This window comes from Hippopotamus amphibius, chromosome 3, assembly GCF_030028045.1.
Source record: "Hippopotamus amphibius kiboko isolate mHipAmp2 chromosome 3, mHipAmp2.hap2, whole genome shotgun sequence".
NCBI lineage: Eukaryota > Metazoa > Chordata > Mammalia > Artiodactyla > Hippopotamidae > Hippopotamus > Hippopotamus amphibius.
In genome coordinates, this window is record NC_080188.1 from 121,577,772 (window position 1) to 121,649,860 (window position 72,089).

Here is a 72,089-nt window from a genome sequence, read left to right on the forward strand (position 1 = left end):
GGCTATATCATTCTTTCAAGGTTGTGCCCTGTCCCCTTCCCCCCTGTTTCATTTCCCCCTCAGAGATTTTACTCCCGTATTCTTTTTTATTAACACTTTTTTTTTTTATTTCTTGCCTTCCTTTAGGTCTCTGTTGGTGTACGTGGGCTTTCACTAGTTGTGGCAAGCAGAGGCTACATTTCATTTTGGTTCACAGGCTTGTTATTGCAGTGGTTTCCCTTGTTGAGGAGCATGGGCTCTAGGTGCGTGGGCTTCAGTAGGTTTGGCAAATGGCTCAGTAGCTGTGCCTCACAGGATCTACAGCACAGGCTCAGTAGTTGTGGCACATGGGCTCAGTTGCTCTATGGGATGTGGGATCTTCATGGATCAAGGATCAAATCCGTGTCCCCTGCACTAGAAGGCAGATTCTTAACCTCTGGGTCATGAGGGAAGTCCCTACTCTCATATTCTTCTGGGAAGCAGAATGGCAATTATGCATTCACTCTAACCGTCTCAAGGCTGAACAGGGCCATTGACTCTAACTGTTAGGGAGAAAAATCTCTGGATGCCTGATCTAGGAACCCCCAGGGCAGGACAGCTCCTTGTTTAAAGTTAGTATACACTGGAATCCTCACATAGCCATCATCTTCATGTGGAACTGTTGTAGTTGCTTCCATAGCCTGTCTATGAATGTCCTTAATGAAGAAGCACTTTTTCTACCACCATCAGAGTACAAAAATATCAATAAATGACAGAAGACTTACAAGGCATGGTTAAACATCTCATTACAGTATAACCAATAAACTTGTTTATAATAACCGGAATTATCAATGATTACACTTAACATACTAAATAATCCTAGTTAAATATTTCTCTTTGAGAAGCCTCAGGGGCTCTCTGAAGCACCCCACAGTTAGCTGGAAATCAAAAGAAACAATTAGAATTTGATATTTGTGAATTTTGACAAAAGGTTTTTAAACAGTAGGTCAGATAAGATCATTGGTCACTGTGAGACAATACTTATTCCTTAACCAAAGTTACAAATGATCTCAAAAGCAAATACATATCACTTAAAGGAAGAGACACTCATATTATCTGTTATTAAAAAAGGCATTTCAAGAACATTTTGCAGGGAGAAACCAAATTCAGTTTTAGCCCAAAATCCATTTACCAAGGAAATTTACTCCAATCTTAGAAAATCCTGACTATGCACAACTCTTTTCAGTACCATTTTTCTCATTCCTCTCACTTTCTTTTACTGAAAACATACATCTTACTTTCCTTAGAAGGTTTTTTTTTTTTTCATATAGAGTTACTTTTCTGGTTAACAAATATAACAGAATAAGGTGTTACTTGACCTCTAGTAAACCTAGGTGCAACAAAAGTATGATACTCAATATGGATGACTCTAAAGACACGTTGATATTAATCACACCAACAAGGTTAAGCCACTTTCAATACCAAATATGACTTTAGTAGTCAATATTTTCTAGATGACATGAACCTGAAATACATCCCAACCAGATTATTTTCTATTTCTGAGTACTTATATAAGCACTGAATTTCCTTTAAGTCAATTAAATAGAGCTCTTTACCAATTAATTTTTGGCAATACCACACACCTATGAGACACACATAGATACATATGAACACACAGACAGACAAACAAACAAACACTGACACCTCAGAGTTCCCATTCCAAAATTTCAGTCCTGAATCAGTTACAACATAAAACATATCAGTTACAAGAGGTTGGATTCAAATTGGCTTCTGGCAGATGGAACAAATCTAGGTCACCTAACTACATGGCTAAACTCTTTTTACTAGTGTTTACAGAAAAGACACTTAGGATTTATACTCATCCTTGACAAGTCAAATTCTAAATTACTTTACCCTCTTTTGTAAAATCTACATTTAAAAAGATGGCAGACATAAGGGTTGCCCAGAAGACATAATAGGACATTTGCATCTCAAAGGTACAACCCAGTTCCTCCTAGTTTGATTTTGTTTCCACTTTGTTTAATACTTACAAGCCTCTTGAATTCCCTGGTGAGGTAGTGGTTAAGAATCTGCCTGCCAATGCAGAGGAAATGGGTTCGAGCCCTTGTCCAGTAAGATCCTGCATGCCGCAGAGCAACTAAGCCCATGCACCACAACTACTGAGCCTATACCCTACAGCCTGTGAGCTACAACGACTGAGCCCACATGCTGCAACTACTGAAGCCCACACACAGAGAGCCCTGGGTCCACAACACCAGAAACTATTGCACTGAGAAGACAGCGCACCATAATGAAGAGTAGCCCCTGCTCATCAAAACTAGACAAATCCAATGGGCAGCAACAGAGACCCAACTAGCCAATAAATAGATTAAAAAAAAAAAGTTTGTTTAAGAAAAATACTTACAGGCCTTTTAGGATAAATTGGGAAGGTTTGGTGAGTGGTCAAAGGATTGGTTGGCTTTGGATGAGTTTTGGAGCCACATATCTGGTCCAAATGTACTACATTTGCAAAACAAGGACAGTTGTTTTTTTTTTTAAAGAATTGGATGCTTACCTCAATGATATTAAAAACCTGACATATCCAATCACCTATGTTGGAATGCTTACTTTCCCCCATTTAGCTTTCGGGAGAAGGCCTCTTCCAAAATTCCTATCAGGCTCTGAATATCAAATATGGTCAGCTTAGTCAGACCAGTGGCCTCTTATTTTGGTAATCTATTTGCACACATTTTTGAGGATCTTCCCTAGGTTTAAGAAATCTCTACCTTATACTTAGACACTATATAACCCTTTTTACTTCATAATCACAGGCTGGATATCTTTGGCCTAGCCCGGAACCTTGATATTCCACATTCCAGGGTCGACACTAAGGCCTCTATTTTAGCTTCAGATTTTATCCTTTCCTTTTTGCTTTTTGTTAGGACCATTTGGTGATGAGGGTTGTTCCCTTGCCCCTCAAGAAACAGAGTGGCCCCTAACTTAGTTAATAAATCTCTTCCCATTAAATGGATGGGACCATCAGGCACAAAAGGAGAGCAATGTAAAAACAGCTGGCCAATGATCTTGCACAAAAGGTGTTCCAGGGAAGTGTCCCCTGTCTCTTCCCTGACAACCCCATTATGATTTCCTTATGACAGCTAAGATTTCCAATCCTTTGGGTTAAGAATGAAAATGTTGCACCAATGTCTATGAGATATTCTATCACGTGACCACCACAATGATGACCACCGGACACGACATTAGTTATATACATGGTCACTCTAGTCAGAGCCAGTTTTGGTCTTGGGTCCCCATAGTGTTCTAATTGCAAAACCATTAATGTCCGAGGGGACTCGGTCACTTTCTGGTTTCTTGGTCATTCCCTCTTCCAATCCCTGGCTCTTTCCTGAGGGCACATTGATCACAATCCTCCCTTAGTGTCCCTTTTGTCCACACAGAGTTCACTGACCTTGTGTGGGTACCCCTAGGCCTTGTGGTCTGCCAGGGCCACATTGGCCCTGAAAAGCCAGCTCCCCCTTTGTTGGCTTCTGAGAAGACAAAGCCAGAGCCATCACTGGGCCATATGCATATTTTTCTGGGTGCATTCATCCTTTTCCACTATATCCCTATTACTGAGAACCAAATTAGCCAATTGGAACAAATTGTTCAACAGAGGTTGAGGACCAGCTGTTGTTTCTTGAATTTTGCACGTGAAGTTTGGGGCAGACTGGGCTATGAAATTCATAGCTAACAAAGCCTGAACCTCAAGGGAGGAGGGTCAACTCTTAGGATCCATAGCCATGTAGGGTTTGGCAGTTAAACTGCCCTCTGTCTCCTTCCTGGAGTTATCCCTCTGAGCTACACATGTTTTAAATGCCTTCAGGATCCACTGCCTAGATACAAGGCCGTGAAAAATTGAACATAGGTGACTTCACTCCATTATAAATTTCTTGACTCATATTATAGCCAAACCTGATGACATAATTGACTAAGATTTTTTCTTTGAATTCCTGTTGTCCAAATCTTTCCCAATCCTGGAGTGTATGGCCCAGAGGGTTATTGGTTGGGATTAATGCAGCCTGACCCACTTCAGACAAGCCTGAAGTGACATCTGTAAGTCCCAAGCTATATAAAATTCCCTCTTAAGTCACAATTAACCATGCAATATGGTCAAGTTTGACACTTAACGATCTTAGATGATATCCGTCCAATGTAGTCTCACAGCCAGGTATTAGTGCAAGAAATTCGACAAAGAAATGGAAGAAAAGCTGTTCCCAATAGTGTTGACGATGAGTAGGAGTTAGTCTATCTATATGTTGGGAATTAAGCATCAGCACTTGTGAGGGTCAGAGCGAGGGGTGTAAAAGCAATAAAAAGTACAATTTGCTGGTCACACAGGTATTCTGAGGTAAACAGAAGAAAGAAGAAGAAAGAAAGAAAGAAAGAAAGAAAGAAAGAAAGAAAGAAAGGAAGGAAGGAAGGAAGGAAGGAAGGAAGGAAGGAAGGAAGGAAGGAAGGAAGGAAGGAAGGAAGAAAGAAAGAAAGAAAGAAAGAAAGAAAGAAAGAAAGAAAGAAAGAAAGAAAGAAGGGAGGGAGGGAGGGAGGGAGGGAGGGAGGGAGGGAGGGAGGGAGGGAGGGAGGGAGGAAGAAAGAGAAAAAGAAAGAAAGAAAGAAAAAGAAAGAAAGAAAGAAAGAAAGAAAGAAAGAAAGAAAGAAAGAAAGAAAGAAAGAAAGAAAGAAAGAAAAAGGAAGGAAGGAAGGAAGGAAGGAAGGAAAGAAAGAAGAAAGAAAGAAAGAAAGAAAGAAAGAAAGAAAGAAAGAAAGAAAGAAAGAAAGAAAGAAAGAAAGAAAGAAAGAAAGGAAGGAAGGAAGGAAGGAAGGAAGGAAGGAAGGAAGGAAGGAAGGAAAAGAGAGAGAGAGAGGGAGAGAGGGAGGGAGGGAGGGAGGGAGGAAGGAAGGAAGAAAAATAGAGCAGGAATGAATAAGCATGTGAGAATGTGGGAGAAAAGCTCAGAGTGAAGGAGAAGAGTAAACAGATTAACAATTTCTCCTGGACTTGCTGTTGAATGTGTACACACAAAGAGGGTTGACACGTCAGTCAAACATGAGCAGACATCGGCAGAACATCCTCCCCAGCATACCTGCCATGTGATGTACTGAGGTACCAGATACATGGGCTCCAGGCTAGGCATTTACAACTCGCCCCTGTTTACACTAATGAGGCAGAGAAGAAGATGAGCTTGAGCCCAGGCATTCATTACCAGCCCCCTGTTTACATTTCCTGAGGCAAGAGACAAATGGGCTCCAGGACTGCATATTTATGACCAGATTCCTGTCTATATTTTGATATTTGCACTTCAATATAAGAAACAGCAATAGGAATAAGGTAAATAACTGAATATTGGACACATTTCTGGCATTGGCAGAGAGGGGCTAAACCCTTTTAAGAGATCAAGAGGTCATACACTTCCATCCTTGAGACAAGGGAGACAGTACACATGCACAGAAAAGCACCATGGAGGCCAAAAAGGAGCCACCCCTCAATACATCATGGTAAGGCTTTCCATAGGTCTTTGGGCTGAAATCCATCTTGGAAAAAAGGTGTGCACGCATGCTGGGAAACGTCCCGGAACAGGTCAGGTGTGAAAAAAGAAACAAGATAATTGACCAAAGGTAAACAAAGACATGGAAAACTGCCCTATATAAATGACTTAACTGCCTCTTACATTTTTTTTTTGGAGCTCTTTAATGGAATATAACTGCTTTCAACTGCTGTGCCAGTTTTTGCTGTATACCAAAATAAATCATCTGTATTTATTATTATATACACATATGCCCTCCCTCCCATGACTACCTCTCACCCTCCCTATCCCACCCCTCTAAGTCATCATCCATCATCAAGTTGATCTCCCTGTATTATGCAGCAGCTTCCTAAGTTATCTGTTTTACTTTTGATAGTGTACGTATGTCAATGCTACTCTCTCATTTCGCCCCAGGTTCCGCATCGCCACCCAACCTGTGTCCTCAAGTCTGTTCTCTACATTCGCATCTTTATTTCTGCCCTGTCACTGGGTCCATCAGTACCATTTTTTTTTAACATTCCACATATATGAGTTAGCATATGGTATTTGTTTTTCTCTTTCTGCCTTACTTCGTGCTCTATGACAGACTCTACGTCCATCCACCTGTGTACAAATAACTCAATTTCATTCCTTTTTTTTTTCAAGCTCTTTATTGTAAAATAATTGCTTTACACTCTTGTACCAGCTTTTGAGGTACACCAAAGTGAATCAGCTGTATTTATACATATATCCCCATATCCCCTCCCTCCCTCAACTCCCTCCCACGATTCCCTCCCGCTCTCCCTGTCCTGGCCCTCTAAGGCATCTCCCATCATCGAGTTGGTCTCCCTTTGTTATACAGCAACTTCCCACTAGCTATCTGTTTTTCAGTTGGTAGTGTATATATGTCTATGCTACTCTCTCATTTCATCCCAGCTTCCCCTTCACCCCCCACCCACCCCCACCCCGTGTCCTCCAGTCCATTCTCTGTATCTGCATCCTTATTCTTGCCCTGACAGTGGGTTCATCGGTACCTTTTTTTTTTTTTTTTTAGATTCTGTATATATGAGTTAGCATACAGTATTTGTTTTTCTCTTTCTAGCTTACTTCACTCTGCATGACAGAATCTAGGTCTATCCACCTCATTACATTTGGCTCCATTTCATTCCTTTTTATGGCTGAGTAATATTCCATTGTATACATGTGCCACGTCTTCTTTATCCATTCATCTGTTTATTGGCATTTAGGTTTCTTCCACATCCTGGCTATTGTAAATAGTGCTGCAGTGAACACTGTGGTACATGTTCCTTTTTGGAATATGGTTTTCTCAGGGTATATGCCCAGGAGTGAGATTGCTGGGTCATATGCTAGTTTTATTTTTAGTTTTCCAAAGAACCTCCATACTCTTTTCCATAGTGGATGTACCAATTTACATTCCCACCAACAGTACAGGAGGCTTCCCTTTTCTCCCCACCCTCTCCAGCATTTACTGTTTCTGGATTTTTTGATGCTTACCATTCTAACTGGTGTGAGGTGATACTTCATTTTGGCTTTGACTTGCATTTCTCTAATGGTTAGTGATATTGAGTATCTTTTCATTAGTTTGCTGTGATGTACATATCTTCTTTGGAGAACTGTCTGTTTAGGTCTTCCTCGCATTTTTGGATTGAGCTATTTGCTTTTTTTGCTATTAAGCTACATGTCCTGCTTGTATAGTTTGGAGATTAATCCTTTATCAGTTGCTTCCTTGGCAAATATATTCTCCCATTCTGAGGGTTGTCTCCTTATCCTGTTTATGACTTCTTTTGCTGTGCAAAAGCTTTTAAGTTTAATTAGGTCCCATTTGTTTATTCCTGATTTTATTTCCATTATTCTAGGAGGTGGGTCCAAAAGGATCTTGCTGTGATTTAGGTCATAGAGTGTTCTGCCTATGTTTTCCTCTAAGTGTTTTATAGTGTCTGGTCTTACATTGAGATATTTAATCCCTTTTGAGTTTATTTTTGTGTGGGGGGTTAGGAAGTACTCTAAGTTCATTATTTTACATGTAGCCATCTAATTTTCCTAGCACCACTTATTGAAGAGGCTGTCTTTTTTCCATTGTATATTCTTGCCTCCTTTGTCAAAGATAAGGTGCCCATATGTGCATGTGTTTATCTCTGGGCTCTCTATTCTGTTCATTGATCTATATTTCAGTTTTTGTGCCAGTACCATACTGTCTTGATCACTAAAGCCCTGTAGTATACTTTGAAGTCAAGGAGCCTGATTTCTCCAGCTCTGTCTTTCCCTCTCAAGAATGTTTTGGCTATTCGGGGTCTTTTGCTTTGCCATACAAATCATAAAATTTCTTGCTCTAGTTCTGTGAAAAATGTCATTGGTAATTTGATAGCGATTGCTTGAATCTGTAAATTGCTTTGGGTAGGATAGTCGTTTTCACGATGTTAATACTTCCAATCCAAGAACATGGTATGTCCCTCCATCTCTTTGTATCATCTTTGATTTCTTTCATCGGTGTCTTATAATGTTCTGCATATAGCTCTTTTGCCTATTTAGGCAGGTTTATTCCTAGGTAATTTCTTCTTCCAGTTGCAATGCTAAATGGGAGTGTTTCCTAAATTTCGCTTTCTGATCTTTCATTGTTGGTAATAGGAATGCAAGAGATTTCTGTGCATTCATTTGTATCCTGCTACTCTACTAAATTCATCATTTAGTACTAGCAGTTTTCTGAAAGCTTCTTTAGGGTTTTCTATGTATGAAATCATGTCATCTACAAAGAGTGACAATTTTACTTTTTCTTTTGCAGTTTGGATTCCTTTGATTTCATTTTCTTCTCTGATTGCTGTGGCTAAAACTTTCAGAACTATGTTGAATAATAGTGGTGAGAGTCAACACCCTTGCCTTGTTCGTGTTCTCAGAGGGAATGCTTTCAGTTTTTCACCATTTAGAATGATGTTAGATGTTGGTCTGTCATATATGGCTTTTATTAAATTGAGGTAACTTCCTTCCATGCCCACTTTCTGGAGAGTTTTTATCATAAATGAATGTTGAATTTGTCAAAAGCTTTTTCTGCATCTATTGAGATGATCATATGGTTTTTAGCCTTCAATTTGTTAGTATGATGTATCACATTGATTGATTTGTGCTTATTGAAGATTCCTTGATTTCAGGAATAAATCCCACTTGATCATAGTGTATGATCTTATTAATGTGCTGTTCGATTCTCTTTCCTAGTATTTTGTTGAGGATTTTTTGCAACTATATTCATCAGTGATATTGGCCTGTAATTTTCTTTTTTTTCGTCACATCTTCATCTGGTTTCGGTTTCAGGATGATGGTGGCCTCATAGAATGTGTTTAGTAGTGTTCCTCCTTGTGCTATATTTTGGAAGAGTTTGAGGAGGATAGGTGTTAGCTCTTCTCTAAATGTTTGATAGAACTCTCCTGGGAAGCCATCTGCCTTGGACTTTTTTAACCTACTCTTAACTATACTCCTCTTCATTATGGATGATGCCCACATGCTATTTCTCTGGGTGTGCATCTCTGCCTTCCTTCTGTCTTAACTAAACAAATTGTTTCTCTGTGTGTTCTCCCATTGATTGTTACGCCATGTCTCCAGTAATAAACTTTGTATCTGCTTTTAGAGTTTTGGCCTTCATAAGAAATGCATTTTTCACTGGGGACAAGAGCCAGGGAAAAATAGCTTCTATTCTCTAGCTCTTGCTGGTCTGGTGGCTAGGACCCCTAGTTTTCATGAAGGTGACCCAGGTGCAATTCCTGGGCAGGGAATTAAGATCTCACTTCATCCCACTGTTCACTGCTGCTTCTCTGGGATCAGATGTTGCTGAAACCCAGGAATTTAAGGTAAACTGCAGGTCTTGGAAACAGCTGGCTGGAGACTTCTGACTTTCACTTTCTCTCCCATGAGAACTTGCTTGCTCTCAGCTCTCTCCTTTGTTCTCTTTCCAAGACCACAGGGCTTAATCTTGGCTCTCTCAGCTCAGGAGTCGAAGGGGTTTCTTCTCTCACTCACACTCTCTCTCTTGTTCTTTTGCTTAAACTTTCCTCTCTACCCAATCTCCTCCTCTTCTCTCTCTCTCTCTCTCTCTCTCTCTCTCTCTCTCTGCCTAAACTACAACTCCCAGCATGCCCCATGCCCAAGCAGTTCTTTTTCATCAGCAAGCAATTCCCCTGGAGCCTGAGCTCAGTGTCTGAGGCTCTCTCCTACCAACTGCACCCTGCTATGCACCACACTTTATTTCTCAAGGAAGAAAAATTACCTCCCAGGGGGCCCGCTGCCTTCAAGTGTCTTTCTCCTCAAGAAGCCTGCCAGGTGCACACCCCACCATTGACTTTTTTTTCCTGGGATTTTCTAACCTACTCTACTAAGGAAACAAGCTTTCTTTTTCACATAAGCTTTATGTCTCCTAAAATTGGACCTTAGATGCAAACAAACAGTGCGATAGATTTGTTGTATCTCTGCTGATTAATCACCCACCTGACTCTGTGTCCAAAGATCCTCTATGGGAATATTCCCATCTCTCAGCCCTCAGATCCTGATCCCTGTGGCACTTTCCATTGTGGCCAACTTCAGCTCCTCTAGGAGTTCCACCTTCACTCCAGGCCTTAACACCCCATAGCCTATAACAGACTACCTATTGGGCTGACCACTACCAAACCACCTATGTCCTAGGATTTATAGATGCTCAGTCTCCAGGAATACACTCCACCATAGTAGGCCCTATAGACAAGGGATTTGTCCTAAGAAAAGTTCTGGCAACCGGTCTGCACTGGTTCAAAAGCCCTTCTCTGTCCGTGCTGGGTTGGGTGCATTGTGTGAGGCTTCAATGGGGGCCAGAGACGTCTGGTCAGGATTCAGTGGGCAAAAATGCTTAAAACCGCACCATGCTTGAAAGCAATTAAGGGGACAACCCAAATTCCTTCAGGCACCAGCCTCCTAGTAAACACTTCTAGGATGCTGGATTCCATTCTCGGAGCACTGCCTTATTCTTGACATGGGAGGATCCCCTTTCTAAGCTAAATGAGCTGAGAGAAGAGAAAAACTTAAGATTCCACTGTAGCAGTGCCTAGCCTTTATTTAAGTTGGGGGATGGTAAAATGGCCTGAAAATGGGTCTCTTACAATTAGACCTATATCGCCACAGGATGGGAAAATGGACTGAGGTTCTCTTTTGTTCAGGACTTTCTCCTACAATAAAAAGGCTGAGGAATCAGAAGAACACTCCTAACATTCTAAACAATCCCCTTCCAACATCTCCCAATGCTCAGTGGATAGGACCCATCTTCCCCTACTCCTGAAATTTCCCTTACTCATTCAGATTCTTCTGATCAAACAAAGACCCCACCTCCACAGAGGACAATCCCTGATGGGACAACATTTTATTGGCCAGGCTGCCCCTGTTATCACAGCCAATTTTAGTACTATCGCCTTAAAATTTGAGCTATGAAACCATGACTACAGAATAAAAAGGATGACTTTTAATAGTGCGGACACAATATTCTTTAGCCTCCAGAGAAAACTGGTAAAGATACAACTTTTTACATGTCAAAACTGCTTCTTTTTTGCATATGCAATTTAAAATGGCTAGATTGTGAAAATATTATTTTCAGAATTCTGAGGCTGACAGAACAAAAATATGTCTAGGGGAACGTTTGAAGTTAACTCCTATCAGGCCCTTGAGATACAATCACAGCCCTCATTGCCTGAGATTTCAGCCTTGGGGTAATTAATACAACTTCAAGTCAAGGGAAAGAAAAGGGGGTGGAGGGAGGGGAGGGGGCCAAAAGGCATTTTAAATCTCTAGCAGAAACTATGAGATCTCTGTCTGTCTGCATATATGTATATGTCTCAGTATGTGCCTTTGTCTTTGGATAATATTGCTGAGGTTAATTCATAAATGAGCTCTATTTAATTGGCTAAAAGAAAAGTAAGCATTTACAAATCAAGCAGTTCTAAATACAACAAAAATTAGGCTGAATAAATTTCAGATTGATGGAAACTGGGAAATATTTCAATATTAAATTAATACCCGGTAATAATGTTTGTTAATCTAATTAATAGAGACGTCTTTAAAGTCATCAGCATTAAGTATAACACTTTTATTGTGCCTAGATTTAATATAGACTATCTGTAGCAAATTTATCAGTAAAGAAAATAATCCAATGTAAAGAAACATTTAGGGTAAAAATGCAAATGAGAAAAGAACTTGGGTGAACTTTCTGGAATAAAGCAAGATATTAAAATGTTAATTACTGAATATTGGTTTCCTTTTACACATAAACAAAAGGTTTAAAACTATTAATAAATGTGCTTGATGCCACACTGAGAGGTTTTATCCTATTTGACTGAATGTTTTAAACCCTTTTAATATTGTATGGTAATTGTTTGCTTATGTGGGTATTCTAGAAATTCTGTGGAGTTCCTAAAATTCAGAAATGTCCTGATAAAACATTATCAGTCACAGTTCTAGTTATTATCTAAAAATGTTGCATGTCCCAACAGTAACCAAGTTTACTTTATCTATTGCCTTGTAATCAGATTTTAAACATGCCTTCCTGTGGCTTTGATCATTATAGACAACTATGGTTTCAATCTGATGCCTTTGCAAAGATACTACTTTTTCAAGATTAATAAAAAGAACTTTCTAAGATTAAATAAAAATGAATTAGGTACATAAATATGTTTTTAACAGCACGCTGGTACCAGTTTGGAATTTGGTTGTCACTCTCTGTTAAGAAAACAAAGTTTTCTTGGAATGCTGCTTTTGATAACAGACTTGTGAATTACCTAAGCCTTTAAGTGATTTATATTTGCTTTTAAGATCTTTTGTTACTTTGGTTGAGTGAATAAGTAGTGTTTCACAATGATCTACGAAGAATATGGCACGTGTAGATAAAGTTCATTATGCTTCTACAAATATGAACATCTCGTGTGTCTTTTGCCATTCTGATGTCTTCAAATCATGACAACAGTCTACTTCTAAAACAGGGAATTGAAAATGGGTCAGCAAAGGCTGTAAAATAAAGTCAGGGCTATGGGAAATCCAAGATGGCCTTTGGCTTTTTCCCAGCTCCCTGACACACCACATTTTTTTTGTGTGTGGGTTAAAGCCTTTTGTGGTTGCAGGGCTGATGCCCTCACATTGAAAACAATAGTTATAATTGTGTTTTCCACTTGGGGTACGTCTTTTACAATATCCAGTGGTCAAGGTACCAACATCACTCGACTCAAACAGAACAAAAGTTAATTACGTGGGATTAATCGAACTGCTAAATATGAGATATTTTTTCTGAATTTTGTCTGACATATTTCTGGCTTTTCTTCTCTGTTTTTTGACAGATAAAAAGAAGCTCTTCTCCTCAAGCTACTTATGCTTTACAACAATTTGCTAATTTACACCTGTGGGTAAAATTAAAACATTAAGTTTTCTCTCTACCCGCTCCCTCCTGAGATTAAAACCTCTTAGATTCTCAGCAGCATTATCAGCTCCTCTGTGCTGGGAACAATTAAATCATACTAAGGATCATCAGCCCAGTTACACTAGAAAATTGGGCTTAATGCCTTACAAAAAATACCGATACACTATTTCCCTGAAAAATAAGGATTACTACAGAACAGAGGAAGATAACCTGGGTATATACTTGGCTGCACCTAAAGGAAGTTCTTGACTTAAATTCTTACTTATGATCTCACCAGCACTGCTGGCTATATTATTTTCTATATCACCTATTTCAAGAAATTGTTGTTTCTTGCATTACCAAATGTGTGATTGAGCCTCTAATAAAATGATGATATACACTTCCATGTGAGATCAGTGATGGTAAGAGTTTAACTCTAGATATGGAAAGATGAAACAACAGGGAATATTTTCCAGGATCATAAAAGACTAGACAGATGGTCCAGAGGTTTTTGGCTACTGTTAGCAGGGCCTAGTCAAGGAACAGCACATTGAGTGGCCTTCAATGAAATTTCACCAGACAGAGGAATGAGACTTCCCAGCACTGTGGGATGAAATGGTCATGAAATGCCCCCCAAAACATGGATAAACTTGTGGCCATGAAGGGGCCTTGCCAACTAGAAACTGACACTTGCCATCCACCTCTACAAGGACTAAATCATGGCCACTGCAGCTGCTGAACTTAAAACCCACCCGCCCCATCCCCCAAAAGAATGTCAGTGTAGAAATCAAAAAGGAGGCACTCTGTGCTCTGCAAAAAACTGGAAGAACAGGTCTCTGGATAGTTAGACACATTCAGAAAAAGATTTTATGAGCTCAAATTCTTGCATCTTCTCATAACTAGAATAACATGAACATCATCAACAGTAAGGTCTGCTTTGGCTATTAATGAGAAAATTTTCAGAGCAATATAACCTGTTATCTATGTGTTCATTGCACACCAAAGGTTAAAACCTACTTAGATGAAACTAGTCAACTGGCTACATGGCTACACATCTTCCCAAAGCACCAGGTCCAGACTAGGTTTCAGGTTTATTTTCCTGAAAAAAAAATGAGATCACTTTTTTCGTAATGTTCAGGGTTTCACTGCTGCAACTACTTCACACTGACTCTGTTATACCTACATCAAGTATACTAGGCTAATAGAAGAGGCCATCGAAAATGTATATCATCAAGCCCAATGGCTCCATTCCTTTGGCCAGGGTGACCCAATGTTTAGTAATCCCACGTGGACCCTGCTTACAATAATTTTTTTACTGATCTTTGGCCCCTGCCCTCTTGATCTACTTGTCTAGTTTGTTCTTTCTAAGGACACAAAAGTTTCCCAAACAAGGTGACAGTGATGCAGAGATTCCAGCCACTCTTCAGAACAGATCCTGCTGAAAAAACAACAGAAGTCACCCTGGGCCCCTTAATGAGACAGGACAAGAGCTCAGTAACCCCAACTTGGTAGGGTCTACAAGCCCCATGCCAGCATGAAGAAGCTGCAGAAGACAGACCTTCACCCTTTATCATCCCAATAAAGATCTGTTGGGGTTCTCATCTCTCAGGGGGGATTTGAGGTAGGAGATAGATGGGCTCCAAGCTAGGCATTTACAGCTGGCCTCCCATTTACATCTCATGAGGCAGAGAAGAAGATGAGCTCCAGGTTGGACAGTCATCCCAGCCCCTACTTTACATTTCCTGAGGCAAGAGACAAACGGGCTCCAGGACTACATACTGATGACTGGACTCCTGTCAATATTTCGATATCTGCACTTCAATATAAGAAACAGCAACAGAAATAGGGTAAATACCTGAACATTGGACACTTTTACGGCAGAGACAGGGAGGGGTTAAGCCCTGTTAGGAGATCAAGAGGTCATACGCTCCCCATCCTTGGGACAAAGGAGACATTACACATGCACGGAAATTCTCCTTGGAGGTCAAAAAGGAGGGGACACCACCCCATAATATGTCATGGTAAGGCTTTCCCATAGGTTTCTGGGCTGAAATCCATCTTGGAAAAACATTCTGCACACATAATTGGGAGATTCCTGGGACAGGACAGGTGTGAAGAAAGAAACCAGATAACTGGGGACGTCCCTGGTGGTGCAGTGGTTAAGAATTCACCAGCCAGTGCAGGGGAAATGGGTTCAAAGATCCCATTTCCAGGATCCTGCTCCAGGAAGATCCCACAATTGGGGATCAACTAAGCCTGTGTACCACAACTATTCAGCCTGCACTCTATAGCCTGGGAGCAAAAACTACTAAGCCAGTGTCCCACAGCTACTGAAGGCCACAGGTATAGACCCCGTGCTCAACAGCAAGAGAACCCACCACAATGAGGAGCCAGAGCACCACAATGAAGAGCAGCCCCTGCGCCACAACTAGAGAAACCCAAAGGCAGCAATGCAGACCCAAAGCAGTCAATAAATAAATAAATTTTAAAAAGACACCAGATAAATGGCAAAAGTAAACAAAGCCCTGGAAGAACTGCCCTATATAAATGCCTTAACCGCCTCTTTACTGTACTCCTCCTCATTGAGGAAGATGCCCACACCCTTTCTCTCTGGGTGTGCATCTCTGCCTTGCTTCTGTCTTAATAAATTGTATCTCTGGGTGCTCTCCACTTGTTCTAATGCTATGTCTCTAATAATAAACTCTATACATGCTTTTACACTTTTAGCCTCTGTGAGAAATGCATTGTTCACTAGGGGCAAGAGCCAGGGGAAAATAGCTTCTAGCCTCTAGCCTTGCTGGGCTGGTGGCTAGGACTCCAGGTTTTCACCCAGGCTACCCAGGTTCAAATTCTGGGCAGGGAATTAAGATCTTGCTTCATGTCACCACTCACTGCTGCCTCTCTGAGATCAGTACCACAGCCCTCTTTAGGACCAAAACCTAACTCGACATTTTCTTCCCTTATCCCTGTCACTTCATAGTCACCAGCTACAACTGTACACGTCAGATTAGAAGTTCAACCCACATGCCAGGACACAAGCCCAGCCAAATCCCTGATTGGGACTTGAACCCATGCAGCCAGGACTCAAACCTGGCCAAAACCCAAAGTTGTCCACCTGAGATCACACACCTGGTTTCAAAACTCCAGGAAGCTCAGGTTCTTGATGTCTCATCGCAGAAAGAATTTAGAGAGAGACAAACTGATAGGTAGGAGTGGGTATATTTAGACAAAAACACACTCCACAGACAGACTGTGGGCCATCTCAGAAGGTAAGAAAGGCACCAGGGTATGGGGTTGTCAATTTTTACAAGGGTGGGTACTTTCACAGGCTAATGAGTGGGAGGAGTATTCCAGCTATTTCAGGAAGGGTTGGGTATTTCCAAGATAGGGCCACAGCCCACTCTTTCATCCTTACGCTTGTATTACTGAGGCTTAAGTTCTAGTGGAAGTCTACTTGCCTGCCATCTTGGACTCATTTTCTTCAACTCAGTTTTGGTCATGTCCTCAGGTTATGTCATTCTTTCTAAGGTTCTTCCCTGCCCCCTTCCCTCCTGTTTCAAAAGTGTCCCACTTTTGGCCTCTTCATATGGATTCCTAAACTTTGTGCCCACGCCCAGGATGTCTTTGAAGGCCCTTGCCTTGCTGGTCCTTCAAGATTCCCAGGCCTATCATGTGCATTTCTTGGCCCAGCCCTGAAATTAGCCATCTCATCAAGAATCTCTGGATCCTCTCGTGGGAAATGGTCTTTAGAGGACACGAGCTAGGCCTCAGGATACCCACTGTTATCAAGTTGCCATTGCTTCTAGGCTTTTAGTGATCAGGGCCAAAAGTACATATTTTCTTAAAAAAAAAAAAAAGGAAAATAATTAATTGGTACAAATGTATACTTCCAAATCAAGTTTAAGACCACAGGGATTTACCTAAGCTGTTTGGTTGTACACTTAAATCTCTTCTATCTCTTCCATTGAAATTCTTGCTTCTTAACAACATGAGGGTTAATTACTTACTGTCTTTAACTTGTATGCACCTACTTATGATATGTGCACAACAGCAGCAATATAGCCAACAATAAGTTGTTGGATACTGTTTCAAATTTTTGGACTTTTTGTTTTTGTTTTGTTTTTGAAGGAGGGTGTTTTGTTTGTTTGTTTGTCTTTCTCCTTACTTCTAAGGACTCTGAGTATAGAGTCAAAATTCTACAATTTAAAGTCACTTAAATAAGGTTTTGTTCTGTGTGGCTGTATCACCAACTTGATAGCATTAGGTTCATTTGTCATAGTTCTCAAGTTCCACAGATGTGTTTATCTATTTTTTGATTCTGGAACACATTTACGTGGTTGCAAAGTCAAACTATAAAACAAGATAAATCTCACTTTTGCCCTGTCCCGCACCCATAACTTACAATTTTTATTAAATTTTTATTTATTCATCCAGTCTTTCATATTGAAAATAGATGTATATGTGTATGGAAAAGCAGCAAACTATAAGCACCTTTCTGCTCCTTCTTTTTTTCAAAACTAAAGAGTGTACCCTGAAGATCTCACCCTTCCCATGCCTCCCTCCATCCCCATTATACCCAATTCTTCAGTTGCCCTATGCCTTATTCAAAGCTCCCCAGTGGGTGGGCACTTCCGCTATGTTTCTAATCATTGGCTTTTACAAACAATGTTGCAGTGAATACCTTGTGTGTATGTCTTTTTGTATGATTGCCACTGTATCCTTGGGATAAATCCCTAGAAGTAGAATGGCTGAGCTAAATGATTTGTGTGTGTGTCATTTGCTAGGTGTTGTCAAATCCCCTCCATAGGGATTGAACCACCAAAACTGACTATTAACAATGTGCAAATGAATAGGAAGATGTAGCACCCCATCTATCACCTACCTGGTGACCAGCCCAGGCTCCCGTTATTGTACCCAAGGGGCAGGCCTGGATAGATCTCAGGAACACAGGGCCCTGGGAATCCTGGAAGGAGCTATAAAACTTGATTGTCTGTACTTTGGTTGGAATAACACTTTAACAGGTAGCTTTGCTTGTCTCAGGCTGAGCAGGAGCTCTGAGTAGTGTTTTGTGTCCTTTCTGAGAGATAAGACACTGAAAAATTATTTCTTTCAATATTTTGTTTGATGGACAAAATATCTCGAGGCATGGATCCTATTGGGGAATTATATCAGATGCTCAGCAAGTGGACAGGATTCAATTCAGTGGTTTATATGACCCTGGTGATTTTTCTTTAACAATGGAAGGGAAATTAACATGTTTAAGTAGCATTCAGTCTCTTATTCATTCAAGGAACATGAACTGAATTCTCTCTGTTCCCTCTCTACTCCCACCTCTAGGATAAAAATAAAGACCTGCACAGCCTGCAGGCTGACTCCAGTACACAGTTGTTTCAGGCTTGGCTCACACCACATTTTGTGAAGAAGAAAAAAAATACTTGATAATATTTAAAATCAGGGGATTTGACATAAATATCCAGACTTCTAACTTCTCTTTAAACTTTAGCCAACAAGGCTGCTTTCCGACATGGTAGTCACTGGTTGCAGCTAAGCAGAGGCTGCCCCCACTGGTAGGGCATGTGCTGCCTAACCCGTAACCACAATGCCTGCCCAGCCCTTCCATTCATTTGTGTTGCCTCCTGGGCCATGAGTTTGTGAGACCTGCCCTAGACTGTTATCTCCCTGAAGATAAGGACCACCTGTGTCTTACTTGACTTTAACTTTCCAGCATCTAACCCAGACCCCAGCACACCTGGTGCTCCATATATGTTTGTCGGATGATAGGACGTATCTTCTGGATGCATGCATCACATTTTTTCCAATGGTGAAATTCTGTAATTGTAATACTACTGTAGATTTTGATGCAGATTGGCATCATAAGTGCCCCTGATCACTGCCATCTGTCCCACTACCTAAAGCCAACCATTCATAGGTCACTGCACTGCCCCTCAAAACTTCACATTGCTGCTTGACCTCTTTTCTTTCTACCATCTCCTGTCAAACTGAGCACAGCAATGCACATCTCATGAATTTGCTAGGAAGACCACATGAGATCACAAATGTCAAGCATGAACCCTAGCATTTACTTTTATCCCGTTACTACCAGTGTCTTTTCTTCAAGTTGGCAAGAATCTCTCAGCTGTTAGTCCATGTGGTTCAGGTTGGTTTTGCAACAAAGCCCCAAGGAAGAGATTACAGCAGAAACCTCTGTATTCTGAAAATTTTCTATGACCACTCCCCTAGGACACCAATGGAGGTAAAGATTTTATCGACAGCTTCATATTTCTTTTTAGATCCATTAGTGGCCAAAGGGGACCATTAGGGCAGGTCAGAGCATATATAACTAGGAGCTCTTGGCCACCACTGCACACTCTTTCCTAAGTAATTGCAACTGGGAAAGAAACATGAAGTGGCTTTGGATCCTCGGGCTGCTGGCCCTCTCAGAGTGCCTAGTCATGTAAGTACGGGGTCTGTTAAGTGGCATCATCTCCTTTCTCTGGTTTTTCTTGTCCTCTGATTCTTTGACGCATCAGAGTTAGAAGGAAATATAATCATGCCCTGACAGTCTGAAAGATCAACTCACACTGATTGATGAGTACCTTGCCAAGGGCACAGAGGGGCCCAAGAGTCTTGGGGTGGGCCTGCAGGGCTCCACAACTCTGGGGGTGCTGTCACATCATAACGTATGTGAAAATGGCACTCTTCCGAATTGTTCAGTGCACAACACCAGCAACTGTAAGTGTGGTCCAATGGAAGAGTACTTCTCCTGTATTTGCTTCTAGGTCTTCTCTCTGGTCTCTCTCTGTTTCTGTGTGAATGTGTCTGTTCTTCATCTTTCTATCTCTCTCCTTTATCTCTCCATATCTTTGGCTGTCTCTGTGCATACAGAAATTTATGACTTTTCTCTTCCTCTGTTGACTCTTCCTTCCTTCTCTAGCCTCTTCGTTTCCTTTCTGATAGGACATCTCCTGGCTTCCTCTCACCCCTCTTGTCTGTTTGTGCCCTGTAGAAAGGTCAGGAAGGCTACTTCTATGCTTTTTTTCCTCTAACAAGTAGGGTGACCACAGCCAAGTCACAAACTTGCTGGATTTCAATTCCCTCCCCTGTAAAAAGAAGTTAATGATCCCACTTCTACTTCCTCCCCAGAGTTTCTTTGAAAAAAATACAGTGGGGTGGCAATAGCAATGGTAATGGCTGTTGTTGTTGAGCCTTCCTACATATCCAGTACATTATATCCATCATCTCACTCAATACTCACAACATCCTACATGGGGGAAGGGGGTTATTATATTTGACCTTTTTACCGATGGGGAAACTGAGACTCCAAATGCACATTTGACTTAACTCAAGATTACAGAATGGAACCTGTATTCAAACTGAGGTGTTTGCCCTACTCTTTGAATGGCGTCCTGATAATAACAAGACAATCATAAAAATTCTGAGTAAATACACAGCATCATTACAATGCAAGGCATGACAGTCATACAATAACATGGACAGGTGATTGCTGCCCCTTCTTTTCCTCCTTTTTCAAATGATCCATGAAGAATCCCTCTAAGGAAGGTCAACACCTTGCGAGAACCCCTCAGGGAGAAAAAACTGCTGACAAATTTCCTGGAGGAGAATTCGGACGAAAGGTCCCAGAATGAAACTGATGACCCGAAAATGTATCTTCACCCCCTGAGGAACCACGAGGGTGTGAGTGTGTTGGGCAGATGCTGCTCCACAGCGCCCCCTGGCGCTCTGGCCTAGCGCTGGGGCTTACTGGGAGGTACCAGGATGGATGTTGGGTCTGGGGCTCCTGCAGGAAGCAGAAACACTGCGGAACAGGGACCCTATCCCAGGGGGAAGGCAGTCTCATTCTCAGCTCTTGGGCTGTGATGACCTGGCCCAGCAATGACCAGGGGGCAGGTAAACAACCATTTCTGTGCCAAAGATATGGCATTAGTTTGCAGGAGATTGTTCTTTCTGAACTGAGCCACAGAGTTACAGGTGAAAGGTGACCCATGTCTGATCAAAAGATAAAGCCAACTGCACATCAAGTTTGAAACCCCAGGCAAAGGAAGGTCAGCCTCTGCAGAACCAAGAAGGACACAAAAGGTTACTGAGCCGTATGGCCTGTGACTCCATAGAAATCTGTCATTCTGGTTACTGTTATTGATTTTAAAAAAGTTCTCCTCTCCTTCAAAAATGCATAGGCCACAATGAGGGACAGGCCAAGAATAAATACATGTACAATAAAAGAGCCAAATGTGTGGTGTGCATAGGACACATTCCGAGTTTAGATGAAGTGCCCCGGGGACACCAAGGAGGCCCATCTGGAGGAGGGAACACTCAGGCTGGACCTTGAAGGGGAGACTGGGGAGTTACTCAAATGAAGGCACCGGGTTAAGACACCAGTGGTTAAGACTCTGTGCTAATACTGCACTAACGCAAGTTTGATCCCTGGTCAGGGAAGTAAGGTTGCACATGGAAAAAAAAAAATCAAATGAAAGCACAGGTCTGAGCAGAAACTGTGAAGGAGGGTGGATGGGAAGTGATTTCAGGAGACGTGGGACACCTGGAGGGGAAGCCCTCTGGGAATCGAGGGTGGCCAGGGCAGCCAGGCCTGCCCTAACCACCTCTCCCCGGCGCCTGTAGCTGGCCTACTTGGGAAACATCACCATTGGAACGCCCCCTCAGGAATTCAGGGTTGTCTTTGACACAGGCTCAGCTGACTTGTGGGTGTTCTCCATCTACTGCTCCATCTCCATGTACGGTGAGTACCTGCTCCACCCCGCCCCCCCCGCACCACCATCCATCTTATACTCACTCTCCCACCCACCATCCTTGGCACCTGAGGGACACTCATCTCTTGTGTCTGCAGGTACAAACAAGCTCTTCAACCCTGACTTGTCCAGAACCTTCCAGCGCACATATCGGTTCTTCGACATCACATACGGCTGTGGGAAGATCGCTGGATCTCTTGGCTATGACACCGTCCGGGTAACTGGAAACCATAAGCTGAGTCAGGACTGGCCCTGGGAACTACCACTGTTTCAAAAACATATGCAGGACCAACTGGGAGGGCCCGGCTTTCCCAACATCCCCTATTGGCTGACCCCCACCCTGCAAGGCTTGTTCTTGGGGAGACAGCACCCCTGCTGACACGCAAACTCCCAGAATGGCTAACCCTGAGAGTGGCTTGGGGTGTGGATTTGCAGCTCCTTTGTCCATGAGCAGCTCAAGGTTCATTTTGCTAGGAACAGGGAGAGAAGGGAAAAAAGCACCCACTTTTCTATTCTCAGACTGTACCAGGCACTTTCATGGGTATAACATGTTTAATCCCGCAACAATCCAAAACAGCAAGTACTATGATTAGCTCCATTATACACAGGAGGGAACTGAGGTGCACAGAACGAGGACCTTATAAAGGTCAGGTATCTGGTAAGCAGTGGAGCTGGGCTGGTCAGTCAGTATTCATGCAGATGTGGGGTATTTGGGGAGATAATAAAACTGATGTTGGGCTCCTGGGGGCAGCTGAGGGCTTCAGACATCTGGGCAGGGAAAGCAGGGCACCACAGACGTGAGAGTGGCCTGATAGAAGGGTTCTCATTCTAGGGGGGTTTGATGGCCCCACAAAATCTATGGGCTGCCTCCACCAAAGAGTCTAAGCACTCTCTCTCTCTCTGTCTCTCTGTCTCTCTCTGTCCCTCCTTGTCTGTCTCTCTCTCTCTTTCTTACTTTCTATTCTCTGTCTCTAAGACACACACATCCCCAAAAGCATGTTTCCCAAGGAGAATTTTCATAAGAACACTGGAAGCAACATTGTATAATGGACTTCTATATTCCTGGAAAGGTGCAGAAGACACAATGTACTGCAAAGAATTCAGTCCATTTCTGTCATCTGATCATAGTGATGCCAAATACAAGACTAGCCTGTTCTCCACTCATTTTGTCCTCAAGTGGGTACCATTTGGTCCTGTCCTGAGTCTCAGTTTCCCCACCTTTACAGAAGGCATGAGGCCAATTTGACTCACTGCAGATGGTTTGTGTAGAAGGGTCAGGTGTTGGTTAAAATCCACAGCCCTGCACAAATGGAACCTGAATTCCTGTCCCAGCTTGGTCTAACCATCTGAGGTCCATTCAGGGCACAGCCAGGCTTCAGGGCTTCTCTTCTGTCCTCATGGCATCTCCACCCCAGCCCAGTTCCAGCCTCACATCCCAAACACTTGTGTGGGAACCCTCTCCTCTCCCATAGATCGGGAACCTTGCCATCCAGGGCCAGATATTTGGGCTGAGCAAGTGGCAGAATGGGTTTGAAGATACACCTTTTGATGGCATCGTGGGCCTGAGTTATCCCAGCGTCGGCCTTGAAAGGACCACCCCCATCTTCGATAACTTGAAGACACAAGATGTCATTACTCTGCCTGTCTTTGCCTTCTACTTGAGTGAGTAAGTCTGGCCTAAACAGCTCTCTCTCTCAATCAGCTGTAAGATCCTCTCAGTTGCATGAAAAATTATAGACCAGCTAATCCAGGAGTTTCCTGAGAGACTGTCTAGCCCAGCATAACTATGGCCTCAGGGACACTTCTGGCCCTGCCACTGATTTCTCTAAATAACATTTTATTGGAACACAACCATGCTCATGGGCTCAAGGGCAGTGGCTTAGTCCAAGACAGGGAGGCAAGAAGGAGAACAATGGAAGGTGTCAAGATACAGGTTGGCGGAAAAAGCAACAGGATTTGCTGATGAATTTGATATGGAAGGAAGGAGATGTATGGCGGGAATGTTTACTTCCTCACTGACATTTTATTGGGAGCCCAGGACCAGCTACACAATTGACAGGAGCCAGTGCAAAATGAAAATGGGGCACCTCCTGTTCAAAAAGCATTAGGAATTTCAAGACAGGGATACCAAATGCACGGGGTCCTGCTTAGTGTCAGGCCCATGGATGTGACACATCACAAGCCCATGAAGCCAACCCTAGGTTGAACCTGAACTCACGCTCTTAGTGCCTTTTGACCTCAGCTTTTCCAGAAAACGACAGGCTACCCAAAGGGGAGGACAGACCCCCTCCAGCATGGTGGCTCTGAGGCTAGCTCTGAGCACTCCGGTTGCTGGAGAGGACAAGTCCCTCTTCAGAAGGGTGAGTGGTCAGAGCCCAGCCAGGCTGCCAAGTTTCAAACCCCTTCTGTGCCATTCATTAGTGGGTGACAAGCCTTGGTTGGGTACTCAATCCCTCTGTGCCTCAATTTCCACATCTGTAAAATGGGGTCCATACTAGTGCTTCTGATGCATGGATAAGTACAACCCTCAGAGAGTGAGTGGTGTTATTCTCCGACAAGGATCCCTCCCTCTTCCTTCTCTCCTCAGCCAGAAGGAGAATGGCAGCGTGGTGATGTTTGGCGGGGTGGACCACAGCTACCACAGAGGAGAGCTCAAGTGGATACCAGTGTCACAAACCAAATACTGGCAGATATCCATGAATCGGTAAGCACCCCCTCTGAGGGTCACCCCAAGTTATACTCCCACACGTGCACATGTACACATGCATACACACACAAATGCACACATAGGCACACAGTCACACACAGATACATACACTGCACCCACAATGACACAGATACAAACAAACAGAGAGACACATATAAACACACTCATTGGCACACCTATTAACATGTACAGGAACACAGATACACAACCAGTCACACACAGAGACACACAAAGACACAAACAGAGACATACAGGCACAAACATACACACAGGTAAACACACAAACACACACACAAACAGACACACAGATACAAACACGACACATGGGCTCATAATCACCCCAGGTCTCCCACTCAGGCCCTGATCAGCATCCAGAACAGGGTCCAGAGAGGAGTGTGCAGCCCAGAAAGGCCTGCACTCTGCGCTTTGAGGCAGGGGGCATGGTTTGAGGACCCTAAAGTGTGAGAAAAAGAGGATCAGGGAGAAATTCACCAGTATAAACATGCTTGTCATAAGATGACCAACTCTCCAGAGCTATCCCGGCCCACGCAGGTTTGTATTACACAAAACCGCTAGTTGAAAAACAGGGAAACTCCTGGACAAACTGGGAAAACTGATCTCCTTAGGGAGAAGCTTATCAGCAATGGAGAGAGGTTGGCTGCATTCTTGAGACCTGAAAGCCACTCATACATAGAGACACTCCACCGACACACTGACACCCACACCCATATCCGGGGAACACAGTGGGGCAGGGGATGTGACAGACAGGATCAGGAAGCTGATATCCATGAGTGGCCTGAAAACAAGGGGCAATAATTGACGGGATTCCATGTGATACCCTCACACAGAAGCTTACGTGTGCTTTGGAGGCCTCCTGGGCTAGCCTGGGCATCGCCTGGCTGGTAGTCTCAGTGTCTGGGCCGGGTGAGAGGGCAGTGCTGGGAACCAGCCTCTCCCAGGGCAGTGTGTTTTTCCCTCCTCTACACTATGAGCATCTGCTGTCCCAGAGAATGTCCGTGTTCACTGTGGGGGTTGAAACATTATTGTTCAGACACCAGACACAAGTCTCTGATTACTTCTCATTCATTTATTCACATACTTATTCACATATTCATTCACTCCACAAACATACACTGTGCATCCACTGTGTGCTGGGCACTTGAGGGAGGAACTGTGGATACAAATTGCCCTCATATCTAGTGAGGCGGATGTACATGAAATGCCTCACATACATAATGAATTACCACTTTCATACATGCTACAAATGAGGAAGGGTCTAGATAGAGTGACCAAGACAGGAGCCTGATCTAATCTGGGGGAAGACTTCCCTGAAAAAGTGACATTTAAGCTGGAACCTGGAAGAGGAGGATATATTAGCTAGACAAAGGGGATGGGGGTCTTCTATGAAGGACAACCAGCACATGCCAAGGCCCTGAGGCACAAAAGAGTCTGGTGCATTCAAGAAATGAAAGGAAGTCCAAGAAGATTACATGACCAGAGCAAAGGAAAACAGAGTCAAGGCATGAGCAGAAGGGCTGTTCTGGAGACAGTCAGGGAGTTGGGGGCAGTCGTGGGGGGAGACTTCAGAGTGATCCTGGTGCCCACTTTGTCCCACTGTCTCTCAGCATCTCCATGGACGGAAGGGCTATTGGTTGCTTCAATGGCTGCCAGGCCATTCTGGATACCGGGACCGCGTTGCTGGTTGGCCCACCTAGACTGGTCACCAACATCCAGAAGCTCATCAAGGCCATACCTTTTGGTCGAGAGGTGAAGGGACATGCCACAGGGTCACTCTGGGGCTCTCCACACACCAGGGATCAACTGGGTCAACCTCTCTCTGCTTTCTGTAACAGTACGTGGTTCCATGTAGCTCCATCACTCAACTGCCTACCTTCACCCTCAACATCAATGGCACTGACTACCCGGTGCCTGCTCAAGCCTACATTTGGAAGGTGAGGGGCCAACCCTGGGGGCTGGTTCTCAAAATTGGGACTGACGGAAATTTTGAGCTGCTGCTAGAAAGAGGGGCCCCTCTGCAGGGCAAGCCACACCCTGCAGATGCTGCTGAGCCCCTGTGGTTGGTCCAGTGTCTCCCACAAAACTAATCACTTGAGAGTAGAGGGACAGTCTGAATATCCATCATCCTGGAATTAATGGAGACACCACCCTGTGCCGGCATGGTGTGATGCACAAGGAGAGGGAAACAGTAAAGTCCACTGCACTCAAAGAGCCTCAGTTCCACCAGAGCCCTCAAATGGATGAACACAGAAACTCAGCTCAAGCAATCCCTGAAATAGGCCAAGTGACAAGTGGGGTTGGCTGGGGACAGTCTCAGTGTGTTGTCTCACCATCATGATTAACAGTCTCCATTCCCATCTCAAAAGGGTCCTGGGGGATACTCAATTACATGATTCCCCTAGTCCTCAGCTATAATTTCTCCTTGATAAGCCCCAGCTCCCTCCTCTGTGAGTTGGGCTTCCAGACCCCTCTGTGGGGAGGTTGGATGCTCACATGAGTAAAGGGTGCACAGTGACTGCACAGCCCCAGCACAGGGTTACAGCTTATTGTCAGCTCCCTGTGGAACTTCAAGGAGTCTCATGGGCTGAAATAGGGCTTTGACAAAGACAGGGAGTTTCAGTAATTCCAAACCCCCAGGCTCATGGAGGCATGAGGAAGCCTGCTTGGGTTGAGGCAAATCTACACTGGCCTCCATAGAAATGGCACCCCGGGAGGTGTGCCAAGTGGTGCCAGGTGAACATTAGGGATGATGAGGGATAGAGACAAGGGGAGAACCAGGGTAAGTCACCAAAACCAGCCTGAAGTGTCCAGGGAGGGTGAGTGTGGGTCCAGGAAGTCTTCCTAGAGGGGCAGAACACAGTCTTAAAGAAAAGGAAGGGGAAGAGGGAGAAGAAAAGGCGTTCTCTGCAGAGGAAACACCGAGCATGGGTCAGAGGAAAGGGAAAGGGGAACTATGGGCCATTCTTGTCCTTTTTTATTATTATTATTAATATTCTATTGAAGTACTGTTGATTTACAATGTTGTGTTACTTTCTGCTGTACAGCAAATTGAGTCAAATATGTATGGGTGTGTGTGTAAATATATATACATATATTCTTTTTCCTATTATTTTCCATTACAGTTTTTCAAGGGATGTTGAATATACTTCCTTGTGCTGTACAGGAGGACCTTGTTTTTTATCCATCCTCTGTATAGTAGCTAGCATCTGCTAATCCAAAACACCAATCTTTCCCTCCCCCACCCCAGCTCTTCAGGGCAACCACAGGTCTTGGCCCTTCCTGTTCTTGGATTGGCAGCCCCCTTCCTCAGCTTCTAACAAAGCCACTTGATTCTTACTAAAGAAGGGACGTAAATCTGAGAAGCTGCCATTTCTGGATAAGGAGGGGGGTGGCAGGTAAGGACTCGGATTGACAGGGGTGTACTGCCATCTCCCCCAGAGTCCTCAGGGCATCTGTTTCAGCAACTTTCGAGAGGAACCACAGCAGTTGAATGAACCTGAGACCTGGACCCTTGGTGCCGTCTTCCTGAGGCTGTATTTCTCGGTTTACGATCGGGGAAACAACAGGATTGGCCTGGCGCCCGCAGTGTAAATGCTGGGGCTGCTTCAGGAATCAATCAGGCCCACCCCAAACACACACTCACTCACACATAGGGCACTCCCGCGCAGGGATGGTTGTGGACGGTGTTTGGGGCTCTGCAAAGCCCTATTCTCAGTAAAGAATAAAGGATTCCATTCCCCATGGTGACAATACGAATTGCTGCCTGTCTTTGTGTCGGGGAGGTGCTTCATAATCTGGCAGGATCTAGAACCTCATGTAAAGCACTAGTGAGAGGACCCCAACTGCAACTGGCTTCAAAGAAAGGGGAGACTTATTGGAAGGATACTGCGGATCTGGATACAGACACCAGAGCAGATCCAGATATCTCAGTGAATGAGCCCAATAAATCAGAAGGTATAAGCTCACTCTTTCTCTCCCTCCCTCTTTCCATTCTCTCATCTTTGATTCCCTTAGCCTGACAGCTTTCTTCCTTCAGGATTCTACACGAATATCCCCAAGGGGTCTAACCCATAAGGAAAGAAGCTCAGAAAACATCAGGGTACCAGGGAGGGCTCTGACTGATCCACCTCAGATCATGTGTCCAGCCCTAGATAAACAATCCAGGCCGGGGGCATGGAGTATTATGATTTGCTTTACTAGGTTACTTGTCTGTGCCCAACGTGATTGACAGTTTCCTCCAGAATCAGGGGATGGGGGCTGGGGAGAGGCAGTATGAAAGGAAGTGGCAGCAGGATGTGTTACACCATGGAAGACATACTGACACCACCACCAACTCCACCACCTCCTCAATCATAGGAATAATAAGGGGTAATAAAAATAGATCCTATTCTTCCCATCTCACAGGACATTTGGCAGTGGACTTCTCCTCCAGGGGAGTTCTGGGTGAGGCCCTTCAACCTAAGATAGCTCCCCATGTCCCCACCCCCCAATCATGAGCTCTCTGCCACCCACACCTGCAGTGTCCTTTCCAGTCCCACAGCCCAAGAGACAGGCCATGTGAATCCCTAAGCCAGCCCCACACCGCCAAGGCCCAAGATGCCCCTTCCCTTGGCCTCCAACACTGTTGGGGAAGATGCCACACATGTAAAAGGGGGACCCAGGGTGCACAAAGCCTTCAGTCTCTCTGAGCATCCTCTAGGGGCAGAGCTACAAATCATTTGCATCAAGCTGCCATGGTTTGGCACATTTGGAGTAGAAGCATGACTTCTATCCTTATGGAGACCCTAGAAGGAAGCCCAGGCTGGGGATAGCAAGGGTCAGGGGTGAAGAAAGACCCAGATGAGAGAAGGAACGGGAAACAATACATAAGGTGAAAAACACACTCCAACACAATGCATAGTATGGGCCTTTACTCCAGCAAGACCAACATCAGGGAAAGAGACGTCTCATCTATCATTCTATCCTCATCTTTTCATTCAGAACAAATTCACTGAGCACCTACTCTGTGTGACGCTCTGTGGTGGACCCCAGGGATAGAGGGCTGGGAAATGATAAGCTTGAGAGAAATGAAAGAGAAACAGCTTCAGAGCTGATAAATGCAGGAAAGGTGAGAGCAGAACGAGTGTTTTGTTTTTTTTTTTAATATTGAAGATTATAATCTGGGCTTAATGGAGACTCACATGAACAGTTTCTCAAACTCATTTTCCAAGTGCTCTTCATGGAACCTAAGCAATGTTTCCCTGTTGGTGAGAAACCACCAATACAAGTAAGAGTAATAACCCTGGTTAATTACATGTACCATCTCACTGTCTCCCCATGAGCCCCTGCAGGGCATGACCCCCTGATAGAGACGAAGGACGTCTCCTCTAGTCTTCTTGACCCAGGACTGGTGACAGGCACATAGTAGTCCCTCAATAAATACATGTTGAATAATTGAATGGATGAATTTATAGATACTTCCACTAGAACACACTGCCGCATTCCCCTTGGGAGACATATAGTATCAGCAATGGCTTATTGGATAATATCAACCAGAAAATATCAGGCTTTGCTTTCCTAAATTAGACTAAGGCTGAGGCTTTAGCTGTGTCTGTAATGAGTCAACTTTTCCTGAGACACTTTCTTTGTAGCCTGTGCTACCAACATGAGGATAAACTCTGATCTTTTTCAAATTTTATATTTTTGGCCACACCACACACTATGTGAAATCTCAGTTAGCCAACCAGGTGTCAAACCCACTTCCCCTGCATTAGAAGCATGAAGGCTTAACCACTGGACCACCAAGATTGTCCCAAAGTCTGATCTTTAAAACAACAATCTTCACCCACCTTCCACTTTTATTGTTTACCCATTGTAGAGCACAGAAACCTATAGCCACCAGTGAGAGAAAAGGTAGAAACAAAGCAAGAAAAATATAGACCACAACACTTCTTGAAACAGTGTCAATTGATACAATCTTTCTGCAGATGAATTAGTCTTAAAATATGTATGGTCTTTGTCCCAGGAATTTTGCTCCTAAGCTTTATTGTAAAGCAATCATCAGAAGCACCCAAAGACACAAAAAGCAAGGATGTAGTCCTCAGAATCTCATACAAAAGGGAAAATTGGGGAATCCCAAGACACATTAAACATAAAGTATCCACAGCACAGATAGCTCATCATGCAAACAACTGCCTTCAAATTGTGTTTTAGGAGAATATTTAATGTGAAGAAAAATTGTTCCAATATGACCTTCAGAGAAAAGAACAGCATACAAAACAGCATGAGCCCAGCTTTGCTAAGCATATGGAAGTCAGTGCAGCATACTTGCCAGGCATGTCCATCCTGGAGCTTTCCTACCTGGGTTCAAATCCCACCTCTGACACCTACTAGTCATAGGACCTTCATAAGTTCACTTCTGGACATCAGTTTCCTATTCTGCATATTTGAGATAAGGATAACTCATCCCTCACTAATCATCAGGAAAATACAAATCAAATGCCAATAAGACACCATCTCACATCCATTAGAATGGTCATTATCAAGAAACAAAAGAAAACAAGTGTTGATGACAATGTGGGACCCTGTACACTGTTGGTGGGGATGTAAAATGGTGTCGCTGCTGGAGAACATATTGGAGATTCCTCAAGAAATTGAAAAGAGTATTTATAGTTGTCCAGCAATTCCACTTCTGGGTATTTATCCCAAGAACTTAAAATTATGATCTCAAAGGGATAATTGTCCTGTCATGTACCTTTCAGCATCATTAACAATAGGCGAGATGCAGAAACAACATTGATCCATCAACAGCTGAATGGATATAGAAAATGTGATAGAGATGTACAAAGGAATATCATTCAGGCTTTTTTTAAAAAAATTGTATACATTTATTTGGCTTTGACAGGTCAAAGTTGAACCATGTGGGATCTTCAGGTGTGGCACGCAGGATCTTAAGCTGTGGCATGTGAACTATTAGTTGTGGCTTGTGGGATGTACTTCCCTGCCCAGGGATCGAACCTGGGAGCCCTGCATTGGGAGCATGGCATCTTCTCCATGGCGCGCCACCAGGAAAGTCCCAGTCATGACTGTTTACGTATTTAATTTCTTTCAATCAATATGATGTAATGCTAAAACTGAAACCATGCACCTCAGATTAGGGCTTGAACCCTGGTGGCTATGACTCAAATCCAGCCCAAACCCAAGCTCTTCCAACTGAGATCACACACCTGGTTTCAGGACTGAATGAAGTTCAGTTTCTTGATATCTCATCACAGAAAGAATTCAGTGAGAGACAAACTGATAGGTAAGAAGTGGATTTATTTACACAGAAACACACTCCACAGACAGTGGTGTGCCATCTCACAAGGTGAGAAAGGAACCAGAGTATGGGGTTGTCAGTTTTTAGAGGGGTGGGTTATTTCATAGGCTAATGAGTTGGAGGAACATGCCAGCTATTTCAGGAAGGGGCGGGGATTTTCAGGAATTGGACCACAGCCCACTTTCTGATTCTTAGGATCATATTCTTGAGGCTTAAGTTCAAGTGGAAATCGACTTGTCCACCATCTTGGACCCATTTGGCTCTCCTCAGTTTATGTCATGTCCTTGGGCTATGTCATTCTTTCAAGGTTGTGCCCTGCCCCCTTCCCCCCTGTTTCATTACCCCCTAAGAGAATTTACTACGGTATTCTTTTTTGTTTTTATAAATCAATGAAGTTAGAATACACCCTCTCACCATACACAAAAATAAACAAAACAGCTTAAAGATTTAAACATAAGACATGACACCATAAAACTCCTAAAAGATCATAGGCAAAACATTCTCTGACATAAATTCTACCAATGTTTTCTTTTTTTTTAAGAACTTTTATTGAGATACAGTTAACAGACAATAAACAGCATATATTTAGAATGTACAATTTGGTATCCCAATCTCCCAATTCATTCCCCCCCAATCCTCCCCGCTTTCCCCACTTGGTGTCCATGTGTTTGTTCTCTACACCTGTGTCTCTATTTCTGCCTTGCATTTCCTCTTTCATAGTTGTTAGCATTTGCCTTATGTATTGAGGTGCTCCTATATTGGGTGCATATATATTTATAATTGTTATCTCCTCTTCTTGGATTGATCCCTTGATCTTTATGTAATATCCTTTCTTGTCTCTTGTAACATTTTTTATTTTAAAGTCTATTTTATCTGATATGAGTATTGCTACTCCAGCTTTCTTTTGATTTTCATTTGCATAGTATATTTTTTTCCATCCCTTCACTTTCTGTCTGTATATGTGCCTAGGTCTGAAGTGGGTCTCTTTAAGACAGCATATATATGGGTCTTGTTTTTGTATCCATTCAGCCAGTCTGTGTCTTCTGGTTGGTGCATTTAGTCCATTTACATTCAAGGTAATTATCGATATGTATGTTCCTATTACCATTTTCTTAATTGTTTTGTTTTTGTTTTTGTAGGTCCTTCTCTTCTCTTATGTTTCCTGCTTAGAGAAGTTTCTTTAGCATTTGTTGTAGGATTGGTTTGGTGGTGCTGAATTCTCTTAGCAGTTGCTTGTCTGTAAAGCTTTTGATTTCTCCCTCGAATCTGAATGAGATCCTTGCTGGGCAGAATATTCTTGGTTGTAGGTTCTTCCCTTTCATCACTTGAAATATATCATGCCACTCCCTTCTGGCTTGCAGAGTTTCTGCTGACAAATCAGCTGTTAACCTGATGGGAGTTCCCTTGTATGTTATTTGTCGTTTTTCCCTTGTTGCTTTTAATAACATTTCTCTGTCTTTAATTTTTGTCAATTTGACTACTATATGTCTTGGCATGTTTCTCCTTGGATTTATCCTGCCTGGGACTCTCTGCACTTCCTGGACTTGGGTAACTATTTCCTTTCCCATGTTAGGGAAGTTTTCAACTATAATCTCTTCCAGTATTTTCTCGGGTCCTTTCTCTCTCTCTTCTCCTTCTGGGACCCCTATAATGCAAATGTTGGCACGTTTAACATTGTCCCAGAGGTCTCTTAGGCTGTCTTCAGTTCTTTTCATTCTTTTTTCTTTATTCTTTTCTGCATCAGTGATTATCACCATTCTGTCTTCTGGGTCACTTATTCACCCTTCTGCCTCTGTTCATCTGCTCTTGGTTCCTTCTAGTGTATTTTTCATTTCAGTTATTGTGTTGCATATCTCTGTTTGCTCTTTAATTCTTCTAGGTCTTTGGTAAACTTTTCGGTCTTTGCATCCAGTCTTTTTTCAAAGTCCTGGATCATCTTCACTATCATTATTCTGAATTCTTTTTCTGTAAGGGTGCCTATCTCCTCTTCATTTATTGTTTTTCTGGGTCTTTATCCTGTCCCTTCATCTGGTACAAAGTCCTCCGCTTTTTCATTTTCTCTATCTTTCTGTGGCTGTGGTTTTCAGTCCTGCAAGATGAAATACTGCTGATACTGCTTGATACTGCTGTCTGCTCTCTTGTGGAGAAAGCTATCTCTGTATTCTTTTTTTAATACAATTATTTTGTTTTATTTCTTGGCTCTGTTTGGTTCTTTGTTGGTGCACATGCACTTTCACTAGTTGTGGCAAGCAGAAGCTATACATCTTTGAGGTGCACAGTCTCTTATCTCAGTGGTTTCCCTTGTTGTGGAGCATGGGCTCTAGGTGTGTAGGCTTCAATAAGTTTGGCAAAGGCTCAGTAGTTGTGACACACAGGATCTAGAGCACAGCCTCAGTAGTTGTGGCACACGGCCTCGTTGCCCCCAGTATTTGGGATCTTCCAGGACTAGGGATCAAACCTGTGTCCCCTGAACTGGAAGGCAGATTCTTAACCTCTGGGCAACAAGGGAAGCCCCTACTCCCGTATTCTTATGGGAAGAAGAAGGGCAATGATTCATCCCCTGTAACTGTTTCAAGGCTGAATAGGCCCATTGACCCTAACTGTCAGGAAGTAAAAATCTCTAGATGCCTGATTTAGGAGCCCCCTGGGGCAGGACAGCTTCTTGTTTTAAGTCTGTATAAGCTGGAATCATCACATTGCCATCCCCTTGGTGTGGAACTGTTGTAGTTGCTTCCATAGACTGTCTATGAATCTCCTTGATGAAGAAGCACTTCTCCTACCAGCATCAGAGTACAAAAATATTGATAAATGACAGAAGACTCAAAAGGTATGGTTAAACAGCCCATTAGAGTATAATCAATAGGCTTGTTTACAATAACCAGAATTATGAATGATTGCACTTAACATATCAAATAATCCTAGTTAATATTTCTTTTTAAGAAGCCTCAGGCGCCCTCTGAAGCACCCCACAGTTAGCTGGAAATCAAAAGAAACAATTAAAATTTGATATTCTGGAAGTTTGTCAAAAGGTTTTAAAGCACTTGGTCAAATAAGATCATCGGTCACTGTGAGACAATACTTATTCCTTAACCAAAGTGGCAAATGATCTCAAAAGCAAATACACATCACTTAAAGGCAGAGACACTCATACTATCTGTTGTTAAAAGCAGCATTTCAAGAAAACTTTAATGTGAAACCAAATTCATTCTTCACGCAGCCAACTCCCAATAAAATCCACTTACCAAGGAAATTTACTCCAATATGAGTAAATCCTGATTAAGCACTACTCTTTCCAGTACATTTTTTCTCATTCCAGTCACCTTCATTCACTGAAAAAATACATCTTAATTTCCTTAAAAGGTTATATGCTTTTTTTTTCATATAGAGTTACTTTTCTAGTTGACAAATTTAAAGCAGAATAAGGTGTCATTTGACCTCTAGTAAACCTAGGTACAACAAAAGTATGATACTCAATATGGATGACTCTAAAGTCAAGTCCATATTAATCACATCAACAAGGTTAAGCCACCTTCAGTACCAGATATCACTTTAGTACTGAATATTTTCCAGATGACATGAACCTGAAATACATTCTGACCAAATTATTTTCTATTTCTGAGTATTTATATAAGAACTGAATTTCCTGTAAGTCAATTAAATAGAGCTCTTTTACCAATTAATTTTTGGCAATACCACACATCTATAACATACACAGAGATACATATGAACACACAAACACAAACAAACAATTAGGCCTCAGCACTCCCATTCCAAAATGTCAGTCCTGAGTCAGGTACAACATAAAACCTACAGGTTATAAGAAGTTGGATTCCAATTGACTTCTGGCAGATGGAACAAATCAAGGTCACCTATATAGATGGCTAAACCCTTTTTACTAGTGTTTACAGAAAAGACACTTAGGATTCCTACTTTTCCTTGACAAGTCAAGTTCTAAATGACATTACCCGCCCTTTCAAAATTTGCGTTTAAAAAGATGACAGACATAAGGGTTCCTCAGAAGACCTAATAGGATATTTTCATCTCAAAGGTACAACCCAGTTCCTCCTAGTTTGACTTTGTTTCCCCTTTGTTTAATACTTACAAGCCTCTTGAATTCCCTGGTGGTGTCGTGGTTAAGAATCTGCCTGCCAATGCAGGGGACATGGGTTAAAACCCTGGTCCAGTGAGATCCTGCGTGACATGAAGCAATTAAGCCCATGCACCACAACTACTGAGACTGTGAGCTACAGCCTGGGAGCCACAAATACCGCGCCCACATGCTGCAACTACTGAAGCTCATACTCAGAGAGCCCGGGGTCCACAAAAAGAGAAAGCATCACGTAGAGAAGACAGTGCAGTGTAACGAAGAGTAGCCTCTGCTCGTCAAAACTAAACAAAGCCTGTGGGCAGCAACAGAGACCTAATGCAGCCAATAAACAGATAAATAAATTTGTTTATTTAAGAAAAATAATTACAGGCCTCAAGATAAATAGGGAAGTTTTGGTGAGTGGTCAAAGGATTGGTGGGTTTTGGATAACTTTTGAAGCCACACATCTGGTCCTGTAAAGACTACATTTGCAAAACAAAGACAGTTTTGGTTGATTTTTCAAAGAATTGGGTGATTAGCTCAATAATATTGAAAGCCTGATATACCCATTCACCTGTGTTGGAACGCTTACTTTTCTGCATTTAGCTTTCGGGAGAAGGCCTCTTCCAAAATTCCTATCAGGCCCTGAATATCAGATATGGTCAGCTTAGCCACACCAGTGGCCTCTTATTTTGGTAATCTATTTGCACACATTTTTGAGGATCTTCCCTAGGTTTAAGAAATCTGTATCTTATATTTAGACACTGTATAACCCTTTTTACTTAATAATCACTGGCTAAAAATCCATGCCCAAGCCTGAAACCTTGATATTCTACATTCCAGGGTCATTACTAAGGCTTCTATTTTAGCTTCAGATTTTATTCATTCCTTTTTGCTTTTTGTTAGAACCATTTGGTGATGAGGGTGGTTCCCTTGCCCATCAAGAAACAGAGTGGCCCCTAACTTAGTTAATAAAGCTCTTCCCACAAACAGAAAGAATGTAGAAACAGCTGGCCATTGATCTTGCACAAAAGGGTTTCCAGGAAAGTGTCCCCTATCTCTTCCCTGACAACCAAATTATGTTTTCCTTATGACAGCTAAGGTTTCCAATGCTTTCGATTAAGACTGAGAAGGGGCGGGGGGTAAAGGGGAAGCTGAGACTAAGCGAGAGAGTAGCACAGACATATATATACTACCAACTGTAAAATAGATAGCCAGTGGGAAGTTGTTGTATAACAAAGGGAGTTCAACTCGAGGATAGAAGATGCCTTAGAGGACTGGGACGGGGAGGGTGGGGGGGACTCGAGGGAGGGTGGAGGGGGAGTCAAGGGAGGGAGGGAATACGGGGATATGTGTATAAAAACAGATGTCTGAACTTGGTGTACCCCCAAAAAAATAATAAATTAATTAAAAAAAAAGAGAGAGATCAAGAGGTCATATGTTCCCCATTTTTGAGACAAGGGAGACATTACACATGCACAGAAAGGCTCCCTGGAGGTCAAAAGGAGCCACCCCATAATATGTTATGGTAAGGCTTTCCTATAGGCCTTTGGGCTGAAATCTGTCTTGGAAAAAAAGGTGTGCATGCATGATGGGGAGAATCCTGGGACCGGTGACGTGTGAAGAATGAAACAAGATAATTTGCCAAATATAAACAAATCCTGGAAAACTGCCCTATATACATGACTTAACTACCTCTTACTTTATTTTTTTAAAGCTCTTTATTGGAATAGAATTGCTTCACACTGCTGTGTCGGTTTTTGCTATACACCAAAGTGAAACATCTGTATTTATAATTGTATCCACATATTCCCTCCATCCCGCGACTCCCTCCGCCCCTCCCTATCTCACCCCTCTAAGTCATCACCCATCACTGAGTTGACCTCCCTGTATTACACAGCAGCTTCATACTGGCTATTTTATATTTCATAGTCCATATATGTCAATGCTACTCGCTCATTTCATCCCAGCTTCCCCTTCGAGCCCCACCCCATGGGCCCAAGTCCATTCGCTACAACTAAATCTTAATTTTTGCCCTGTCACTGGGTTCATCACTATCATTTCTTTAAGATTCCACATGTATGAGTTAGCATATGGTATTTGTTTTTTCTTCCTGGCTTACTTCGCTCTCTATGACAGATTCTACCTCCATTCACCTCCCTACAAATAACTCAATTTCATCCATTTTTATGGTAAGTAATATTGCTTTGTATATATGTGTCATACCTTCTTTATTCATTCATCTGTTGATGGGTATTTAGGTTGCTTCCATGTCCTGGCTATTATAAATAGTCCTGCAATGAACAATGTGGTAACTGTTTCTTTTTGGATTATGGTTTTCTCAGGGTATATGCCCAGGAGTGGGATTGCTGGGTCATATGGTGGTTTCCTTTTTAGTTTTTCAAGGAATCTCCATACTGTTTTCCACAGTGGCTGTACCAATTGACATTTCCAACAACAGTGGAGAAAGCTTCCCTTTTCTCCCCACCCTCTCCAGCATTTATTGTTTCTCGATTTTTTGATGATGGCCATTCTGACCAGTGTGAGGTGATATCTCATGGTGACTTTGACCTGCATTTCTCTATTGTTTAGTGATGCTGAGCATCTTTTCATGTGTTTGTTGGCCATCTGTATGTCTTCTTTGGAGAAATGTCTACTTAGGTCTTCCACACACTTTTGGATTGTGTTATTTGCTTTTTTATTATTAAGCTGCATGGGCTGCTTGTGTATTTTGGAAATTATTCCTTTGTCAATTGCTTCTTTGGCATCTATTTTCTCCCATTCTGAAGGTTGTCTTCTTGTCTTGTTTAAAATTTCTTTTCTTGTGCAAAAGCTTTTAAGTTTCACTATGTCCCATTTGTTTATTCTTGATTTTATTTCCATTATTCTAGAAGGTGGATCCAAAAGGATCTTGCTTTGATGTATGTCATAGAGTGTTCTGCCTATGTTTTCCTCTAAGTGTTTTATAGTGTCTGGCCTTAGATTTAGGTCTTTAATCCATTTTATTTTTGTGTATGGTGTTAGGAAGTGTTCTAACATCATTCTTTTACATGTTGCTGTCCAATTTTCCCAGCACCATTGGTTGAAGAGGCTGTTTTTTTCCATTGTATATTCTTGCCTCCTTTGCCAAAGATAAGGTGCCCATATGTGCGTGGGTTTATCTCTGGGCTCTCTATTCTGTTCATTGATCTATATTTCAGTTTTTGTGCCAGTACCATACTGTCTTGATCACTAAAGCCCTGTAGTATACTTTGAAGTCAAGGAGCCTGATTTCTCCAGCTCTGTCTTTCCCTCTCAAGAATATTTTGGCTATTCGGGGTCTTTTGCTTTGCCATACAAATCATAAAATTTCTTGCTGTAGTTCTGTGAAAAATGTCATTGGTAATTTGATAGCGATTGCTTGAATCTGTAAATTGCTTTGGGTAGGATAGTCGTTTTCACAATGTTGATACTTGCAATCCAAGAACATGGTATGTCCCTACATCTCTTTTTATCGTCTTTGATGTCTTTCATCAGTGTCTTATAATTTTCTGCATACAGGTCTTTTGTTCTTTAGGCAGGTTTATTCCTAGGTATTTTATTCTTTTTTGTTGCAATGGTAAATGGGATTGTTTCCTTAATTTTTGTTTCTGATCTTTCATTGTTAGTGTATGGGAATGCAAGGGAGGTCTGTGCATTCATTTTGTAAGCTGCTACTTTACTAAATTTATCAATTAGTGCTAGCAGCTTTCTGGAAGTTTCTCTAGGGTTTTCTATGTACAATATCATGTCATCTGCAAAGAGTGACAATTTTACTTCTTCTTTTCCAATTTGGATTCCTTTTATTTCATTTTCTTCTCTGATGGCTGTGGCTAAATCTTCCAGAGCTATGTTGAATAAGAGTGGTGAGACTGGGCACCCTTGTCTTATTCTTGTTCTTAGAGGGAATGCATTCAGTATTTCATGATTTAAAATGATGTTGGCTGCTGGTTTGTCATATATGGCTTTTATTATGTTGAAGTAACTTCCTTCTATGCCTGCTTTCTGGAGAGTTTTTATCATAAATGGTTGTTGAATTTTGTCAAAAGCTTTTTCTGCATATTGAGATTATCATATGGTTTTTAGCCTTCAATTTCTTAATATGATGCATAACATTGATTGATTTGCATATATTGAAGAATCCTTGCATTCCATTGATAAACCCCACTCGATCATGCTGTATGATCTTATTAATATGCTGTTGGATTTTGTTTCCTAATATTTTGTTGAGGATTTTTGCATCTATATTCATCAGTGATATTGGCCTGTAATTTTCTTTTTTTATGACATCTTTGCCTGGTTTTGGTATCAGGGTGATGGTGGCCTCATAGAATGCGTTTGGGAGTGTTCCTCCTTCTGCTATACTTTGGAAGAAATTGAGGAGAATAGGTGTTAGCTCTTCTCTAAATGTTTGATAAAATTTGCCTGTGAAGCCACCCGGCCCTGGACTTTTTGAACCACCTCTTTATTGCACTCCTCCTCATTACAAATGACGCCCACACGCTATCTCTATGGGTGTGCCTTACTTCTGTCTTAACTAAACAAACTGTTTCTCTGTGTGTTCTCCCATTCCTTGCTATCCTATGTCTCTAATAACAAACTTTGTACCTGCTTTTACACTTTTGGCCTTCGTGAGAAATGTATTTTGCCCTGGGAACAAGATCCAGGGAAAAATAGCTTCTAGCCTGTAGCCCTTGCTGTTCTGGTGACTAGGAATCCTAGTTTTCATGCAGGCAACCCAGATTCATTACCTGAACATGGAATTAAGATCTCACTTCAGCCCACTGCTCACTGCTGCCTCTCTGAGATCAGATGGTGCTGAAACGCAGGAATTCAAGGTAAATGGCAGTTCTCTCACAAACTGCTGGCTGGAGACTTCTGACTTTCACTCTCTCTCCTATGAAAACATGCTTGTGCTCAGCTCTCTGCTTGTTCTGTTTCCAAGACCGGCAGGGCTTCATCTTAGCTCTCTCATCTCCGGGGTCCAAGGGGTGTCTTCTCTCTCTTGCTCGCACTCCTTCTCTCATTCTTTTACTGGAACTCTCTGAACTCTCAGATCTCCTTCCTTCTCTCTCTCCCTCTCTCTCAATCTCTCTCTCTCTCTCTCTCTCTCTCTCTCTCTCTCTCTCCCTGTAAACTACAACTCCCAGCATGCCCTGTGACCAAGCAGTTCATCAGCAAGCAATGAGGGGAGCCAGAGCTCAGTGCCTGCTGCTCTCTTCTACCAATTGCACCCTGGCAGGCACCACACTTTATTTTTCCTGGAAGAAAAATTACCTCCCACGGGGCCCACTGCCTTCCAATGTCTTTCTCCCAAGCAGCCCGCCAGGCGCACACCCCTCCCTTTGCTTTTTATTTCCTGCGATTTTCTAACTTACTCCACTCAGGAAACAAGGTCTCTTTTTCACCTAAGCCTTATGTCTCCTTCAACTGTACCTTAGATGCAAACAAACAGGGCAGTAGACTTGGGATTCCTCTGCTGATTACTCTCCCACCTTATTCTGTGTCCCAAGATCCTCTATGGGAATATTCCCATCTCTCAGCCCTCAGATTCTGATCCCTTCGGCATTTTCCATTGAGGCCAACTCCAGCTCCTCCAGGAGTTCCACCTTCACTCCAGGCCTTAACACCCCATAATCTGTAAGAGACTACCTACTGGGCTGGCCACTTCCAAACAGCCTATGTCCTAGGATTTATAGATGCTCAGTCTCCAGGAATACACTCCAGCAGTGTAAGCCCTATAGACAAGGGATCCCTCCTAACGAAAGTTCTGGCAACCGGTCTGCACTGGTTCAAAAGCCCTTTTCTGTCCCTGCTGGGTTGGGTGCCTTGCATGAGGCTTCAGTGGGGGCCAGAGATGTCTGGTCAGGATTTGGTGGGCAAATATGCTTAAAAGCCCACCAGGTTTGAAGGGAATTAAGGGGACACCCCACATCCCTTCAGGCACCAGCCTCCTAGAAAACATTTCTAGGATGCTGGATTGCTTTCTAGAAGACTTGCCTTGTTCTTGGTTGCAGGTTATTTGACATCGAAGGATCCCATTGCTAAGCCAGATGGGCTGAGAAAAGAGAAAAACTTAGATTCTACTGTAGAGGAAAACTTAGATTCTACTGTAGCCATGCCTAGCCTTTATTTAAGTTGGGGGATGAGAAACTGGCCTGAAAATGGATATCTTCCAATTAGACCTTTATTGCCACAGGGTGGAAAAATGGACTGAGGTTCTCTTTTGTTCAGGACTTTCTCCTATAATAAAAAGCCTGAGGAATGAGGAAGAACTCTCCTAACATTCTAAAGAATCCCCCTGTAATCCTCGTATATGTTCAGCTGCATTATCAGCTCCTCTGTGCTGGGAAAAATTAAATCACACTAAAGATCATCAGTGTAGTTGCACTAGAAGATTAGGCTTAGTGCCTTATGAACAATACCAATATACAATTACCCTGAAAAATAAGGATTATTACAGAACAGAGGAAGTCAGATAACATGGGTACATACTAGGCTGCACTTAATGGGAATTCTTGACTTAAATTCTTACTTATGACATTACAAATACTGCTAGCTATATTATTTTCTATATCGCCTATTTCAAGAAATTGTTGTTTCTTGCATTATCAAATGTGTGATTGAGCCTCTAATAAAATGATGATATATAGTTCCATGTGAAATCAGTGATGGTAAGAGTTTAACTCTAGATATGGAAAGAAGCAAAGCAAGAAGGAATATTTTCCTGGACCATAAAAGACTAGACAGGTGGTCCAGAGGTTTTTGGCTACTGTTAGCAGGGCCAAGCAAAGCAACAGCACATTGAGTGGCTTTCAATGAAATTTCACCAGCCATAGGAATGAGCCGTCCTAGCATCGGGGATGAAATGACCATGAAGTGCCCCCAAGTCATGGGTAAACTTGTGACCCTGAAGGGGCCCTACCAGCTGGAAACTGACACTTGCCATCCACCTCCACAAGGACTAAATCACAGCCCCTGCATCTGCTGACCTTCAACACTCCCGATAGGAGTTCAGTGTAAAATCAAAAAGGAGGCACTCTGTGCTCTGCAAAAAACTGGAAGAACAGGTCTCCGGATAGTTAGATACTTCCAGAGAAAGATTTTATGAGCTCAAACTCTTGCATCTTCTCATACCTAGAATAACACTAACATCATTAACAGTCAGGTCTGCTTTGGCTGTTAATGAGATAATTTTCAGAGCAATGTAACCTGTTATCTATGTGCTCATACCACATCAAAGATTAAAACCTGCTTAGATGAAACTAGGCAACTGGCTACCTGGCCACACGTTTCCCCAAAGTGCCAGGTCCAGACTAGTTTTCAGGCTTATTCTCCTAAAAACAAAATAATGAGATCTATTTTCTTATTAATGTTCAGAGGGTCACTGCTCCAACTACTTCAAACTGGGTCTGTTATACCTGCATCAGTTATATTGGGCTAATAGAAGAGAACATCAAAAATGTATATGACCAAGCCAAATGGCCCCATTTCTTTGAATAGCGTATCCCAACCTTTGCTACTTCTGCTTGGAACCCATGGTTACAATAATTTTTTTACTGATCTTTGGCCCCTGCCTTCTTAATATACTTGTCAAGTTTGTGCTTTTTTTTTTTTTCACTTATAAATATTTATTGAGTACCTGCTACATGGCAGGCATAGTTTTAGGCATGAGAAATACAGAAATGGACACAATAAAGCTCCCTTTTCAATCTAGTGGCAAGAAAACTGACAATAACACAAATATATGTCACATGTTACAAAGAAAAGTAATAGAAACAAAGTGTTACAAAGAAAAGTAATAGAAACAGCATCATGCTGATTAAAAGAACCCTACTCAAAAGAGTTCACACTGATTCCATTTATGTTAAGTTCTATAACAGGGAATACTAATCTATAATCTATTGATACTGAGCAGGGCCTTGTGGGGCTCCTGGGCACAAAGCCTTTTTGTCTCCCCCATTTCCTTGATTATAGGAAACAGCCTTCATTCTGCCTCTATGACCTTCCCTGAGTTCCAATGGGCAGATTCAAACAGTTGTTAATTAGAGAAGGGAGAGGATGCGCGAGACCTAGGAGAAACAGTCGAGAGCAGCGTTGGGGCAGGTCCTGCTTCCCCAGCAACATATACACAACAAAATCTTTGACCTATTTTGCAGAGGTTGAAACCCCTCCAGCTGGTAGAAGCTAATGATTAACGAGGGCATGCTGCCCACAAGCATGTAGACCCCCGACCAGCTGGACTTGAAGGTGGATGATGCTGACTCCTACTTACCTCGCCACCAGCCCATCAGAAGAATGCAAGACTGTGACTACCGTGATCCTTATCGCCTATCCCTGACCAGGAGCCCTGACTATAAGACCTCTCCCTTTTCCCCAGGGAGAGGGGCACAGTTCTTGAGGGGCTAGCTCACTGTGTTCCCCCTTTGCCTGGCAAAGTGATAAAGCTATTCCTTTCTACTCCTCCAAAGCTCTGTCTCTGTATTTCTATTCGGCATCAGTAAACAGAGGCCAGGTTTTTTACAGCAACAAATTCTGGGGCCTCTTCTGGGATCTGACTCATAGGCAGGCAGCCCCATAGTGCCCCTCAGCTTGATCGGAAGCTCGGAGGTTTCTATCCATGCCAGCCTCCCTTGGGAGAGCAGAGGGTAGAGGACTTCTGGGAGGCCAGATCGCCAGGGATCCCCTGCCATAGGGCTGTGCTCCTATCATACCAAGACTGCCATCTCAGTAGCCGGAACTCTGAGACGGAAGTGGAGAACGGGAGACAGGCTGCCCTAGCAGCTGCCAAGGCCAGACCATCACAGCATTCTCAAACTGTTCTGTGTATATGTTTAAACACCTGAGACACTAAACAAGCTTCTTGGAGGCAGAGACAGTGAATCATTAACATTGGTATCATCAGAGCCAAGCAGAGCCAAAAGACGTCTTAACTAAACATGGGAGAGATGACCAAATGAATACACACATAGAATACTCTTTAAAGAAAATCTAGGAAGCTGAATAACTACAGTAGGAAATTTAAAGAAGATTAAGCATCCCTAAGCAGCAATGAAAACCTCAGTGTGCAACACCACTACCCAGCAGGCTTAGGTGACTTTCCCCAGCGCTCAGTAAAAACTGAGAAAAAGGGTGGCTACCTGCTCTCAAGTTCTGCCTGGGGAGGCAACAATAAAGACAGCTAGAGAACTGAGGTTATTATGTAGAGTGTCAGGGTCACTCTTACCTAAAAGTAAACCAAGAATCAAATTCAATAGAGTCTTGCAAATTAATATAACATGTTTTTCCTTTTCCTTTCCTACAGCACACACCATAATGAGCAATTGTTCTTAGTTTTAAAAAATACTTGGATTGTAGCAAATAAACAAATTGTATGAATCAGATTCCAACTTAGATTTCAAATTACCAAACAATGGAAAAATTTTATGTACATGTCCAACATTCAGATATTACCATAAAGTTCCTATTAAATGTAAGTCAAATGTGTTAAAAAAAAAAAAAAAAGAAAAGAAAATTTAACATACCCGGATGGCAGAGTTTCTGTGCTGACATTTCCAGACTGCTACCCGGCAGGTTCCACACACCCATGTGGCTGTCTTAATTCGGCTGCTTCAAAAGCAGAGCTACTTCCAGAACTGGAGTTGGAAGGCTCTAATGTACTTCTAGCTTCAGATCCAAATGCCGCACAGTTAGAAAGAATACATTCATTGTCTTCAGAGGAAATCAGTATTTCTTGAACTGGAGGATCTTCGACAGTAGTACCAGTGCAATTTGAAGACAAGGTGGCTTCTCCAGATGCTACTACAGTACCCGCGGTGGAAGCATTATCAGTTGGTGCAGATGGGGATGACTCTCCGTTAACAGTGTCACTGGCAGGCTCAGATGTGAGCGGTTTCGGAGCTGGTGTGTTTTTGGATCTGGCAGCAACCTGGGATGGAGATGAAGGTGCGTTGTCTCCATCTACTACATATGTACAGCATGAGATCTGTACTACAGTGTTTGTAGGTATATGATTATCTATTCCATTAGTACTTTCAGCAGCCAACATTTTCTATTGTGTATTAAGAGAGCTTGTTTCGACTCTATTGTTGCTCTTCCTAACAAAGCATCTGCTTTTAAAGTGTGATGACTCCAAACTCGAAATTCCAATGTAGTCTGTGGGGTCACATTTACAGTTAGCTGTTCATCCCATTTTGGATTAGAAGAACTACTGGATTTTGCTGTTTTCTTACTTTCTCCATCTACAACTACTTCTGTATACATTGCTGTTCCAAACCAGTTCTTTTTGCTTTTTAGTCTGGCACTAAAAACAGTTACCTGTAACTGTAACCTTCCACTGTGGTTATTACTAGTATCAAATCTTGGTGAAGCCACGGCCATGTCCCAAAATTCAGCTTAAACTTTGTACCAGGAACTGTTCTAGATACTGGAGATATACAGATGAGTAAGACAGGATTCCTTCCTTCAAAGAGCTTATAGCCTAGCGAGGAGACAACACTTCCGTACCCAGGATGCCCATTTCGCAGCAGGCGCGGCGGCGGCGGCCCCCCCCCCCCCCCAGACCTCGGCCCCGGCAGCCCAGGCCGCTGGCAGCCACTCGGAACCCGCTCGCCGCGGTGGCCGGCTCCCGGCACTCCCCCCGCGCGCACCCCGGCGGCGCACCACCCTCGGCCGGCCGAACCCGCGCCTCCCACCTCGGGGGCGCGCCGCGTGCTCACGTCGCCGGCGCCGCGCCCCGAGCGCGCGCGCCTCCCCACGCGCCGGGCCCGCGCTCTGCGCCGGGCCGCCCAGACCCGGAATCCGGCTTCCCGCGAGCATGCGCAGCCAAATTGCTTTCTAAGGAAACAACCGTTTCCCAGACAAGGTGTTGCTAATGCAGAGATTCCTGCCACTCCTCGGAGCAGATCCTTCTGAATAAACAGCAGAAGTCACTCTGGGCCCCTTCATAAGACGGGACCTGAGCTCGGTAACCCCAACTAAGTAGGGCCCAAAGCTGCACGCCAGCTTGAAGAAGCTGCAGAAGACAGACCTTCACCTTTCATGGTGCCAATAAAGAATTATTGGGGTTCTCATCTCTCAGGGAGAACTTGAGGTAGAGGAGATAGATGGGCTCCAGATTAGGCATTTACACCTGGTCTCCCATTTACATTTCATGTGGCAGAGAAGGAGATGAGCTCCAGGCTGGACATTCATTACCAATCCCTACTTTACATTTCCTGAGGCAAGAGAAAAACGGGCTCCAGGACTGCATACTGATGACTAGACTCCTGTCTATATTTCAATATCTGCACTTCAATATAAGAAACAGCAACAGAAACAGGGTAAATAACTAAATATTCAACACATTTGTTGCAGGGACAGGAAGGTGCTAAACTCTGTTCAGACATCAAGAGGTCATACTCTCCCCATTCTTGGGACAAGGGAGATATTACACATGGACAAACAGGTTCCTTGCACGTCAGAATGGAGGGTACACAACCCCATAATCTGTCATGGTAAGGCTTTCCCATAGCCCTTTGGGCTGAAATCCATCTTGGAAAAACATTGTGTACACATGATGGGGAGGGTCCTGGGACAGGTCAGGTGTGAAGAGAGAAACCATATAATTGGGGATGTCCCTAGTGGTACAGTAGTTAAGAATTCACCTGCCTATGCAGGGGAAACAGGTTCAATCCCTGCTCCAGGAAGATCCTAAAACAGTGGAACAACTAAGCCAGTGCACCACCACTGTTGAGCCTGTGCTCTAGAGCTGGTGAGCCAAAACTAAAGAGCCAGTGTGCCACAACTACTGAAGCCCACATGTCTAGAGCCTCTGTACCAACACAAGAAAAGCCACTACAATGAGGAGCCCATGCACCACAATGAAGAGTAGCCCCATGCCACAAGTAGAGAAACGCTGTATGCAGCAATGAAAACACAAAGCTGCCAATAAATAAATAAATTTAAAAAGATAAACCAGGTAATTGGCAAAAGTAAACCAAAACCCAGGAGAACTGCCCTATATAAATGACTTAAGTGCCTCTTTACTGCATTCCTCCTCATTAAGGAGGATGGCCAGACCCTTTCTCTCCGGGTGTGCATCTCTACCTTGCTTCTGTCTTAACGAATCCTTTCTCTGTGTGCTCTCCCACCTGTTTGTATTCTATGTCTCTAATAAAAAACTTTGTACCTGCTTTTACAATTTTAGCCTCTGTGAGAAATACATTTTTCACTGGGGGGCCAGAGCCAGGGAAAAATAGCTTCTAGGCTCTGGCCTTGCTGGTCTGTTGGCTAGGACTCCTGGTTTACACCCAGGCTACCCAGGTTCAAATCCTGGGCTGGGAATAAAAATCTCGCTTCACACCACCACTCACTACTGCCTCTCTGAGACCAGTACCACAGGCCTCTTTAGGACCAATATCTAACTCTCAACATTTTCTTACCTTATCTCTGTCACTTCTTGGTCACCAGCTAAAACTCCACTCAGCAGACTGGAACTTGAACCCGCATGCCAGGACACAAGGCCAGCCAAAACCCTGACTGGGACTTAAACCCATGCGGCCAGGGCTCAAAGCTGGCCAAAACCCAAAGTTGTCCAACTGAGATCACACAGCTGGTTTCAAAACTCCAAGAAGCTCACGTTCTCGATGTCTCATCACAGAAAGAATTCAGAGACAAACTGATAGCTAATAAGTAGACATATTTAGAAAAAACACACTCCGCAGACAGACTGTGGGCCATCTCAGAAGATGAGAAATGCACCAGGATATGGGGTTGTCAGTTTTTATAGGGGTGGGTACTTTCATAGGCTAATGAGTGGGAGGAGTATTCCACCTATTTCAGGAAGGGTCAGGGATTTCCAAGAATAGGGCCACAGCCCACTCTTTGATCCTTATGCTTGTATTAATGATCCTCGATGCCTATTGGAAGCGAACTTCTCTGCCATCTTGGACTCATTTTGTTTTACTCAATTTATGTAATATCATCAGGCTATGTCATTCTTTAAAAGCTTGTGCCCTGTCCCCTTCCCTCGTATTTCAGAAATTTCCCACTTTTGGCCTCTTCATATGGGTTTGTAAACTTTGTGCCCACTCCCAGGTGGTCTTTGAAGGCCCTCAACTTTCTGGTCCTTCAAGATTCCTAGGCATATCTTGTGCATTTCTTAGCCCAGCCATGAAATCAGCCATCTCTTCAAGAATCTCTGGATCCTCTGGTGGGAAATGATATTTAGAGGCCACAAGCTAGGCTGCAGGATACTCACTGTTATTAACTTTCCATTGCTTCTAGGCTTTTAGTAGTCGAAGCCAAGAATTACATATTTTCTTAGAAAAAGAAAGAAAAGAAAAGAAAGGAAAAAAATTTATTCATACACACATATTTTCCAATTCAACATTTAAGAACACAGGAATTTACTTAAGCTTCCACTACAAGCCTTGCTTCATAGCAACGTGAGGGTTACTTACTTACTTTTTTTAACTTGTACACATATACTTACAATACTTTCAACACGGCAATAATATCATCAACAATAAGGTGTCGAATACTGTTTCAGTTTTCTTTGGAATTTTCCCTTGGTTTTGTTTTTCAGGGAGGGTGTTTTGTTTGTTTCTTTAGATATCCCACTCTGAGTGTAGAGTCAAAATTATGCAATTTTTTTATTGGAATATAATTCCTTTACACTCTTGTGCCAGTTTTTGAGGTACACCAAAGTCAATCAGCTGTATTTATACACATATCCCTATATTCTCTCCCTCCCTTGACTACTTCCCACCCTCCCCGTCCCAGGCCTCTGAGGTATCATCCATCATCGATTTGATCTCCCTCTGTTATACAGCAACTCCCCACTGGCTATCTATTTTACAGTTGGTAGTATATATATGTCAATGCTGCTCTCTCACTTCGTTCCAGCTTCTCCTTCACTCCCTGCTCCTCCAATCTCCTGTTTTCGAGTCCATCTCTGCATCTCCATCTTAATTCTTTTGTCACTGGGTTCATCAGTACCTTTTTTTTTTTTAGATTCCATATATATGAGTTAGCATACAAAATTTATTTTTCTCTTTCTGGCTTACATCGTCTGTATGACAGTCTCTAGGTCTATCCACCTCATTACATATAGCTCCATCTCATTCCTTTTTATAGCTGAGTAATATTGCATTGTATATATATGCCACATCTTCTTTTTCCATTCATTTGCTGATGGGCATTTAGTTTGCTTCCATGTCCTGGCTATTGTAAATAGTGCTGCAATAAACATTATGGTACATGTTTCTTTTGGGATTATGGTTTTCTCTGGGTATATGCCCAGGAGTGGGATTACTGGATCATATGGTGGTTCTATTTTTAGTTTTTTAAGGAAACTTGAAACTGTTTTCCATAGTGGCTGTACCAACTTACATTCCCACCAGCAGTGCAGGAGAGTTCCCTTTTCTCCACACCCTCTCCAACATTTGTTGTTTCTAGATTTTTTGATGATGGCCATTCGGACTGGTGTGAGGTGATACCTCATTGTGGCTTTGACTTGCATTTCTCTGATGATTAGTGATGTTGAGCATCTTTTCATGTGTTTGTTGGCCATCTGTATGTCTTCTTTGGAGAAATGTCTCTTTAGTTCTTCCCCCCATTTGTCGATTGGGTTATTTGCTTTTTTGGTATTAAGCTGCATGAGCTGTTTGTATCTTTTGGAGGTTAATCCTTTGTCCATTGTTTCATTGGCAACTATTTTTTCCCATTCTGAGGGTTGCCTTCTGGTCTTGTTTATGGGTTTTTTTTTTTTCGCTGTGCAAAAGCTTTTAAGTTTCATGAGGTCCCATTTGTTTATTCTTGATTTTATTTCCATGATTCTAGGAGGTGGGTCAAAAAGGATCTTGCTTTGATGGATGTCATAGTGTGTTCTGCCTATGTTTTCCTCTAGGAGTTTTATAGTGTCTGGCCTTACATTTAGGTCTTGAATCCATTTTGAGTTTAGTTTTGTGTATGGTGTTAGGAAGTGTTCTAATTTCATTCTTTTACATGTAGCTGTCGAATTTTCCCAACACCACTTATTGAAAAGGCTGTCTTTTTTCCATTGTATATTCTTGCCTCCTTTGTCAAAGATAAGGTGCCCATATGTGCTTGGGCTTACCTCTGAGTTCTCTATTCTGTTCCATTGATCTTCCTTTCTACTTTTGTGCCAGTACCATACTGTCTTGATCACTATGCCCTTGTAGTACAGTTTGAAGTCAGGAAGCCTAATTCCACCAACTCCATTTTTCCTTCTCAAGATTGCTTTGGCTATTCGGGGTCTTTTGCATTTCCATACAAATCGTAAGATTTCGTGTTCTAGTTCTGTGAAAAATGCCATTGGTAATTTGATAGGGATTGCGTTGAATCTGTAAATTGCTTTGGGTAGTACAGTCATTTTCACAATGTTGATTCTTCCAATCCAGGAACATGGTATGTCCCTCCATCTGTTTGTGTCATCTTTGATTTCTTTCATCAGTGTCTTAATGTTTTCTGCATAAAAATATTTTGCCTCCTTAGGCAGGATTATTCCTAAATATTTTATTCTTTTTGTTGCAGTGGTAAATGGGAGAGTTTCCTTAATTTCTCTTTCTGCTCCTTCGTTGTTAGTGTATAAGAATGCAAGAGATTTCTGTGCATTAATTTTGTATCCTGCTATTTTACTAAATTCATCAATTAGTGCTAGAAGTTTTCTGGTAGAGCCTTTCGGGTTTTCTATGTATAATATCATATCACCTGCAAAGATTGACAATTTTACTTCTTTTCCAATTTGGACTCCTTTTATTTCATTTTCTTCTCTGACTGCTGTGGCTGAAACTTCCAAAACTATGTTGAATAAGAATGGTGAGAGTGGACACCCTTGTCTTGTTCCTGTTCTTAGAGCGAATGTTTTCAGTTTTTCACCATTTACAACGATGTTGGCTTTTGGTTTCACATATATGGTTTTTATTATGTTGAAGTAATTTCCTTCAGTGCCCACTTTCTGGAGAGTTTTTATCATAAAAAGTTGTTGAATTTTATCAAAAGCTTTTTCTGCATCTATTGAGATTATCATATGGTTTTTATCCTTCAATTTGTTGATATGATGTATCACGTTGATTGATTTGCGTATATGGAAGAATCCTTGCATCCCAGGGATAAACCCCACTTGATCATGCTGGATGATTTTTTTGAATGTGCTGTTGCATTCTGTTTGCTAGTATTTTGTTGAGGATTTTTGCACCTATATTCATCAGTGATATTGGCCTGTAATTTTCTTTTTTTGTGACATCTTTGCCTCTTTTTGGTATCAGGGTGATGGTGGCCTTGTAGAATGAATTTGGGAGTGTTCCTCCTTCTGCTATATTTTGGAAGAGTTTGAGAAGGATAGGTGTTAGCTCTTCTCTAAATGTTTGATAGAATTTGTCTGTGAATCCATCTGGCCCTGGACTTTTATTTGTTGGGAGATTTTTAATCACAGTCTCAATTTCCATACTTGTGATTGGTCTGTTCATAATTTCTGTTTCTTCCTAGTACAGTCTTGGAAGATTGTATTTTTCTAATTTATGCATTTCTTCTAGGTTATCCAATTTATTGGCATATAGTTGATGTAATAGCCTCTCATGATCTTTTGTATTTCTGTGGTGTCCGTTGTTACTTCTCCTTTTTCATTTCTGATTCTGTTGATTTGTGTCTTCTCCCTTTTTTTCCTGATGAGACTAGCTAATGATTTATCAATTTTGTTTATCTTCTCAAAGAACCAGCTCTTAGTTTTATTAATTTTTTCTATTGTTTCCTTCCTTTCTTTTTAATTTATTTCTGCTCTGATCTTTATGATTTCTTTCCTTCTGCTCACTTTGGGGTTTCTTGGTTCTTCTTTCTCTAATTGTTTTAGGGGTAAGGTTAGGTGGTTTATTTGATATTTTTCTTTTTTCGTCAAGTAGGACTATATTGTTATAAACTTCCCTTTTAGAACTGCTTTTGCTGAGTCCCACAGGTTTTGGGTTGTGTTTTCATTGTGATTTGTTTCTTGATATTTTTTTATTTCCTCTTTGATTTCTTTAATGATTTCTGGGTTGTTTAATAGTGTATTGTTTAGCATCCATGTGTTTGTTTTTTTTGCAGTTTTTTTCCTGTATTGATATTTAGTCTCATGGCATTGTGGTCAGAGAAGATGCTTGATATGCTTTCAATAATCTTGAATTTACCAAGGTTTGATTTGTGACCCAAGCTGTGATCTATCCTGGAAACTATTCTGTGTGCACTACAGAAGAAAATGAATTCTGTAGTTTTTTGATGAATGTCCTATAAATATCAAGCAAGTCGAGAAGGTCTAATGTGTCATTTAAAGCTTGTATTTCCTTTTTTGTCTTCTGTTTGGATGATCTGTCCATTGGGGTGTTGATGCCTCCTCCTATTATTGTATTGCTGTCAATTTCCCCTTTTATGGCTGTTAGCATTTGCCTTATGTATTGAGGTGTTCCTATGGTGGGTTCATTGATATTTACAATTGTTATATCTTCATCTTGGATTGATCCCTTGATCATTATGTAGTGTCCTTCCTTGTCTCTTGCAATAGTCTTTATTTTAAGGTCTAATTTGTCTGATATGAGTATTGCTACTCCAGCTTTCTTTTGACTTCCATTTGCATGGAATATCTTTTTCCATCCCTTTACTTTCAATCTACATGTATACCTTGGTCTGAAGTGGGTATCTTGTAGGCAGCATATAGAAGGGTCTTGTTTTTGTATCCATTCAGCCAGTTTGTGCCTTTTGGTTGGAGCATTTAATCCATTTACATTTAAGGTGATTATTGACATGTGTGTTCCTATTACCATTTTCTTAATTGTTTTGGGTTTGTTTTTATAGGTGCTTTCCTTCTCTTGTGTTTCCTACTTTGAAAATTTCCTTTAGCACTTGTTGTAAGGCTGGTTTGGTGGTGCTGAATTCTCTTAACTTTTGCTTGTCTGGAAAGCTTTTGATTTCTCCATTGAATGTGAATGAGATTCTTGCTGGGTAGAGTATTCTTGGCTGTAGGTTTTTCTCTTTCAGGACTTTCAGTATATCCTGCCATTCCTTTCTGGCCTGCAGAGTTTCTGCAGAAAGTTCAGCTGTTATCCTTATGGGTTTTCCCTTATATGTTATTTGTTGCTTTTCTCTTGCTGCTTTTCATATTTTTTCTTTGTGTTTAATTGTCTTTAGTTTGATTAATATGTGCCTTGGTGTATTTCTCCTTGGGTTTATTCTGTATGGGACTCTCTGTGCTTCTTGGACTTGGTTAATTATTTCCTTTGCCATGTTGGGGAAGTTTTCCACTATAACCTCTTCAAATAGTTTCTCAGGCCCTTTCTTTTTTTCTTCTTCTTCTGGGATGCCTATGACTCAAATATTGGTGTGCTTAATGTTATCACCAAGGTCTCTGAGACTGTCTTCCATTCTTTTTATTCCTTTTTTTTTCCTGCTCTGTGGCAGTTATTTCCCCCATTCTATCTTCCAACTCACTTATTCGTTCTTCTGCCTTAGTTATTCTGCTGTTTATACCATCTAGAGTATTTTTAATTTCTGTTATTTTGTTGTCCATTGCTGTTTGTTTGTTCTTTAGTTCTTCTGAGTCCTTATTAACTGTTTCTTGTATTTTCTGTATTTTGTTATTGAGATTTTCTATCATTTTTACTATCATTACTCTGAATTCTTTTTCAGGCATTTTCTCTATTTCCTCTTCATTTATTTGGTCTTGTGGGTTTTTTTCCTGCTCCTTTGCCTGCATGGTGTTTCTTTGTTTCCTCATGGTAGTCCACATTTCAGAGGTTGCTTGTCCCAGCAATTAATGGGTTTAAAGAAGACTGTCCAAGCTGCAGACTAATGGCAGAATGTTGAGTCAAACAAATACTAAGTCTAGGAAGCACATACATGTATAAGACACACAAATATTGAATCCAGTAGAACATAAGGCACTAGAAAAACCTGACAGAAGAACCCCAGTATGCTATCAGACATTCAAAGAGATAACCAACAGAAATTCAAAAGCAAAACAGAACAAAACAGAAACAAAAGCAAAAACAAACAAACAAACAAACAATTAACACCACACACACACAAACACAAATCCAGGGAGATATTGAAAGCTAGGATCAAATATAATAAAGAGCTAGAGTACCACCAGACAGACTGAAGATTCTTAGAATGAAATTAGACACTTATACTAAGAACTATGATAAAGGCAAAAACCTAATAATAAATACCAAGGCAGTGTGTCATCTGGAGAATAAAGCGAGGAGACTGAGCAGACCGATAATGTTGCTTATAAGTATATTAAGATAAAATAAACTAAAAAAGGATAGAAGACGGGGCAACAGAAGAGTGTAGTGTGACTGGAAATATGAAAATAAAAAGAAGGAAATAGAAATGTATAAAAGATAGAGATGAAAAGAAGTTAGGAGAGATATATAATCCGCACTACAAAAAACTTAGCTAGAAATAGAAATATATAAAAAGGCTAAAAATAAAAATAGTACGAAATAGAATAAAAAAATATGTTTTAAAACTTGTAGATCCTTAAGGACTAAGATCATAATTAATAAAAAAAAAAAAAAAAAAAAAAACTAGAACTGACCCTGGAATGGACCAGTTCAATAGAATTCACACTAATATTTCTGTTTCCTTGGAATCTCAGCTGTAAGTGTCCTTCTACCCACATTGGGTTTTTTTGTATTCTTCTGTGACCAGCAGAGCTTCCTTTGTTGTTCACTTCTAAGTGCTGCTGTGTGGGGAGAGAGAGGGTACAATAGTGGCTCCTTCCCCGGGAGTGAGTGAGCAGTGGTGCACTGTCTGGTTCACAGCAGTTCAGTCAGGCATGGAGGTGCCTGTTGCAGAGGGATGCCGGTGGCTCAGGTGTAAACAGAATGTCTCAGAGTTGGGCTCTCTGTGGGCTTTTTGCTCTCGGCTGCAGGCACTCTAAGCCAGTCCCACCTGGGGGCCTTTGTTATCCCTGTATGCCTTAGCTTGGCCCACAGGGGTCCTTCCTCTGTCCATCGCAGGTGCCGAGAGAGAGAGGCTATGCCCATGGCTTCTACCCTCTGCCCATGAGCCAGGTGGCATCCAGCTGCCACCATGGCTCAGCAGCTCTCCAGGGCAGGCACTCTTCGCTGCAGACCTCTTCCCTCCTGTCCTCTCGGTCTGTCTCCCCACTGCCAACAATGTTTCTTACCCTGAACCAGTTCTCTGGTTCCCACACTCCCACTCCCAGACCCCCTGTTCAGCTGTGAATTGATGTCTCCGTCCGGGAACACTGAGCCATGGTGCAGACCCTCCATGTGTTTCTCACTCCCTCCCATCTGCCACAGCTCAGCTTCTTCACTCTCTTTGAACCATTGTAAATGCTTCCCTACTGGTTATGTCAGGATCCTTGCAGTCCTTTCTGCTGCCCAAGGTCGTCTGCTGGTGTTCAGTTGGTTCTCTCAAGAGAGAGTAATCCAGAGCCACGTTGGGTGATTTTTAGGCAGCAGCTCCGCTCTATTTCTGTTTCATCCGAGCGTGGCTGATGGATCTAAGCCTCCTCTGCATGGACCCTTGTAGTCACCATCTTCCCCACTGACCGCCAAGAACCACACTCTCCGCTCAGCCCTCTTGACTCATCCTCTGGCTGCAGCCAAAATTATGCATTTTAAAGCCACTTAAGAAATATTTTCTTCTGTGTGGCTATATCACCAACTTAATAGAATTAGGTTCATTTGTCATAGTTCTCAAGTTCCACAGATGTGTTTATTTATCTATTTTTTGATTCTGGAACACATTTACATGGTTGCAAAGTCAAACTAAAAGACAAGGCATATCTCACTTCTGTCCCTGTTCCTCCCACATAAATTACAATTTGTATTAGCTTTTGATTTATTCTTACACACTTTCTTATTGGAAATAAACATGTGTACATGGAAAAACAACAAACTATAAGCACCATTCTGGTCCCTCTTTTGTCAAAACTGAATAGTATAGCCTGAGAATCTCACCCATTACTTGCCTCCCTCCATCCCCATTATTCCCAATTGTTCAGTTGCCCTATGCCTTATTCAAAGCTCCCCAGTGGAAGGGTACTTCAGGTATGTTTCTAATCATTGGCTTTTACAAACAATGCTGCAGTGAATACCTTGTGTGTATGTCTTTTTGTATTTTTGCCAGTATATCTTTGGGGAAAATCCCTAGAAGTAGAATGGCTGAGCTAAATGGTTTTTGTGTGTGTCTTTTGCTAGGTGCTGTCAAATCCCCTCCATAAGGAGTGAACCACCAAAACCAAATATTAACAATGTGCAAACTGAGTAGGAAGATGCAGCACCCCATCTATCACCTACCTGGTGACCAGGCCAGATTTCTGTTGTTCTACCCAGGGGACAGGCCTGGATAGTACACACGCAGGAACACCCAGTTCATGGAAATCCTAGAAGGGGCCATAAAGCTCCATTGTCTTTACATTGGGTGGAATAACACTTTAACAGGTAGCTTGTTCATTTCGGGCTGACCAGAAGCTCTGAGTGGTCTTTTCTATTGCTTTAGAGAGAGAAGACACTGAATAATAATTTCTTTCTATGCTTGATTTGGTAGACAAAATATTTCAAGGCATGGATCCTCTTGGGTAATTATATCAGATGCTCAGCAAGTGGGCATTATTCAATTCATTGGTTAATATGACCCTTCATGATATTTCTTTACAAATGGAAGGGAAATTTACATGCTTAAGTTGCATTCAGTCTCTTATTAATTCGACCAACATGAATAGAATCCTCTCTTTGTCCCCTCTCCACTCCCACCTCTAAGGCAGAAATAAAAACCTGCACAGCCCACAGACTGAATCCAGCACACACTTGTTTCAGGTTTGGCTCACACTATGTTTTGTGAGATAGAAAAAAAAATTACATGTTAACATTTAAACTCACGGGATTTTACATAAATATTCAGACTTCTGACTTATCTTGAAAATGTGGCCATCCAGGCTGCTTTCCAGCATGGCAGTCACTGGCTGGAGCTAAACAGAGCCTGTCCCGGCTAGTAGAGCATGTGCTGCCTACCCTGGGTCTGTAATGCCTGCCCAGCACTTCTATTCATTTATCTTGCCTCTTCGACAAGTTTGTGAGTTTGTGAGAACTGCCCTAGACTGTTATCTCCCTGAAGATAAGGACTACCTGTCTCTTACTCAACTATAATTTTCCAGGATCTAACCTAGACCCCAGCACACAGGGTGCTCTGCATATGTTTGTCGGATGATATGATGTATCTTGTGGATGCATGCATCAAGTTTCTTCCAGTAGTGAAATTCTGCAATTGTAATAATACCCTGGCCTAGATTTTTTTAAAGCCCTTTCTTGGAATATAATTGTTTTACACACTTGCACCAGTTTTTGAGGTACATCAAAATGAATCAGCTATATGTGTACATATGTCCCCCTATCCCCCCTCTCCTGGGATTCCCTCCCACACTCCCTGTGCTGTCCCTCTAAGGCGTCACCCATCATCGAGTTCAACTGCCTTTATTATACACTAACTTCCCACTAGCTCTCTATTTTACATTTGGTAGTGTATACATGTCTATGCTACTCTCTCACTTCGTCCCAGCTTCCCCTTCACCCTCCCAGCCTCAAGTCCTCAAGTGCATTCTGCACATCACATCTTTATTCTTGCACTGTCACTGGGTTCATTTGTACCATTTGTTTAGATTCCATATATTTGAGTTAGCATACGGAGTTTGTTTTTCTCTTCCTGGCTTACTTCCCTCTGTATGGCAGACTCTAGGTCTATCCATCTCATTACATATAGCTCCATTTCACTCCTTTTTAAGGCTGAGTAATATTCCATTGTATATATGTGCCACATCTTCTTTATTCATTCATCTGTTGATAGACATTTAGGTTGCTTCCATGTCCTGGCTATTGCAAATAGTGCTGCAATGAGCATTACGGTACATATTTCTTTTTGGATTATGGTTTGCTCTGGGTATATGCCCAGTAGTGGGATTACTGGGTCATATGGTAGTTCCATTTTTAGTTTTATAAGGAATCTCCAAACTGTTTTCCATAGTAGCTGCACCAACTTACATTCCCACCAACAGCACAGGATTCCCTTTTCTCCACACCCTCTCCAACATTTGTTGTTTCTAGATTTTTTGATGATAGCCATTCTGACCGGTGGGAGGTGGTACCTCATTGTGGCTTTGACTTGCATTTCTCTAATGATTAGTGATGTTGAGCATCTTTTCATGTGTTTGTTAGCCATCTGCACGTCTTCTTTGGAGAAATGTTTATTTAGGTCTTCTGCCCATTTGTGGATTGGATTATTTGCTTTCTTAATATTAAGCTGCATGTTCTGCTTATATATTTTGGAGATTAAGCCTTTGTCCGTTGCTTCATTGGCAAGTATTTTCTCCCATTCTGAGGGCTGTCTTCTTGTCTTGATTATGGTTTCTTTTGCTGTGCAAAAGATTTAAGTGTCATTAGGTCCCATTTGTTTATTCTTGGTTTTATTTCCATTATTCTAGGAGGTGGGTCAAAAAGGATCTTGCTTTGATATATGTCATACAGTGTTCTGCCTATGTTTTCCTCTAAGAGTTTTATAGTATCTGGCCTTACATTTAGGACTTTAGCCCATGTAGAGTTTATTTCTGTGTGTGATATTAGGAAGTGTTCTAATTTCATTCTTTTACATGTTGCTGTCCAATTTTCCCAGTACCGTTTATTGAAGAGGCTGTCTTTTTTCCACTGCATATTCTTGCCTCATTTGTCAAAGATAGGTGCCCATATATGCATGGGTTTACCTCTGATTTCTCTGTTCTGTTCCATTGACCAACCCTTCTATTTTGTGCCAGTACCGTACTGTCTTCATCACTGTAGCCTTGTAGTATAGCGTGAAGTCATAAGCCTGATTCCGCCAACTCCATCTTTCCTTCTTAAGATTGCTTTGGCTCTTCGGGGTCTTTTGCTTTGCCATACAAATCATAAGATTCCTTGTTCTAGTTCTGTGAAAAATGCCATTGGTAATTTGATAGGAATTGCATTGAATCTGTAACTTGCTTTGGGTAGGATATTCATTTTCACAATGTTGATTCTTCCAATGCAAGTACCTGGTATGTCCCTCCATCTCTTTGTATCATCTTTGATTTCTTTCATCAGTGTTTTACAGTTTCCTGCATACAGGTCTTTTGCCTCCATAGGCAGGTTTATTCCCAGGTATTTTATTCTTTTTGTTGCTATGGTAAATGGGAGAGTTTCCTTAATTTCTCTTTCTGTTCTTTCATTGTTAGTGTACAGGAATGAAAGAGATTTCTGTGCATTCATTCTGTCTCCTGCTGCTTTACTAAATTCATCAATTAGTTCTTACAGTTTTCTGGTAGAATCTTTAGGGTTTCCTACATATAATATCATGTCATCTGCAAAGAGTGACAATTTTACTTCTTTCCATTTTGGATTCCCTTTATTTCATTTCCTTCTCTGATTGCTGTGGTTAAAAATTCCAAAACTATGTTTAATAATAATGGGGAGAGAGCACACACTTGTCTTGGTCCTGTTCTTTGAGGGAATGCTTTCAGTTTTTCACCATTGAGAATGATGTTGGCTGTTGGTTTGTCATATATCGCTTTTATTATGCTGAGGTAATTTCCTTCTATGCCCATTTTCTGGAGTGTTTTTATCATAAATGAATATTGAATTTTGACAAAAGCTTTTTCTGCATCTATTGAGATGATCATATGGTTTTTATCCTTCAATTTGTTAATATGATGTATCATATTGATTGATTTCTGCAAATTGAAGATTTCTTGCATTCCAGGGATAAACCCCACTAGATCACGGTGTATGATCTTCTTAAGTTGCTGTTGGGTTCTGTTAGCTAGTATTTTGTTGAGGATTTTTGCATCTATATTTATCAGTGATATTGGCCTGTAATTTCCTTTTTTTGTGACATCTTTGCCTGGCTTTGGTATCAGGGTGATGGTGGCCTCATAGAATGAGTTTGGGAGTGTTCCTCCTTCTGCAATATTTTGGAAAAGTTTGAGAAGAATAGGTGTTAGCTTTTCTCGAAATGTTTGATAGAATTCGTCTGTGAGTCCCTCTGGCCCTGAGCTTTTGATTGTTGGGAGATTTTTAATTACAGTCTCAATTTCAGTACTTGTGATTGGTCTGTTCATATTTGCTATTTCTTCGTGGTTCAGTCTTGGAAGATTGTACTTTTCTAACAATTTATGCATATCTTCTAGGTTATCCAATTTATTGGCATATAGTTGCTTGTGGTAGTCTCTCATGATCTTTTGTATTTCTGTGGTGTAAGTTGTTACTTCTCCTTTTTCATCTCTATTTCTGTTGATTTTCATCTTCTCACTTTTCTTCCTGATGAATCTGGCTAAAGGTTTATCAATTTTGTTTATCTTCACAAAGAACCAGCTTTTAGTTTTTTTGATCTTTGCTATTCTTACCTTTTCATTTATATATGCTCTGATCTTTATGATGTCTTTCCTTCTGCTCACTTTGGGGTTTTTTGTTGTTCTTCTTCTTCTTTCTCTAATTGTTTTAGGTGTAAGCTTAGCTTTTCTATTCAATATTTTTCTTGTTTCTTGAGTTAGGACTGTATGGCCATAAATGTCCCTCTTAGAACTGCTTTTGCTGCGTCCCATAGGTTTTGGGTTGTTGTGTTTTCATTGTCATTTGTTTCTCGGTATTTTTTGATTTTCTCTTTGATTTCTTTAGTGATTTCTTGGTTGTTTAATAGTGTATTGTTTAAATTGCATGTATTTGTATTTTTTACAGTTTTTTTCAGGTAATTGATATCTCGTCTCATGGCATTGTGGTCAGAGAAGATGCTTGATATGATTTCAATTTTCTTGAATTTACTGAGGCTTGATTTGTGACCCAAGATTTGGCCTATCCTGGAGAATGTTCCGTGTGCACTTCACAAGAAAGTGTACTCTCTAGTTTTTGGATGGAATGCCCTATAAATATCAATTAAGTCAAAATGGTCTAATGTGTCATTTAAAGCTAGTGTGTCCTTATTTATTTTCTGTTTGGATAATCTGTCCATTGATGTAAGTAGGGTGTTAAAGTCTCCTACTATTCTTGTGCTACTGTCGATGTCCCCTTTTATGGCTATTAGCATTTGCCTTTTGTATTGCTGTGCTCCTATGTTGGGTGCATAGATATTTACAATTGTTATATCTTCTTCTTGGATTGATCCCTTGATCATTATGTAATGTCCTTCCTTGTCTCTTGCAATAGTCTTTATTTTAAAGTCTAATTTGTCTGATATGAGTATTGCTACTCCAGCTTTCTTTTGACTTCCATTTGCATGGAATATCTTTTTCCATCCCCTTAGTTTCAGTTTGTATATGTCCATAGTTCTGAAGTGTGTTTTTTGTAGACAGTATATATAAGGGTCTTGTTTTTGCATCCATTCAGCCAGTCTGTGTTGTTTGGTTGGAGCATTTAATCCATTTACATTTAAGGTAATTATTGACATGTATATTCCTATTACCTTTTTTTTTCCAAAAAATATTTATTTTTTTTCTCATAAATTAACACACATAACAGTGGGAATTTTGGAGTCACAAACTACCAAATAGAAAAGGAACTGCAAGGGCAGTTCTTGTCCCAGAAATAAAAGGGATTAAAAAAGACTGTCCAAGCCCCAGCCTAATGGCAAAGTGTTAAGTGAAAAAAAATACTAAATCAAGAAAACACACACATGTACAAGACACACAAATACCAAACCCAATAGAACATAAAACACTAGAAAAACCTGAGAGAAGAACCCCAGTATGCAATCAGATAATCAAAGGGAAAACCAACAAAAATTCAAAACCAAACACACACACACACACACACACGCACACACACACAAACCAACACAAATCCAGGGAAATTATGAAAGCAAGGATGAAATATAATAAAGAGCAAGAGAACAACCAGACAGACTGAAGATTCCCAAAACAAAATCAAACAATTATAATTAGACTAAGATAAATCAAAACCTATTAATAAAAACCAAAGCAGAGTGTCATAAGGAGTATAAAGCAAGGAAACAGAGCAGGCCAATAACATTGATTAAAAGCATATTAAGATAAAATCAACTAAAAAAGGAGAGAAGACAGGGCAACAGAAGAGCACAGTATCACTGGAAATATGAAAATAAAAAATCAAAACGTATGAAAAGTAAGGAAGAAAAGAAAGTGGGAAAGAGAAAGTCAGCACTACAAAAAACTTAGCTAGAAATAGAAACCTATAAATAGGCTAAAAATAAAAATAGAAGAAAAGATAGATAAAAAATATGTTAGGACTAAGATCATAATAGAAAATTAATTTTAAAAGAAAAGCTAGAAGTGACCCCAGAATGGACCAAATCAATAGAATTAATAATATTTATGTTTCCTTGGGGTCTCAGCTGTAAGTGTCCTTCTACCTGCCTTGGGCTTTTCGTATTACTCTGTGACCAGCAGAGCTTCCTTTATTGTTCACTGTAAGTACTGGTGTGTGGGGAGAGAGAGGGTACAAAATTGGCTTCTTCCCCAGGGAGTGAGTGAGAAGTAGCACCCTGCCTGGGTCACGGGAGCCCAGGTGGCAGTGCAGGTGCCTATTGCAGAGGGAAGCCAGGAGCTCAGGTGTAAACAGAATGTCTCCAGACCTGGGCCACTCTGCGGACTTTTGGCTCTCAGCTGCAGGCACTCCAGGCCAGTCCCATGAGGGTGCTTTTGTAATCCCTTGTTGACTGCAATAGCCAGGCCCAGTGGGAGTCTCCCTTTGTTCATTGCAGGCAGCAGGAGAGAGACAGAGAAAGAGAGAGAGACTACAACCGTGACTCGTCCCCCCTGCATATGATTCTGCAGTAGGGCCCTGCATGAGTCGTGGGAGCCCGGGCAGGGGTTAGCCTAGATTTTTGGTGCAGATTGGCATCATAAGTGCCCCCGATCTGTGCCATCTGTCCCACTACATAAAGCTGCTCACTCGTATGCCACTGAGCTGCCCCTCAAGTCTTCACTTTGCCATTTGACTTCTTTTCCTCTAGCATCTCCTGTCAAACTGAGGACAGCAATGCACATCTCATGAATTTGCTAGGAAGAACACAGGAGATCACAAATGTCAAGCATGGCTCCTAGTGTTTACTTTTATCCCATTACTACCAGTGTGTTATCTTCGAGTTGGCAAGAGTCTTCCCAATCTTAGTTAGTCCATGTGGTCCAGTTTGGTTTTGCAGCAAAGCCCCCAGGAAGCAATTACAGTAGAAACCTCTGTATTCTGAGAATTTTCTTCATGCACATCCCTAGGACATCAATGGAGGTAAAGTTTTTATCGGCAGATGCATACTGGTTATCAGATCCATAGGTGGGCAAAAGGGGGCAATTAGGGCAGGTCAGAGCATATATAACTAGGAGCTCTTCACCACCACTGCATGCTCTGTCCTGAGCAATTGCAGCTGAGAAAGAAACGTGAACTGGCTTGGGATCCTCGGGCTGCTGGCCCTCTCAGAGTGCCTAGTCATGTAAGCATGGGGACTATAAGTGGCATCATCTACCTTGTTTGGTTTTTCTTGTCCCCTTATTCTTCCACCCACCAGAGTTAGAAGGAAATATAATCATTCCCTGACAGTCTTAAATTTCAACTCACACTGATTGATGAGTACCTTGCCATGGGCACCGAGGGGCCCAAGGGTCTTGGGGTGGGCCTGCAGGGTTGCACAACTCTGGGGGTGCAGTCACATCACAACCTACGTGAAAATGGCACTCCTTGGAATTGTTCAGTGCACAACACCTGCAACTCTAAATGTGGTCCAATGGAAGAGCACTTCTTCTGTGATGCTTCTAAGTCTCCTCTCTGGTCTCTCTTTGTTTCTGTGTGAATGTGTCTGTTCTTCATCTCTTATCTCTCTAACTCTCCATTTCTTTGGTTTTCCCTGTGCATGCAGAAATCTCTAAGATTTTTCTTCCTCTTCTCACTCTTCCTTCCTTCTCTAGCTTCTTCATTTCCTTATTTATACCACATCTCCTGACATCCTCTCTCACACCTCTCTTATGCTTGTGCCCTGGTGAAAGATCAGTAAGGCTACTTCTAGGCTGTTTTACCTCTAACAAGCAGGGTGACCACAGTCAAGTCACAAACTCCCTGCATTTCAGCTTCCTCCCCTGTAAAAAGATTTAATGATCTCCCTTCTACCTCCTTCCCAGAGCTTCTTTCAAAAAGATACAGTGAGATGGTAATAGCAATGGTAATGGCTGTCCTTGTTGAGACTTCCTACATATCAGGTGCATTATATCCATCATCTGACTTAATACCCACAACATCCTATATAGGGGAAGGGGGTTTCTATATTCCACCTTTTTATGGATGGGGAAACTGAGACTCCAAATGCTCATTTGACTTAAGATTACAGAACAAAACCTCTATTCAAACCGAGGTCTTAGCCCTGCTCTTTGCAGTGTGTTCCGATAATAAGACAATCATAAAAATGCTGGGTCAATACACAGCACCATTACAACTCAAGGTATGACAGTCATATAATAACATGGACAGCTCATTGCAGCCCTTTCTTTGTTTCCTTTTCCCAATGCTCAGTGAAAGTATCCCATTAACGAAGATCAAGACCTTGCGAGAAACGCTAAGGGACAAAAACCTGCTGACACATTTTCTGGAGGAGAACACGGACGTACAGTCCCAGAATGCCACTGACAATGCCAAATTTTCTCTTCATCCCCTGAGGAGCATCCTGGCTGTGAGTGTGTTGGGAGGATGGTGCTCCACAGTGCCCCATTGTGCTCTGGCCTAGCACTGGGGATCACTTGGAGGTACCAGGCTGGATGTTGGGGCTGGGGTTCTTGCAGGAAGCAGACACAATGGGGAATGGGGTCCTCACTCCCAGAGGAGAAGGCACTGTCATCCTTGCCTTTGTTCTCTGGTGACTTGGCCCAGCAATGACCAGGTGGAAGGTAAACATCTATTTCTGTTCCAAAGACATGTCATTAGTTTTAGTTGTTCTTTCAGAGCTAAGTGAGCCATAGAGTTACAAGTGAAAGATGAGCCATATCTGATCAAAAGATAAAGCCAACTGCATATCAAGTTTGAAACTCCATGCCGAGAAAGGTCAGCTTCTGCAGATCCAAGAAGGACACCAGAAAAAACTTACTGACCGCGATGGCCTGTGACACCACAAAAATCTAACATTCTGGTTATTGTTACTGATTTTAAAAAAGGTCTCCTCTCTCCTTCAAGAATGCATAGGCCAGTCTGAGGGATAGTCAAAGAGTAAACACATGTCCAATAAAAGGCCCAACTGTGTGGTGTTGATAGGACATGGTCTGTGTTTAGAGGAAGTGACCTGGGTGACCTAAGAGGGCCACCTGGAGAAGGAAACCCTCAGGCTGGGCCTTGAAGGTGAGACTGGAGAGCTTCTCAAATGAAGGCACCGGGCCTTCCCTGGAGGTGCAGTGGTTAAGACTCTATGCTAATACTGCACTGACGCAGGTTCGATCCCTGGTCAGGGAAAAAAGATCACACATAGAAAAAGAAAATAAATGCAGGCACCAGTCTGAGCAGAAACTGGGAAGGAGGATGTTTGGAAAGTGATTTCAGGAGGCATGGGAAACCTGGAGGGGTACAAGTTTGAGAATCAAGAGTGACCAGGGCAGCCAGGCCTGCCCTAACGACGCTTCCCCAGCCCCCATAGCTGCTCTATTTCAGAAACATTACCATTGGAACGTCCCTTCAGGAGTTCAGGATCCTCTTTGACACGGGCTCATCTGACTTGTGGGTGCCCTCCATCTACTCTCAAGTGCCACCTGCCATGAGTCCCTGACCTGCTCCCCCGCCCCAGCCATCTTATACTCACTCTCCCACCCACCCTTCCTTGGCACCTAAGGAACATTCATCTCTTGTGTCTACAGGTGTAAACAAGCTCTTCAACCCTCACTTGTCCACCACCTTCCAGCGCACATGCAAGGTCTTCAAATTCAAATATGCCTCTGGGATGACTGTTGGATCTCTTTGCTATGACACCGTTCAGGTAACTGGAAACCAGAAGCTGAGTCGCGACTGGCTCTGGGAGTGACTGCTGCTTCCAAAACACATGAAGGACCAGCTGGGAGGGCCTGTCTTTCCCAACAGCCCCTAGTAGCTGACCCTCGCCCTGCAAAACTTGTCCCTGGGGAGACAGAGTCGCAGCTGACACTCAAACTCCCAGAATGGCTAACCCTGAGATTGGATTGGGGTGTAGATTTGCAGCTCCTTTGCCCATGAGCCGCTCAAGGTTCATTTTGCTGGGAGCAGGGAGATAGGGGAAAAAATAACCACTTTTCTATTCTCAGACTGTGCCAGGCACTTTCATGGGTATAACATGTTTAATCCTGCAACAACCTCACACAGCAAGTACTATGATTAGCTCCATTATACAGAGGAGGGAATTGAGGTGCACAGAGCCAGGGCCTTGTAAAGTTCAGGCATCTAACAAGTGGTGGAGCTGGGCTGGCCAGTCAGGACTCATGCAGGCATGGCATATTTGGGGAGAGAATAAAACTGATGTTGGGGTCCTGGAGGCAACCCAGAGCTCAGGCATCTGCATATGGAAAGCAGGGGACCACAGATGTGAGAGTGGCCTGATAAAATGTTTCTCAGTCTAGGGGGCTTTTGAGAGTCCAATAAAATCTATGCGCTGCCTCCTCAAAATGGTCTGAGTCCTCTCTCTCTCTGTCTCTCTCTCTGTCTCTCTCCCTAAGCCACAGACATCCCCAAAAGCATGTTTCCCAGGCAGAACTTTCATAAGAACTCTGGTAGCAACACTGTATTATGGGCTTCTGTGTTCCTGGGCAGGTGCAGAATCCACAATGCATTGCAATGAATTCAGTCCATTTCAGTCATCTGATCATAGTGATGCCAAAGAGAACACTACCCTGCTCTCTAATCAATTTGTCCTCAAGTGGGAACCATATGATCCTGTCCTGAGTCTCAATTTCCCCACCTGTGCAAAAGACATGAGGCCAATTTGACTCCCTTCAGATAGTGTGTGCAGGAGAATCAGGTGTTGGTTAAAATCCACAGCCCTGAACAAATGGAACCTGAATTCCTGTCCAGCTTGTTCTAACCATCTGAGGTCAACTCAGGGCACAGCCAGGCCTCAGGTCTTCTCTGCATGCATCATGGCATCTCCATCCCCAGGCCAGTCCCAACCCCACATACCAAATCATTACATGGGAACCCTCTCCTCTCCCACAGATCGGGAACCTTGTCAACTTTGGCCAGATATTTGGCCTGAGCGAGAAGGAGGTTGGGTTTGATGATGCACCCTTTGATGGCATCCTAGGCCTGGCTTACTCCAGCCTCACCCTTAAATGGACCACCCCTGTCTTCAACAACCTGAAGACACAAGGCATCATTTTTCAGTCTGTCTTTGCCTTCTACTTGAGCACGTAAGTCTCACCTGAACAAGCACTCTCTCTAAATCAGCTGTAAGATCCTCTCAGTTGCATGAAAGTTATAGATTTTATGACCCAGAAGCTTCCTGAGAGGCTGTCTAGACCAGCATAACTATCGCCCCAGGGCCACATCTGGCCCCGCCACTGGTTTCTCTAAGTAAAGTTTTATGGGAACACAGCCATGCTCATGGACTCAAGGGCAGTGGCTTGATCCACAATGGGGAGTCAAGAAGGAGAGCAATGGAAGCTGTCAGGATACAGGTTGGTGGAAAAAGCAACAGGATTTGCTGATGAATTTGATATGGAAGGAAGAAGAGGGATAGCAGGAGTGTTTACTTCCTCAGTACCATTTAACCAGGAGCCCAGGACCAGCTACACAATTGATAGAAGCCAGTGCGAAATGAAAATTTGGGACCTACTGTTCAAAAAGTATTAGGAATTTCAAGACAGGGATAGCAAAGGCATGTGTCCCTGCTGAGCGTGGCGCCCCGTGGATGGTACAGGCCAAGGCCCGTGACATCAACCCTGAGTTAGCCTGAACCCATGCCCTTAGCATTTTCTAGACTTGGCCTTTCTGAAAACAAAAAAAAAGGATACACAAATGGGAGGCTGGAACACTCCAACACGGTGGCCTCTGAGGCTATCTCTGAGCATTCTGGTTGCTGGAGAGTACCTGGGTCTCTTCAGAAGGGTGAGTGGTTGGAGCCCAACCAGGCTGCCAAGCTTCAAACCTCTCTTGTGCCATTCATTAGTGGGTGACGTGCCTTGGTGGCGTAATCAATCTCTCCATGCCTCAATATCCGCATCTGTAAAATGGGGACCATACTACTGCCTCCGATGGGTGGATAAGTACAGCCCTCAGACAGTGAGTGGCATTATTCTCTGACAAGCAGCCCTCCCTCTTCCTTCTCTCCTCAGCCAAAAGGAGAATGGCAGTGTGGTGACGTTTGGGGTGGTGGACCACAGCTACCACAGAGGACAGCTCAAGTGGATACCAATGTCGAGAACCCACTTCTGGCAGATGATGTGAACTGGTAAGCTTCTCCCTCTGAGGATCACTGCAGTTTATACTCCCATGTGCACATGGGCACATGCTGACACACAGAAACGCACACACAGACACACAGTCACACACACAGACACATGGGCTACAACCACAAAGACACACATATAAACAAACACAGAGACACATATAAACACACACATTGGCACACCTATCAATGTGCACAAGAACACAGATACACACCCAAACACACACACAGACACAGACACAGAGAGAGACACACAAGCACAAAAACACACACAGATACACATACAGACACACACAGACACACAAACACACAGATACACACATGAACCATAGGCTTATATAACCCCAGATCTCCCACCTATGACTATAACTAGCTTCCTGAACAGGGTCCTGAGAGGTATGTGCAGCCCAGAGAGGCCTGCACCCACTGCACCTTGAGGCAGGGGGCAAGGTTTGAGGACCCTAAAGTGTGAGGAAAAGAGGACCAGGGAAAAATTCACCTGCATAAATAGAGTTGTCATAGGATAACCAATAGCCCAGGGCTACCCAGAACCGAGGGAGTTCCTATTACACAAAAGTGCTAGTTTAAAAACACAGAAAACCCTGGAAAAACTGGGAAAACTGATCTCCTTAGAGAGAAGCTTATCAGCAGTGGAGAAAACATGGCGGCATTCTTGAGACTTGAAAGCAACTCATACAAAGAGACACTCACCCCACCCTTTGCCACCAACCTCCCCCTCCTGGGCACACAATGGTGCATGGGCTGTGACAGAGAGAATCAGGAAGCTGGGATCCAGGAGTGGCCTGAGAACAAGTGGCAATAACTGATGGGATTCTGTGTGATACCCTCACACAGAAGCTTACGTGTCCTTTGGAGGCCCCCTGGGCTATCTGGGGCATCCCCTGCCTGGTAGTCTCAGTGTCTGAGCTGGGTGAGAGGGCAGTGCTGGGAACCAGCCTCTCCCAGGGCAGCCTGTTTTCCCTTCCTCAACACTATGAGCATCTCTTGCCCCAGAGAACGTCCATCTTCACTGTGTGGGTTGACACATTGTTGTTCAGACACCAGACACAGGTCTCTGGTTATTCATGATTCATTTCTTCATTCATTCATTCACTCCACAGACATACACTGTGCATCCACTGTGTGCTGGGCACTTGAGGGCAGCACTGCAGATACAACATGCCCTCATATCTAGGAAGGCACATGTACGTGAAATGAGTCACATACGTAATGAATTACCACTTTGGTACATGCTACAAATGAGGCAAAGTCTATACAGATTGACCAAGACAGTAGCCTGATCTAGTCTGGGGGAAGACTTCCTTGAAAAAGTGACATTTAAGCTGCAACATGGAAGAGGAGGAGAAAGTAGGTAGGTAGACGGATGGGGGTTGTTTAGGAAGGGCAACAAGCACATGCCAAGGCCCTGAGGCACAAAAGACCCTGGTGCATTCAAGAACTGAAAGGAAGTCAAAGAAGGCTACATGGCCAGAGCAAAAGAAAACAGTCAGGGCAGGAGCTCAAGGGCTGTTCTGGAGACAGTCAGGGAGTTGGGGGCTGTCGTGGGGGGAGACTTCAGAGTGATCCTGGTGCCCACTTTGTCCCACTGTCTCTCAGCATCACCATGAATGAAATGGATGTTGGTTGTTTCAATGGCTGCCAGGCCATTCTGGATACTGGGAACACGTTGCTGCTTGGCCCAACTAGACTGGTCACCACCATCCACAATCTCATCATCGCCATGCCTTTGGGTCGAGACGTGGAGGGACATGCGTCAGGGTCACTCTGAGATTCTGCACACACCAGGGATCAGCTGGGGCAACCTCTCTCTGCTTCTCTAACACTATGAGATCCATGTAGCTCCATCATGCAACTGCCTACCTTCAGCCTCAACATCAACGGCAATGAATATCCAGTGCCTGCTCAAGCCTACATGTGGAAGGTGAGGGGCCAACCCTGAGGGCTGGTTCTCAAATGTGGGACTGGCAGGAACCCTTGGGCTGCTGCTAGGGGAGGGGAACATCTGCAGGCCAAGCCACACCCCTACAGGTGCTGCTGAGCCCCTGTGGTTGGTCCAGCACCTCCCACAAAACTAACCACTGGAGAGAAGAGGGCAGTCTGGGACATCCATCATGCTGGAATAAATGAAGACACCACCCTGTGCTGCCATGGTGTGAGGCACAAGGAGAGGGGAACACTAAGTGTTTCTGCCCTCAAAGAGCTTCAGTTCCACCAGAGCCCTCAGATGGATGAACACAGAAAGTCAGCTCAAGAATCCCTGAGATAGACCCAGTGACCAGTGGGGTTGGCAGGGGACAGTCTCAGTGTGTTGTCCCACCGTAATGATGAACAGTCTCCCTTCCCATCTGGAAAGTGTCCTGGTGGATGATCAATTACATGGTTTCCCTAGTCCTCAGCTGCAACTTCTGCTTGCTAAGCCCTAGTTCACCCTCTGTGAGTTGGGCTACCGGAGCCCTCTGTGGGGAAGTTGGATGCTCACATGTGAGTAAAGGGTGCCTGACTACAATAGCCCTGGCACACTGTGGAGGGTTAATGTCAGCTCCTTGCGGGAGTTCAGAGGAGGCTCACAGAAGGCTTGGAGGAAGACAGGGAATTTCAGGAATTCGAATTCCCCAGCCTCATGGAGGAATGAGGAGGCTTGCTTGGGCTGAGGCAAATCTACAGTATACTCCATTCAAATAGAACCTTTGGGGGATGTGCCAAGTAGTGTTGCAGCCAGATTAGGGGTAATGAGGCCTACAGAAAAGGAGAGCACCAGGGTAAATCTCCCAACCCAACCTGGAGTGGCCAGGGAGTGTGAGCATAGGTCCAGGAAGTCTTCCTAGAGGGGCTGAG

The 72,089-nt window shown here is 42.6% G+C and overlaps 1 protein-coding gene across 1 annotated transcript; it reads left to right on the forward strand.

Moving 5' to 3' along the window:
* The first annotated feature begins 19,331 nt into the window (after positions 1–19,331).
* On the forward strand, positions 19,332–28,011 carry LOC130849972 (pregnancy-associated glycoprotein 2-like). The gene is made up of 9 exons (XM_057729246.1): positions 19,332–19,384; positions 20,475–20,625; positions 21,568–21,685; positions 21,794–21,912; positions 23,168–23,361; positions 24,283–24,399; positions 26,028–26,169; positions 26,256–26,354; positions 27,859–28,011. The coding sequence occupies exons 1-9, from the start codon at positions 19,332–19,334 to the stop codon at positions 28,009–28,011; spliced, it is 1,146 nt and encodes a 381-aa protein (XP_057585229.1).
* The last annotated feature ends 44,078 nt before the right edge of the window (positions 28,012–72,089 follow it).

Bases quoted from the DNA above. Each gene is read 5' to 3' on its own strand.
- LOC130849972 (XM_057729246.1), top strand. From the start codon at position 19,332: ATGAAGTGGCTTTGGATCCTCGGGCTGCTGGCCCTCTCAGAGTGCCTA. The intron at 21,913-23,167 runs GTAACTGGAAAC...CCTCTCCCATAG, and splicing joins TTGGCTATGACACCGTCCGG to ATCGGGAACCTTGCCATCCA. The intron at 23,362-24,282 runs GTAAGTCTGGCC...TTCTCTCCTCAG, and splicing joins TTTGCCTTCTACTTGAGTGA to CCAGAAGGAGAATGGCAGCG.